Below are 72089 nucleotides of genomic sequence, written 5' to 3' on the forward strand. Positions count from 1 at the left end.
ACAAATATGTGAGCTTTTTAAACACTGTTTACTTCTTCGCAGGCTATGCTACTAAGACTTTACTTGATAGTGAACTAGTGTGAGATAGCACCACAGCGATGTGGTTAAAGAGCTCTACATTCTGATCAAAACATTTAGAAGTGTTGTCAGAACATAGAAGTATAGGGAGGTACGCTGTTTGCTATTTTCAGTAGCTCTTTGGAATTGCACTAAACACCAAATAACCCCAATGCAGTAATCACTATGTGAAGGTTTCCAGCATTAATGACACCCTGAGGAAAAGGATAAACAAGGAATGATTCAAACATAAATAAACCACAGTCACCCCAAATTCTTAACGTGAAAAGAAAATTGCATGATCATATGACAGAAAATTTGGAAGTTAGTTTTACAAATGTTTTTCTGAAAAGAAAAAAAAAGGTTTTTTTTTTATTTGTCTCATGAAGTCCTGGATCAGGGCTCCCTGCTTGTGATGTGAAAGTGCCCCTTTATGTGTTTGCACATTCCACCGGAGCAGAAAGAAGTGGGCTCCAGTGGGAAGCAGAAAAAGCAATGGATGACCTTGTCCTTCATTGCTGAGGGTCTGTGGGTTTGGGCCAGGGACAGGAACTCCCTGTACAGACACTGTGTCTGCCGGCATACAACTCACTCCACAGTGGAACACTTTGTTCACTGCCACCAAGGAAAACTTGCACAAAAATACAGCCTGTAGCAAGCTGAACCTTTAAGAGCTGCCCATTTTTTCCCTCTTTTAAATATGCTTTGAGAATATTTCAGGAATATGAAAATGATATAACTAGTTAGAGCTGCTGTATAACAGAATGACACTGAAACCCAAGCAGCAGAGAGACAAAGTTACAAAAAAAAATCGCACTTATTGTGTCAATGGCATAGAAAGTATTATTATTTGTGCTTGACCTTTTGTGACTCTGTATCTTTGAAGAAGAATTTGGCCCACCAAAAAACTTGGGATTTCTCTAAGTGCAGGTGACTCCATGAACTTTTACACTTTCATGATGAATATGAGTGTACTTTGGGGTAATTTTTAGTTTGAAAATGGGTGTTCCACAGCATTGTTTCATTCTGCCTATATGAGCTATAGTTTGGACTGAAAATTCCACAGGTATTATCTTATAATTGCCCTTCGTAAATCACTGAAAACCAAGTTAGATTTATAGACATACATCTGTCTGGAGGAATATTTAGTAAGCGCATTCAGAAAATGGATAATAAAGTTCAAAGAAGCAATTATGGAACTGCCTGAACTATCTGCTGGAGTTAATGTAATGTCTTGGAAGTTGAGAAATGTTTAAATGAATTTGTATTGGTGCCTTAGCAAAACCAAAGCAATCACTGTAGATTCAGCAGATCTGATGTGGCATGAAGAAGATGATGAGATCTTTGGTCCTACAGGCAGAACACTTGGAGAAAATCACAATTCATGTAGGTTTTCTCTTGCTTTGACCAAAGAGACACAGTGATGGATGTAGAAAGGGACATTTTGGTGGTTCTTCTAATGTTGCCGTCCAGTAGATGGTACAGTTTCTGACTTATTTTTGTTTGAAGCTGTTTTTTTTTCCTGCCCATTGTATCACACTTAGGACAGTAAAGTCAATGTCAAATTATCTGAGCTCCTAACAGAGCAGTGTTCAGCTGTCCCTGCGGATGTTGATCCAGACCACATCATGGAATGGGAGTTGCATGTGTATACCGCGCATACTTCACAGAGCAAGGCTTTGACGCAGTGACAACAGGGAGCTGCCTGAAGACCTAACTTGGCTGCATGGCATTTAATGCTTCTGCATTAGTGGGCACTCTTGTGTTGGCACGTAGCCAAGTGGTTAAGGTGTCGGTCTAGTGATCTGAAGGTCACTAGATCTAGCCTCAGCTGAGGCAACGTGTTGTGTCCTTGATCAAGGCACTTAACCACACATCGCTCTGCGACGACACCGGTGCCAAGCTGTATCGGCCCTAGTGCCCTTCCCTTGGACAACATCGGTGGTGTGGAGAGGGGAGACTTGCAGCATAGGCAACTTGCCGGTCTTCCATACAACCTTGCCCAGGCCTGTGCCCTGGAAACCTTCCAAGACACAAATCCATGGTCTCGTGAGATGAACGGATGCCTATTAGTGGGCACTCTTGACCTCTCTGCCACGAAGAGAAACCGGGAATGTTTAGATAGGATGACAATTACATTTATTAACTAATTAACCACAAAAAAGAAGGCTGCTGCAGGATTCTACACTGGAAACCCACCATTCCTTTTGTGCAAAGAAACAACTCCTCAGGCAGCTGAAGCTAGAGGTCCAGTAGGAAACCTATGATCTAAAGCATAGCACAGAACATGGGTGGAAAGAATGCAAGAATCACAGCAGCTCCCCATGCCGTGATATGAACATAGAACATAGAGCATAGACTTCTACAGCACATTCAGGCCCTTCGGCCCACAATGCTGTGCCAACCATGTAAACTACTCTAGAAACTGCCTAGAATTTTCCTACCGCATAGCCCTCTAGTCTTCTAAGCTCTACATATCTAAAAGTCTCTTAAGAGACCCTATTGTATCCGCCTCTACCACCATCACTGGCAGTGCATTCCACACACCCACCACCCTCTGTGTGAAAAACTTACATCTGATATCAGTACCTACTTCCAAGCACCTTAAAACTGTGCCCCCTCATGTTAGCCACTTCAGCCCTGGGAAAAAGCCTCTGGCTATCCGCATGATCAATGCCTCTCATCATCTTATACACCTCTATCAAGTCACCTCTCATCATCCGTCGTTCCAAGGAGAAAAGGCCAAGTTCACTCTACCTATTTTCATGGCATGCTCTCCAATCTCTGCAACTTCCGCAATCTCCTCTACATTCTCTCTATAACATCCTTCCTGTAGTGAGGTGACTAGAACTGAACACAGTACTTCAAGTGGGGTCTAACCAAGGTCTTATATAACTGTAACTGTATGAGCGGCTTCTTCTGTGCTAACTAGACCACCTACTGCCCAAACTTCCAATGCCTCATTCCACTGGCATGAGGTAAAACTATCAAGAACAGAGGAAATCAATCCCATCAATGCAAAGGGTTTGACTGGCTCCCTGTCCTTGATAAACACAAAGGCCTTTCACCCATGACTTTGACTTTCATGTGAATGCTCTTGAATCTATCCCCAGCTATCTACTCTGACTAACTCTTCTATCACTCCTCACTGACTAGGTCAAAACACCACATCCAACCAAAGTAATAAGGCCTTAGGAGTGGATGGTCGAAAACTGAGTCACAAATCTACAGTTGTCTCTGTAACCATAATTCTGATGCTCCAAAAAATAAGACAAATCTGGTCACAGTATTGAGAGAAGGGTTTCCCTGATGTCTGCTGCAGGGAATATTAATATCAGTCATCTCCTTCCAGTGGCCCAATCACAGTATAGATTCTGTCCATGTAGAGTCATCATGCACATTGTCTTCAGCATGTCGCATCACCAGGATTGCACAGTTCAAAAAACATTGTGATCTTTTTCAACTGAACTGAAATCTTGACTGCCTCAGCCAGGAGGCACTGTGGAGAACTTTTTTTCAAGTTTACCTGTCCACAGATATCCCTTTCCCTCTTGCCTTTACTTCATGATGACATATAAGCCATGATACCAACCAAAAGGTCAACAAGAGGATTCATTTCTGTGAGACTGATGTCAAACAAAGCTACAGATTTGTCCAAACTTTTTATCAAATGGACTTCATTTTTGTTCTAGTTGTGTTTTTTTTCTTGGAAAAAATGTGTAACCTTTATACATTTTTTTGTTTTTCTTGTGAATACTGCCTATATGATGCTATGTGCATGCAGCTGCACGTAAGTTTTTCATTGCTCCTGTGCACACATGTACTTGTGCTTATGACAATGAACTCGACTTTGACATTTACATGGAAAAATCTAACATGGTTAATTTTGCAGGGAAAGGCTGTCAGTATCTTTGATATTTCACCCAAAAGCAAACAGGACTAGGTTCATATCTTGCATATCAAAACATTGAAACATACAGTGAGATGCGTCATTTGTGTCAACAACCAACACAGTTGTTGTTAAGTAGATAAACGATCTGGTTAAAGCATTCATCAAAAAGAATCTTATAGCTGAAGTAATCAAGCAGGATATGCTGGGGAATTCAATGTTCATACCAAGGGGCTGGAGACATCCCAGACAGAATATGTGGTGTTGCTCCTCCAACCTGAGTTTAGCCTCATCATGGCAGCAGAGGAGGCCATGTATGGACATATCTGAATGGGAATGGGAAGCAGAGTTGAAGTGGGTGGCTACTGAGAGATCCTGTCTGTTGTGGCAGACGGAGCGGAGGTGCTCGACAAAGCGGTCCTCAATCTGCGTCAGGTTTCACCGATGTAGAGGAAGCCGCACCGGGAGCACTGGATGCAATAGATGACCCCAACAGACTCACAAGTGAAGTGTTGCCTCATCTGGAAGGACTGTTGGGGCCCTGAATGGTGGCAAGAGAGGAGGTGTAGGGACAGGTGTGGCACTTACACTTACAGGAATAAGTGCCGGGTGGGAGATCTGTGGGGAGGGACGTGTAGACCGGGGAGTCATGGAGGGTACGTCCCCTGCGGAAAGTGGAGAGGGGTGGAGAGGGAAAGATGTGCTTAGTGGGAAATGATCAGTCAACGTTTCGGGCTGGAACCCTTCATCAGGACTGGAGAGGGAGGGGGCAGAGGCCCTATAAAGAATGTGGGGGAGGGTGGGAAGGAGAAGACTGGTAGGTGTCAGGTGAAAACCAGTAAGGGGAAAGATAAAGGGGTGAGGGAGGGGAAGCAGGGAGGGGATAGGCAGGAAAGGTGAAGGAGGAATAGAGGAAAGCACAATGGGTAGTAGAAGGAGGCAGAACCATGCGGAAAGTGATAGGCAGCTGGGGGAGGGGGCAGAGTGAAACTGGGATGGGGGAAGGGAGGGGGAGGGGGCCTTCTCCTTCCCAGCCTCCCCCCCCCACCTCCTTTATAGGGCCTCTGCACCCCCCCCCTTCAGTCCTGATGAAGGGTTCCAGCCCGAAATATTGACTGATTGCTTCCACGGATGCTGCCCGACCTGCTGAGTTCCTCCAGCGTGTTGTGAGTGTTGCTTTGACCCCAGCATCTGCAGAGTATTTTGTGTTTAGGATATGCTGGGGGTAGCCTGCAAGTGTCGCCATACTTCCAGCCCCAACATAGCATGCTCACAACTTATTAACCCAAACCTGCATGGCTTTGGAACGTGGGAGGAAACCAGAGCACCTGGAGGAAACCCATGCGGTCACAGGGAGAACGTACAAACTCCTTATAGACAGCAGCTGGAGTTGAACCCCAAGCGTTCAGTCACTGGTGCTGTAAAACATTAGAATGCTCTGCCATAGACAATCTATTTAAACCATTCATCAAAAAATACTCCTAGCTGAAGTATTCTAGGAGACTCGAGTAATTGCATCGTGTAAATTAGGGTTCCACCTGCCTGTGATAAACACAGTTAACACACAGACAGGGCTAACAATATGATTTTTAGCTATTATGAATTTTTCCCATTGTGCTTCCTCTTCAGAGCTGGCTCATCTGATTCATATAATATGAAAGCTGGAGAGACGGTGTTTAATATTTGTGTTACTGTTTTGCTTTCTTGCACACTTCTGGCAGATTGACAATATAAAACAAAGAATCAATGTCATGCAATCTGATCTGTGTGGGTAATTCCTTTATTCATGGAGAAGGATTGCAGCTGTAGCTGTATCACCTTCATATGCTTAAGATGTACATGGATGATAAAATGTACAAGACAAAATATCAAGGATTAAATATGATAGAAAATCAAACTGACTACTTTTGAAGAGATTTTGAATCTATGGATGTAATGTTTTGCCATGTTATTCCACGTTACTTCATTTAAGAATTGTTTTAATTGATATAGAGTCCAATAGAGGAATTGAAAATTGGGAAAATAATGTTGAGCAGTAATGAATAGCAATTAAACAGTAAAAATACAATTCAGTATCAGCAATTCAACTGAACTGATATTAATTATTTGGACTTTCAAAAACAGAACCATAGAAACCATAGAACCATAGAAACTACAGCACAGAAACAGGCCCTTTGGCCCTTCTTGGCTGTGCCGAACCATTTTCTGCCTAGTCCCACTGACCTGCTCACGGACCATATCCCTCCATACACCTCCCATCCATGTATCTGTCCAATTTATTCTTAAATGTTAAAAAAGAACCCGCATTTAACCACCTCGTCTGGCAGCTCATTCCATACTCCCACCACTCTGTGTGAAGAAGCCCCCCCCTCTAATGTTCCCTTTAAACTTTGCCCCCCTCACCCTTAACCCATGTCCTCTGGTTTTTTTCTCCCCTTGCCTCAGTGGAAAAAGCCTGCTTGCATTCACTCTATCTATACCCATCATAATTTTATATATCTCTATCAAATCTCCCCTCATTCTTCTACGCTCCAGGGAATAAAGTCCTAACCTATTCAACCTTTCTCTGTAACTGAGTTTCTCAAGTCCCGGCAACATCCTTGTAAACCTTCTCTGCACTCTTTCAACCTTATTTATATCCTTCCTGTAATTTGGTGACCAAAACTGAACACAATACTCCAGATTCGGCCTCACCAATGCCTTATACAACCTCATAACATTCCAGCTCTTATACTCAATACTTCGATTAATAAAGGCCAATGTACCAAAAGCTCTCTTTACAACCCTATCTACCTGGGACGACACTTTCAGGGAATTTTGTATCTGTATTCCCAGATCCCTCTGTTCCACTGCACTCCTCAGTGCCTTACCATTAACCCTGTATGTTCTATGTTGGTTTGTTATTCCAACCTGCAATACCTCACACTTGTCAGTATTAAACCCCATCTGCCATTTTTCAGCCCATTTTTCCAGCTGGTCCAAGTCCCTCTGCAGGCTCTGAAAACCTTCCTCACTGTCTACTACACCTCCAATCTTTGTATCATCAGCAAACTTGCTGATCCAATTTACCACATTATCATCCAGATCATTGATATAGATGACAAATAACAATGGACCCAGCACTAATCCCTGTGGCACACCACTAGTCACAGGCCTCCACTCAGAGAAGCAATTCTCTACCACCACTCTCTGGCTTCTTCCATCGAGCCAATGTCTAATCCAATTTACCTCCTCTCCATGTATACCTAGCGACTGAATTTTCCTAACTAACCTCCCATGCGGGACCTTGTCAAAGGCCTTACTGAAGTCCATGTAGACAATATCCACTGCCTTCCCTTCATCCACTTTCCTGGTAACCTCCTCGAAAAGCTCCAACAGATTGGTCAAACATGACCTACCATGCACAAAGCCATGTTGACTCTCCCTAATAAGCCCCTGTCTATCCAAATGCTTGTAGATTCTGTCTCTTAGTACTCCCTCCAATAACTTACCTACTACTGACGTTAAACTCACCGGCCTTTAATTTCCCGGATTACTTTTCGATCCTTTTTTAAACAACGGAACAACATGAGCCACTCTCCAATCCTCCGGCACTTCACCCGTAGACAGCGACATTTTAAATATTTCTGCCAGGGCCCCCGCAATTTCAACACTAGTCTCCTTCAAGGTCGAAGGGAACACTGTCAGGTCCCGGGGATTTATCCACTTTAATTTTCCTCAAGACAGCAAGCATCTCCTCCTTTTCAATCTGTACAGTTTCCATGGTCTCACTACTTGATTCCTTCAATTCCATAGATTTCATGCCAGCTTCCTTAGTAAATACAGACGCAAAAAACCTATTTAAGATCTCCCCCATTTCCTTTGGTTCCGCACAAAGCCGACCACTGATCTTCAAGAGAACCAATTTTATCCCTTAAAATCCTTTTGCTCTTAATATACTTGTAAAAGCTCTTTGGATTATCCTTCACTTTGACTGTCAAGGCAACCTCATGTCTTCTTTTTGCCCTCCTGATTTCTTTCTTAAGTATGTTCTTGCACTTCTTATACTCCTCAAGCACCTGATTTACCCCCTGTTTCCTATACATTTCATACAACTCCCTCTTCTTCTTTATCAGAGTTGCAATATCCCTTGAGAACCAAGGTTCCTTATTCCTATTCAATTTGCCTTTAATCCTGACAGGAACATACAAACTCTGCGCTCTCAAAATTTCTCCTTTGAAGGCTTCCCACCTACCAATCACATCTTTGCCAGAGAACAACCTGTCCCAATCCACGCTTTTTAGATCCTTTCTCATTTCTTCAAATTTGGCCTTCTTCCAGTTCAGAACCTCAACCCTAGGACCAGATCTATCCTTGTCCATGATCAAATTGAAACTAATGGTGTTATGATCACTGGAACCAAAATGCTCCCCTACACAGACTTCTGTCACTTGCCCTAATTCGTTTCCTAACAGGAGATCCAATATTGCATCCCCTCTAGTTGGTCCCTCTATATACTGATTTAGAAAACTTTCCTGAACACATTTTACAAACTCTAAACCATCTAGACCCCTAACAGTATGGGAGTCCCAATCAATGTATGGAAAATTAAAATCCCCTACCACCACAACTTTTTGTTTCCTGCAGTTGCCTGCTATCTCTGCAGATTTGCTCTTCCAAGTCTCGTTGACTATTGGGTGGTCTGTAATACAATCCCACTAATGTGGCCATACCTTTCCTGTTTCTCAGCTCCACCCATAAGGACTCAGTAGACAAGCCCTCTAATCTGTCCTGCCTGAGCACTGCTGTAATATTTTCCCTAACAAGCAATACTACTCCCCCACCTTTCATTCCTCTGCCTCGATTACATCTGAAACATCAGAACCCTGGAATATTAAGCTGCCAGTACTGCCCCTCCTGTAGCCAAGTTTCACTAATTGCTACATCATAATTCCACGTGTCAATCCACGCCCTCAACTCATCCACCTTCCCCGCAATACTCCTAGCATTGAAATATATACACCTCAGATTTTTACCACCACTCACAACCTTTCTATCAGCGGATTTGCTTAAACTTTCAATATCATTTATTTTCACCCCAGCCACACTGTCAGCTCTGGCACTCTGGTTCCCATCCCCCTGCAAATCGAGTTTAAAGCCTCCCCAATAGCACTAACAAACCTCCCTGAAAGGATATTGGTCCCCCTGTGGTTCAAGTGTAACCCGTCTCTCTTGTACAGGTCCCACCTGCCCCAGAAGAGGTCCCAATGATCCTGAAATCTGAAACCCTGCCCCCTACACCAGTTCCTCAGCCACTTGTTCCTCCTCCAGAGCATCCTATTCCTGCCCTCACTGGCACCTAGCACAGGTAGCAGTCCTGAGATTACCACCCTTGAGGTCCTGCTTTTCAACTTCCTACCAAGCTCTCTATATTCACTGTCCAGGACCTCTTCACTCTTCCTTGCTATGTCACTTGTATTACAAAATTATTTTGTAAGTTTGTTAATATAACTTATAAATTGTCAGTCTTGCTGCAAAATTTCGATCTAGAAATCAGGAAGATGGCCAAGATCTGTCAAACCCTGCAAAGCAAAGGGTCAGCATCTTTGGAGGAACAAAGAAAATTAACAAGAATGGAAAGAATATATGACATTATATTATGATTCGTAGGCTAACATTTTGCCAACAAATTTATCATTTATAAATCACATTATAAAATGGAATGGAATTGTTTTGTAATCCAAACAAATCACCTTTTCCAAAGGCCAAGTAAAACTTATGTCAATTCATTATGATCTGGCTGATACTAAATCATGTTTTTAGAACTTTATTTTACTTAACCATCCTTTCATTACTAATCAACATTAATTTCTCAGTTTTGTTGCCATTGTAGCAATTAAAAAAACAGCTAAGAAAACACAGAAAAATGAGAATATATAGTTACAACTTGATTGGCAATCAAAACACTTTGAAAGCCAGTTATTGCAGCTTTGTGCAAAGCCATTCTGAATTAACCTGGCTCAAGCTACATTGTGGAGCAAGACTCCAATAATCTGGCACCTGGCACTTTGGTTGTGGCAGAAAGGAAGATTTTCTGGACTAATTAGATATTCCTCAAAATAATACACTCAGACACTTTAAATTTGCTCTTTGTTTTAGATATTACATGGTATGATGGTAAATTTGCCAGAGAAACTGTGACGTTTAAAGGAAGCAGATAGACTGGAGTGCTAGTCTCTTAAAGGGAATGTGAGAACCAGGGCTCCTCCATGTAGAAGGGAGAGCAGGATCAGTTTAAAAGGAGCACAGGAACCCCAGTGTTTTAAAAGAAGCACAAGAGTGGTGGCCCTGCTGAGTTGAGGAAGCTTTGGAGCAAGGGTCTTTACCACCTAGATGCTAAACGATCAGAATTTCCAAGCAATCAGATAATAAATCTTTGATCACCTCAACTAGGTAAATGCGAATAAAAAAATCAGATGAAGAAACCTGTTCTGTATGAACTGGAATTATCCACTTTCACATATTGTGGTATTGATTCATACTTGGATACCAGACAGAAGTATCCAGGAGTGATGGTGAAATACCAGCAGGGAACAGCCATACATTGACTTATACATTAGCACCATATCATAGCAGTCACAATCAAGTTATTAGCTTCAGTGGACCTTTTGTTAACGAGTCAGCATGTTAACTAACATTTCTATGTACAGATACAGAACATATATTTGGAACAGGGATGAGAAATGCTACAGAAATGTTATCCCATAAGTACAATAGCAGCCTTTCCATTTTTTAGATGTTCATCACCAATAAATTTAAAATAACTGCACCAAGGGCTGGTATTTTACTGCTGATGAGTGTGTGTGCAAAAAGATCCATAGCCGGACAGTGTTTGAGCTGGCGATCGCACACTGCAATCTCCAAATAATAGTTTAATATGGAGGTAAAAATTAGAAGAGGCAGATCTTTTCCACTTTCTGCCCAGTAATGTCTCCTAGGATCCACATTGTGATCTGTCAATTCAAAGTAGATAGTTAATAAACTTCTACTTTTGTGATTTGTATGACTATTTCTGGCGATAGAATTACTACCAGCAATAACTGATGCCTCCTGTTAGGCTTTTATTAGGTCCATACTGTTAAAGTATTTTATCTATAATTACTCTAAAACTTATACCTGGTATTAGATGAGGGTAATCTGAACATTTCATGTTCCAAATATGCAGACTCACCTGACTTCTCTTCCAGGAGAGCACAGACTGAAGTCACAGGCATGGATGCATTTTCATGCTTTTATTTTTGTAAACTGCTTTTGGCCATTTGTCAATGAAATTGGAAACCAAGTGATGCAGGACATTCAGAAATAACATTTGAAATTTTTGCAAATCTGAACATTTTAGGAGGTGCATGAAGATAGTCTCATAAAGGAAACTTCTGCTCCTGCTTGGAAATAGAAAATTAAACCGATTTTCCTCAGTGAGATGCGAGGGTTTCTTTTTATATGAGCCACGTTCTTTGAGGTTTTCCTCTGTTTGTCCTTAACGATTGTGTGCAACCCTTTCAATTTATTTCACTTTGTAGCACAATATAACTATTACACCATTTTGGTTGATATGCAGTTTAATCTGGACAAATGTGAAGTGTTAGAAGGTCAAATTAAAGGAGAAAGTATGTAATTAATGGTAGACCCTTGAACAGGGATCGCAGGGTCCAGGTCCATAGTTCTCTGAAAGTGTCTATGTAAGTGGATAAGGTGGTAAGGTGGTGTATGGCATTCATGCATATAAGAGTAGATAGATAGAAAGATAGCTACTTTTTTTAAATCCCAAAGAAAATTACAAGCATTAGAAGTGCACAGATATACAAAAATACAAATATCAGAAAAGATGTAAGAAAGAATAAAAAATAAGTTACCTCAAACAGTCTAACAGGAGAGGGCCAGTACTTCTTTAGCTATAGGTTAACTCATTATAGGTTAATTCACTATAGGTTAACTCACTCCTAATGGCCAAGGGTAAGAATTACCTCATGTAGCACTCTTTGGAGCTGCACAGTTGTACTTGCCTATTACTGAGTTCAGCCAAGACTCCTTTGTTCAGGCAAGGTGTCATGCAGAGGATGAGAAACGTTGTCCAGAATTGCCAGTAAGGAAGTCATCTGCATGTATAAAACTTTATTCAGAACACACTTGGAGTTTATGTGCTGTTCTGGTCATCCAATTATAGGAAGGATATGGAGAAGGTGCAGAAGAGGTTTATCGGGATGCTGTCTGGATTTACAGGTATGAGCTATAAGAAAATGTTGAACAGACTTGGGATTTTCTCCCTACATTGTCAGTGTAAGTGATAGTGTCGCTTAGAAACTCCGTAGCTGCAAGAGTGGCGAGTCTGCTTGAACACCCACCTGAACACACTAAATACCAATTGCTGAAAATTTGCCTTTTACAGACTTTTGGACTATGGGAATCTGATCGTGCCAAACAGTTGCTCTCCTTACCCAGCCTCAGCAATGCTAAGCCTTTTGAGCTATTGGACCACTTGCTGTCGCTCCTTGGAAATCACTATCCTTGTTTTATTTTTAAAGAACTCTTCATGCAGCAATTGCCTGATCAAGTTTGCATAGCCATTGCTAATGCACCCATGAAGGACTACAGGGAGCTTGCTAAAATGGCTGACAGTCTACACTCAGCTGGGCAGTGTTACACCATTCCTCCTTCTTTCTCTACCTCAATAAGCCTGGTCAGCAAGGCCCCCAACATAAGGATGCCCACGGCTGCAAAACAGATGACGCCGGGCCTGTGCTTTTATCACCCTCACTTTAGTATGAACACTAGGAAGTGCCAGCTGCCCTGCAGCTTTGACAATGCCAGCACATCGAGACATCAGAGGTCTGTGATCACCATGGATTCCAGCTGCCAGAATCATCATTACAGACACCCTTTCAGGTCGACTTTTCCTGTGTGACACGGGTGCTCAAGTGAGTGTGCAGCCAGCATTGCCTATTGATGAGAAGGAAAGAGCAACAAAACCTCGCTGGAGGCCGCCAATGACTGCATGATCCAGACTTGCAGGCTTCGACAGGTGACACTCTGCTTCAGTGGGCAACGTTACACATGGGACTTCATCCTGGCTAAAGTAGTTGGAGCTGTGCTCAGTGCAGATTTCCTGAGTGTCCAAGGACCATTGAGAACTGCTGGCTTGTGAAAGTCAAGCACTTTGGGTTGTTACCCTCCTCCCTCAGCAAGTTCCCCTCAATGACTGTCAAGTGCATACACCACCATTGAAACTCTCCATAGTCCTTCAGGGATGCTTTAGCAGGGGCTATGCAAACTTGATCAGGCACTTGCTGCATGAAGAGTTATTAAAAAATGAATTTACTTGACTGCTGGACAAATTCCCAGACCTCACCAAGCCCACTTTCTCCACTACAGTCACAAAACATGGGGTCAAGTCCCGCATTTCCACTACTGGCCCGCCAGTCTATGCTTGTGAGGAGACTCTGGATCCAGAAAAGCTGGCAACCATGAAGGCCAAGTGTGCTAACATGGAAAGACTCAGAACTATACGCCACTTGAATAGCCCCTGGGCACCTCTCCATATGGTCCCCAAGTCCGATGGTGGTTGCTACCCATGTGGTGATTAGATAGACCAGCAGCCCTGATCATTACCCAGTCCCACACATTCAAGACTTTTCTGCACAGTTAGCTGGGAAGTTAATTTTTTCTGAAGTCTATCTAGTTAGGGGCTACCATCAGGTGACTGTGTACTTGGAGGACATTCTCAAAACAGCTGTGTTAACCTGTTTGGCCTTTTTGAGATTCTGTGCATACAGTTTGGACTGAAAAATCCAGCACAGACTTTCCAATGGCTGATGGACTCTGTATTAAAAGATTTAGATTTTCTTTTTGTTTACCTGGGTGCTATACTTGTCACCAGTGCGTCCAAATCCGAACACATTTCTCATCTCTGAACCCTTTTCAAGCCCTTATGCCAATACAGGTTGATTATTAACCCTGCTAAATGCCAGCTTGGGTTATCAACCATGGGCCATTGCATCTCTGCAAAAGGTGTGAAACCCCTCCCATCAAAAGTAGCCACTATTATGGATTTTCCACTGCCGTGCACAATGAAAAAACTACAGGAGTTTTTAAGGTTTGGTAACTTTCTATTACCGCTTAATTCTGTGACCCACTAAACCTATGCTTCTCCTGTATAACATACTAAAAGGCAATATCCCTAATCGCGTGCTTAGCTGGTCGGACTTGTGAGGAGCGCCAGTGGGCAAAAATTAACCGTCATATTCAGCATTGGCAGCTTTTGAGGTTCCTGAGTGGTTTGACCATGTCAATGTGAACCTTGTTGGTCCTCTTCCTCCCCCCACAGTTTCACATACCTCCTTATCATAGTGGGCCATACCACCAGGTGGCCAGAGGTCATCCCTCAAGCATCAAAGGTGGCTGTAGATGTGGCTCGGGCATTCATCAGCACCTGGGTTCCTCTGTTTGGCACCCCATCTGATATTTCCTATGACCGTGGCCACCAATTCATATTAGACCTGCAATGGCCCACAACCTTAGCATTAGGTTACATCACACCATGGTGTATCACCTCAATACGAGGAAATCTGCAGATGCTGGAATTTCAAGTAACACACACAAAAAATGCTGGTGAATGCAGCAGGCCAGGCAACATCTTTAGGAAGAGGTACAGTCGACATTTCAGGCCGAGACCCTTTGTCAGGACTAACGAAGGGTCTGACGAAGGGTCTCATGCCGAAACATCAACTGTACCTCTTCCTATAGATGCTGCCTGGCCTGCTGCGTTCCCCAGCATTTTTTGATTGTGTATCCCCTGCAGTCCAATGGCCTATGTGAGTGGTTTCACTGCTCCTTAAAGGCTGCTCTGACAGGCGAGTGTTAGCATGATTGAACCGCAGGGTGCTGGGGCTCAGAACTGGTCCAAATGAGGACCTGAAGTCATCCATGTTGGAGTTTATGTATGGGCAGCCATTACAAGTGCTAGGTGATTTCATTCATGACAGGACTTCTGCCTGGACAGCATCTCAGTTTCTACTCTCATTAAATTCATTTCCTCTTCACCCATTTGTACCTCCCAACATCGCATGCAACGCTCTTGGTTCCTGCTGACTTACATACCGCCTCATTTATTTTCAGCCACCATGATGCTAACCAGCATCCCCTCAGGCCCCCTTACAATGGCCTGCTCTGTGTTTTGAAACAGGAAGACGACTTTTGTCATAGTTAAGAGGGGTAAACCTGAACATGTTTCAGTAGATTACCTTAAGCTGGCCCACCAAGATTTGGAGTATTCCACTGCCATGACCCTGGCATCAGGATGTGACCATGAGTGTGTAAACACATCTCTGGACAAGCCAAAGACACCTGCTGGTCCTCCACCCATGGAACACAGGACCTGAGACTGAGCTTCCGACAGGCTTACAATGCCAGTTTCAGTGAGTCCTGTGGGGGGGGGGGCACACTGTATAGGGCAACTTAACTGGGAGAAAAGTACTTCATTCACAAGCACTGACATTGAGTTGGGGTTTCACTTTAAGAGGCTGGTCTGACATGATGTTAGTATGTAAAGAGGTTTTAGCATGCTTGTGTGCAGGTTTTGGAGTTCAATAAAATGTGTTACGAGTTTCATTAAACATAAAATGTCTTACTTTAAATGTACCTTTGAAACCTTTTGATGTCAGAGAAACATATACAATATTCATCCCGAAATACTTTTTCTTCGCAAACAGAGGAGTGCCCCCAAAGAATGAATGAGTTAAATGTTAGAACCCCATAGCCCCTTCCCAGCTCCCCCATCCCATGTGTAAGCAACAGCAAGCAACAATCCTCCCTCCCCTCACTGGAAAAAAAAAGCATTGGCACCCACCACCAAGCACTCAAGCATGCAGCAAAGCATCAGCAAGGACACAAACTCGCAGTACTCCAAAGACTGCTCATTCACCTGGTATTCGATATAGCACAGGCACTCTCTCTCCCTCTCCCTAATAAGGGAGAAAGGGGTGTCTCCGTTTCACAGCAAGGGGGAGACATAACAAACAACTCACTGATTTACGATGTTAAAAGTCTGCTGCATCACTTTTTCTGAGCTCTATGCCCAAAGAACTCAGGTCTCTGGGCACACAGCCAGCTTGCTGCTTTCGATCTTCTGTCTCTCACGACACACCAATTCCCTGTAGAGACACCAACCACGAGTCCGCCCGTTTCCAGAGCCACGAGATCCCGGAACTCCAAAGGCAAACTAATCTCGTAGACTGCATCCTTGGCATATCAAATAACAGCCAGTCATGAGACCCTGAGAGTGGGTCCCATTCCCGAAGTCAGCGTATAACTCCAGGTCAGGGGCTTCAAAAGAACCCTGAAAGGGGGGGGGGAAAAAAAAAAAGAGAAATTAAAGATAGAAACAAACAAGAAAAATTCTGCAGGTGCTAGAAATCGAAGCAACACACAAAATACTGCAGGAACTCATCAGGCCAGGTAGCATCTATGGAAAAGAGTAAGCTGTCAATGTTTCAGGCTGAGACCCTTCATCAGGACATCTCACTTCATTTTATTTGCAAAAACCTACATTATCAATTTTTATGCAAGAATAATAATCCCAACTCCTATGCATGGAAGTAGGATATAGTGACAGGAATTTGTTGAATCTCTTTGGAATTCCATTTTTTTTAATGTTCCTGTGGTCCTTCAATCTGCCTATTTTTGTAAAAACTCTTCTTGCTCTTGTGAAGAATCCAAAATATCACAATGCTGTCAAAATCTCAAACCCTGATCCCATAACTGGTAAATTTCTTCTGCTAAAATCTCCATCTACAGTCCTCTGATGCAGCTTAATAGTACCCTTATTACTAAGCCATAGGCAGGATGAGAGTTTAACTTCAGCAGAGATTCTCTTAGTTATCCTTTGACATGGTTGGTGGTAGAATGCAGAAAAGTAGCACAGTTGGTCCCTGTGACATTTCTCTAGAGTTCCCATGACACCACTCTCAATGTTACAGTGGATGAGCAGAAGAACTTCCTCATAACTTCATCTACCATGGCATAGAATCTCAGTCTAACTAGTTCCATGTGTATTCACCAGGTCATGTCCACTAAACAGTTCCATGTGTTACATCTTGCATCCCTGCTTGTCACAATAGGGTGCTGGAAACAGACCCAAATGCAGGACACAGACACTGAAGTACAAGGACCAGGACTTGACTAGAGCAGGGACGTGACAGGATTCAGGCAAGGAGCTGGGACAAGAACGCAGACTTGGGCTAGAAAAACAGGACCAGGACTAGGAACCATGGCTTGGATTCTGAGCTTGAGACTGGACAAGGACCCAGAACCTGGGTCTTGCCTCAGGCTCAGACCCCGGAACCAGGCAAGGACATGATATGGCTTCAGGACAGGACATGGCTGGGGTCCAGAGGCCTGAACTGGGAAACAAGACAAGGCTCAGACTCCAAGCCTGAGACCGGACAAGGACCCAGAACTTGGGTCTTGCCTCAGACTCGGACCCTCGGGGTCTTGGAACTTGGCTGCGGGATCTTCATCTTGAAATGCAGAGGCTGATAACTCAGAGGCTGGAGCTGAGAGACAGACTAGGAACTGAACATCAACATAGAGCCAGGACTTATCCTTTGACAAGCCAGGACTCATCTTTAACACAACACTAACATGAGACAGAACAGAACATAGATATAGAGCTGTGACTTATCCTAAGGCAAGCCAGGACTCAACTTCTCCACACCAAGGTGGGACAGGTCCATCTGTTGGGTAACAGCAGGACAGCCTGACTTACCCCACAGAGGCAAGGACAAGAAGAAACAAACACCAAAGAACTACAGACAGTTCCATCTCTGCTCCAGGGTAGCTCCAAGTCTCAGTTCAGCCAGCAACCTCAGCTGGCTATGGAAACAGTCAGATCCCTACCTAGCTCGGAGCGGCTGGCAGCCACTCAGCTGGCACAGGAAACAGCCAAATCCATACCACAAAGACAGCTCCAACTACTGACAGCAAGGCTCCATGAGGGGATGGTTCCCCAACACAGCCTAAAGATGGCAATTGGCTGCTCTAGTCTTCTAGCAGCAGGTTACTCCAAGAAGGGACTGACAAAACAAACCAGCAACCCATACTCAATCCCAAGGCTACTTATATTGCAAGCCCAAAAATGGGAATCAGGTGCCTTTGATTTAGTCAAACAAGGGACAGCTGGAAGACCCGGAGTCCTGAGTCCATGGACCGGACCATGAACCGGAATGCAGACTTTACGGACTGGACCATGACACTGCTATCTTCAGTTTTACAACTGATAAGACTTATGTGCAAATAAATAAGTTTACAGGTATATTATATAAACAGTTTTTGCAACTGGAAATCTCTAAAGTCCTACTGTAAATGTCAGAATCCTGTGAATATAATATTCTTTAATTTATTGTGCTTTTATTATACAGTGATGCTCAAGTTCAAAGCAAATTTTATTACCAGAGTACATATATATCATCACATATAACCCTGACATTCATTTTCCTATGGGCATACTCAGCAAATCTATAGAAGAGTAAGTATAGCAGGATCAATGAAAGACCAAGTCAGGAGCACAAGACAATAAACTGTGTAAATGCAAATATAAATAAATCGCAATGAATAATGAGAACATAAAATTACAAGAAAAAGAGTCCTTAAACTGAGATCGTTGGTTGTGGGAACATCTCAAAGGATGGGCAAGTGAGTGTAGTTATCTCCCTCAAGAGCCTGATGTTTGAGGGGTAGTAACTATTCATGAACCTGGTGATGTGAGTCCTGAAGCTCTTGTACCTTCTACTTGATGGCAACAGTGAGAAAAAAGCATGGCCTGGGTGGTGAGGATCTCTGATGACGGATGCTGCTTTCCCACTACAGCATTTCACATAGATGTGCTCAATGGTTGGGAGGGCTTTACTCATGATGTACTGGGCCGAATCCACTACCTTTCGTAGGATTTTCCATTCAAAGACATTGGTGTTTCCATAGCTGGCTGTGACACAGCCAGTCAATACATCTATAGAAGTTTGTCAAAGTTTTTCATGTTATGCCAAATCTTCACAGACTCCTAAGGAAGTAGAGGCGCTATCGTGCTTTCTTCTCAATTGCATTTACACGCTGGGCCCAGGACAGGTCCTCCTAAATAGTAACAACCAGGAATTCAAAGTTGCTGACCCTCTCCTCCTCTGATGAGGACTGGCTCACGTTCCTCTGGTTTCCCTCTCCCAAAGTCAACAATCAGTTCCTTTGTCTTGCTGACATTGGGAGAGAGGTTTTAGTTAAGACACCACTCAGCCAAGTTTTCAGCCTCCCTCCTGTATGCTGTATGCCTGATGTTTGAGCTGTTTCAACTTTTTCAGCTGCTTTAAAACAGAATTTGTTCTGGCTCAACATCACTTCCTCTTATATTTTCCTGGCTCAAAAGTGTTAGATATCCACAAGCAACTAATGTACACTCAGTGGCTACTTTATTAGGTACACCTGCCAGTTAATGCAAGATCTAATCAGTCAATCATGCGGCAGCAACTCAATGCATCAAAACATGCAGACATGGTCAAGAGCACCAGTTATTGTTCAAACCAAATTTCAGAATGGGGGACAGTAATGTGACCTAGGTGATTTTGATCGTGGAATGATTGTTAGTGCCAGACAGAGTGGTTTGAGTACCTCAGAAACTGTTGATTTCTTGGGATTTTCATGCACACAGAGTTCACAGAGAAAAATGCAAAAAACAAAAAGAAAAATCCAGTGAGCAGCAGCTCTGTTTGCAAAAATGTTTTGTTAATTAGAGAGACCAGTGGAAAATTGCCAGACTGGCTCTACTGACAGGAATGCAACAGTAATTCATATAACTATATATTACCACTGTAGGCAGAAGAGAATTTCTGAATACATAACACTTCAAACCTTGAAATGGATGAGCTACGGCAGCAAAATAACTTTAACCGCTCACTTTGGCAGTCTCAGGTACACACCTGCTTCAAGCAGGCTTCAATTATACTGGTGCTGAAGAAGAACACGGTAACCTGCCTCAATGACTATCATCCAGTAACATTTATATCCACGGTGATTAAGTGTTTTGAGAGGTTGGTGATGAAACATAAAATACTAATCAACTAATTTTAAGTACTGCAGATTTTTAAAATGATTCTTCATGTCATTAGCTGTACATTCTGAGGAAGAACAAGGCTTTTAAAAGGAATTTACTGGTTAGAAGGAATGTGTTAGATGAGTAAACATTAATCACAAATACCACCCATTAGGCTCAAAGCAACACCATGGAGTTGTGTGAACTTGCCTTATTAGAGGTTTTCTGAAATGGTCAAACTATGAAATGGCATAAGGTTATGAGAAAATCCATGCAATTGGGAAAGTTTCCTGGAATATATCCCATTATAAAATACTGTTGGGAATTCTTCAGTGATTAGTTGGAAGTTAGTAAAATTTTTTCAATTGTTGTTGGAACCTAAATGAAATTTCATAAATTATGACAGTTTTGGCTTGATAAAGTGCCACAATGAAAGCCGTTGTTCATAAAGGTACAAGAGTTTTAAATTTATTTAAGAATTTCAAAATTCTCAGTTGCATGCAGCGAACAATTTCTTAAGGTCATGTGTAAAATGGTCCCCAATTACGCTTGCATCTGGAATGTGAAACGTGACAGAACTCTGCTACAAAAAACACAATTTAGACATGACATGGAGCTTTTTAAACTTCTAAGCCACCTTGGCAACGTTTGTTATGAAGGTCAATTTTATGCAGATTTCCATTAGAATGAATTAATATTATCAACAATTATGTTTTAATTAAAGTATTTTTATCCAAAGTTCTTTATTATTTCCACAATGTTTTCCTTCCCAAAGGTTACAATTGGATAAAAGGATGTTAGTGACCAATTTAATGCTTTCTGACATCACAGACAAACATTTACTGATTCCAATTTATGGGTCTCTAGAAAAGATACAAAAGACATCGCCATATAATAGTGGGGAAAATGAATACAGGGTACATGCATTCATTTTCTTTCATCTTTGGCACACTATCATGCATCAATGGTGATAGAAAATGCACCACCATATTCTACCAATTGTAAGAAATTAATCACCATCATTCTAGTGATAAAGAGCACATTATCATAAGTAGCTTGGCACACAGTGTTGTCTGTGTGTACATTCTGTGACCAAAACAACACCAATTTTAAGTAATTATCATCCTTGAATGCCACTTTACCTCAGTGAAAATTGGTTCCAATGATGATTAACCATAGTTATACTGATCAGATGTTGGACTTTATTCCTTTTGCACCATGATCTACAGCAATTATTCCCAAGGTGTCTACTCCTGTCCTGTATATTAGAAGCAGACAATCTTGCAGTGGAGCCAAATGACATAGAAATGATACAAATTGTGGTAGGTAGGTGATATTTTCTACCTAGTCTTAACTCTGGTGGAAATTTCAGTAATTACAAAAAAATCAAGTAACTAGTATTTGCGTCGTTCTGCTTTATTTACCTGGATAATATCATTAATTAATGGCAAAGGAATGAGGTAAATGTGGTCTTGCATCAAGCTTTGAAGTACTGGGACACTGTCATTTCACAAGAGACATGCTGACTGTAATGAAATGTCATGTCCTGAAGGAATCCCTCCTTTAATGATCAATGATGTTAGCCCATGTTGAATAAGCTATTGTGATTCATTAGTTCTAAATTTTGTATGCGTCAGTCAATTTACCACAAGGGCAAATAAAGATCAAGAAAAAATTGGTTGTTGGATGTATCTGCCTGTCAGATGACACATGAGGTTCACAGAGAGCCAGGACCAGGATTTTTCAAGGGGAGTTTCAAGGCTTATATGATTACAGTTTAGTTATATGGTTTTATATTCCTCCAGAAACACTTCTTTTACAATGACATTTCCAACAGTCTTATTTTCTTTTAGATCATTTCAATGTAGAGCCTTTGATAATTGCAGGAATGAAATAGCCCATATAACTCACTGTTTGCAATTTACTCCTTTCCTTTCTTTCTTGCTACCTTTGTCTTCTGAACCAGGAAAATACACATTTTAGCCACCTTTCTAATACTTTAGAGTGAGCTTAGATATTTTTCAATACTGACCTATTTTGTAAGTGATCAGGGCATGAGATGTTTAGAATATTGCCTAGTGCTTAATAGCTCATACAAAATCTGAGAGAATAAGAAAGGGATTGTGATTTAAACTAGGTATTGTGGGCTTTTCAAAAATTCTCGCTGTAACTCAAGAAGAGGTTTGACAGGCCCGAGAAAATAGCATAAATGACAATTCATGTTTTAGTATGGGCTTTCTGCCAATCTTCTATCAATTAAAGCAACCTCTTTGCACAAGCCATTTGCTTAGTTAATTGTACTTGATATGGTATTCCCTGCAGATAACCACACAACCCAATTTTTGGTTTTCCTTTCCAGTTGTTCAATATGTATTTCTCAAGCATGTTTCTTCTCTTTTCCACTGAATCCAGAGCCCACGAGGGAAAAGTGCAGAATTGTCAAAAGGGCTCTGACCGAAGCCAAGTCATGTCCTCATCAAGAATGTATTTTCTGCTTTCACTCCATACTTACAGGCCTATGAAAGGAGCTTTCCTCTTCTTCCTGACCCAGCTTGCAAAGAGAAAACTAATTCTCATTAAATTAAACTACGAACTGCATGGCTCAGATTTTATTACATGTTATCAATCGGAAAACTTAATGCCTGCTAATGTGTAGCACTACTTTACTTTCCACCAGGAGCCCATTTTATCAATGCCGTCAAGCTCGGAATCAGATTCCGGTTTAATATCACCAGCAAATGTCATGAAATTTTTTGTCTTTGCGGTAGCAGTATACGCAATACGTAATAATAGACGAAGTAAACTGAATTAAAATAAGTATGTATATAGCATATATATTAAACAGTTCAATGAAATAAGTAGTACAAAAATAAACATTTTTAAAAATAGTGAGGTAGTGTTCATGTGCTCAATGTCCATTCAGAAATCAGAAATCTTCACTGTGGAAGATACTCGCAGTATGGTGGAAGCTTCAGGTGTCAACTACCTTACATATCTTGCTCATGTACTCCCTCTCATCACCATTTGAAATCTGCCAACAATAGTTGTGTTTTCAGCAAAGTTATAGGTTGCGTTTGAACTGTGCCTAGCCACGTGGTCATGTGTGTAGAGAGAGTAGAGCAGTGGGCTAAGCACACAACCCTGAGGTGCACTGTTGTTAATTGTTAGTGAGGTGGAGATGTTATTTCCGATCTTCACAGATTTCCATCTTATGGTTAGGAAGTCAAGGATCCAGTTGCCGGGAGGTACAGTGTCCCAAGTTTTGGAGCTTTTCAATCAGAACTGTAGGAATGACTGTGTTAAACACTGAGCTGCAGTCAATAAACAGCATTCTGACATAGGTATTAGAATTGTCTATTTGACCCAAGACCACGTGAAAAGCCAATGAGATCACATCTGACGTAGACCTATTGTGGATGATAGCCATTAAAATCTAGAGCATTTGACCTCTACTGGTGTTCCCAACCGGGAATGATACACTAGACGTCACCCAACCTTTGCTGTTGTTGTACAAAGGCAATCCTCCACCAAAGTTTGGAATCCATCTCCCAGCAAACCACAGTTGTAATTTCTGCCTAGTCAATCATGGAAAGAAACAAAAGAAAGAAACCAGACAACAGCATGAACGCAAACATGAGGAAATCTGCAGATGCTGGAAATTCGAGCAACGCAAACAAAAAATGCTGGGGTTGATTCTAATCAACAGAACAACACCTCGCTCAGTAGGGGTAGTCATGGGCTGCAGGTGACACCAGACCATCATCCAGAGACTGTAAACAATAGGGAAAGGCTAAGGGTAGCAACATGGAACATCCACACACTTTACCAGAAAGGAAAGTTGGACAACACATTAAATGAAATGAAAAGGTTGGAAGTTGATATCTTAGGCCTGTCAGAAATTAGATGGACCGACAGTGGCAAATTCACTAAGAATTGTTCTCTGATAATGTAGTCTGGAGGTCAACGGCATATGCATGGAGTTGGAATTATTTTAAACAAACAAGTATCGAAATATCTTATGGGATATTGGGCAATATCCGACTGGCTGCTTTTAGTTAAATTAAGGGGTTAACCCTTTTAATATTAGCATAATCCAAGCCTATGCGCCAACAAATGATGCGGATGAAGAAGATATCAACAAGTTTTATGAAAATCTCCACAGTGCAATGTGAATCTCAGGATATAAAACTAGTCATGGGAGATTTTAGCTCCAAGGTTGGACAGGAAAGCATTCATAACATCATTGGACCTTTTCGATTAGGGGAGAAAAATGAAAATGGAGGAAGGTTTACTGATTGGTGTATCAGAAACAATCAAGTGATCACCAATACTTGGTATAAAAACCATCCACATAGATTGTGTACTTGGATTAGCCCTGGAGATAGAACAAGGAATCAAATAGATTTCATTACCATCAAGGAACACTTTAGAAATAATATCACAAACTCTAAAGCTACCCAGGAGCAGACTGTGGTTCAGATCACCATCCAGTAACAGCTACCATCCAAACAAAATTAAAGAAACTGCAACGTGGAAAAAAGAGAAAGAAGTATATGTTGGGAGAACTTAAAAAAGATAGCATACTTAAGCAACAATTCATAATAGCTGTAGAAGAACACCTCAATGAAAACAAAACAACACCTATTTGGGACAGATTTAAATATGCTATACGGCAATCAGCAGAGGAAATAATCCCAGTACAAGAAATTCAACATACCAACAAGGGGTTGATAACCCAAGAAATTCTGGATTTGATGGAACAAAGAAGGTTAGTGAAGAATAATGAAGTGCAATACAGAGAGCTAGACAGACAGACCAGACAGTTGTGCAATATTGCAAAGGAAGAATGGCTGAATCAAAAATGCAATGAAGTAGAAGGCTATATTAACAACAGCAAAGAAATGCACAAGAAAATTAAGGAAATTACTGGAATTAAGAAAACCTCCTCTACAGAATGCATAAGATCAGCAGACGGATCCATACCAACAGATCCAGATAAAGTATGTGAGAGGTGGTTTCAGTATATAGAGCAGCTTTCTGAAGATAATAGAGGGGAACCCCCAGATATTAAACACCCTAATTCTGGCCCATCTATTACCAAAGAAGAAATAACTAAAGGAATGAAAAGCATGAAACATGGTAAAGCCACTGGACCTGATGAAATTTCAGTGGAAATGATACAAGCCCTAGAAGATCTGGGCATAAATATTCTTTTTGAACTACTTAATGGCATATATGAGTCTGGTGTATTGCCTGATGACCTCTTGAAATCAGTATTCATAACTCTGCCAAAAATTCCTGGAACTATTGACTGTGAAAATTATAGAACAATCAGTCTTATGAGTCACATAATAAAGATTTTGTTGAGAATTGTTCTGAGTCGAATTAAAAATAAGCTAAGGCCAGAAACTTCTAAACTGCAATTTGGGATTATTGAGGATAGAGGAACTAGGAACACAATTTTCATACTATGAATGCTTTCAGAAAGGGCAATTGAATATCAAAATGATGTCTTTTTATGTTTTATTGATTTCACTAAAGCATTCGACAAAGTGCAACATGAAAAATTATTTCAAATTTTCGCTAAACTAAACATTGACGGAAGGGACCAATAACTGCTTCAAAATTTATATTGGAACCAAACGGCGGCGGTAAAAATTGATGATAATATAAGCAGTTGGACTAAAATTCAAAGAGGAGTTAGACAGGGATGCATTGCCTCACCGGAATTATATACTTTCTATAATGAAATGATTCTCAGAGAAATAGAAGGCCTAGATGGGATAAAAATTGGAGGTGTTAACATCAACAATATAAGATATGCTGACAATACCACCCTAATAGCAAGCGCTGCAGAAGACCTACAAATCCTCCTAGACAAAGTCGTATAAACAAGTGCAGATTTTGGTCTAATCATCATCTGTAAAAAAAACAAAACGTATGGTAATATCAAAACAGCAGGATACTCCCAACTGCCAATTGTACATCGGGAACCAAGAGATTGAACAAAAGACCAGCTTTAATTGCCTTGGTAGTTTTATATCACAAGATGCTAGAAGTAAAGTAGAAATAAAAAGAATTGCCATTGCCAAAACCAACTTCCAAAAAATGAAACCCATTTTTGCCAACAGACACGTTTCTATGACAACAAGGCTTAGGCTAATAAAATGTTACATCTGGTCAATCTTGCTGTATGCTTCTGAAACATGGACCAGAACTCCAAAGAAACTTAGAAGCAACAGAAATGTGGTTTTTTTAGAAGAATGCTGAAAATAGCATATAGAGATAAGGTAACTAATGAGACAGTACTCCAACGTGCCCATACAAAAAGATCTTTAATGAGAACATTAAATGAGAGGAAACTTAAATTCCTGGGCCATGTCATCAGAAAGGGAGAAATAGAATGCCTTACATTACAAGTCTGTATGCCTGGGAAACATGGTAGAGGAAGACAAAGAAGGAAATATATGGACACTGTGAAAGAACTAACAGATTTAAGTGTGCGAGATATCATTGACGCTGCGAGGGATTGTTCGATGTGGAGAGCCATGATCGTCCAAGCGTGTAACGTGCAAGGCACATGAAGAAGAAGAAGAAGAAGTCATTAAAATAGCTCACTCTGTCCTTCTTGGGCGCTGACATGAATGTTGCCCTATTGAAGCAGGTGGGAAATTCCAACTGCAGCAATGAGAGATTGAAAATGTCTTTCAGGGCCGGCTGGTGGCGCAATGACATCAGCGCCGGACTCGGGAACGGAGGTTCCTGGGTTCGAACCCAGTCGGGACCTCTCCTGAGGACGCTTTCCATCCGTGCCGGGTTGAGTGTTGAGATCGCAACTCGACCTCATAAAATAAAGGGAAAAATACTGCGAAATGTCTGTGTGAGGAGTGGCGTGCCACACAGTCTCTCTCTCTCTCTCTCTCTCTCTCTCTCTCGTTGCACGCCTTGTAAAGACATGAAAAAGACAACGTCCCGCCAACATCGTACACGCACGCAGACACATACGCACAGACGCACACACATGCATACGCAAAAACAAAAAAGAAAATGTCTTTCAACACCCCTGCCAGTTGGTTGACACAGGATTTCAGAGCCCTACCAAGTACTCCATCAGTGTCTGTCTCCTTGCGAGGGTTCACCCATGTGAAAGACAATCTGACGTTAGCCTCCATTACAGAGATCACAGGGTCACCTGGTGCTGCAGGGATCCGCACAGCTGTGGTTTTATCTCCCTTTCAAATCAAGCATAAAAGGTGTTGAGCTCATCTGGGAGTGAAACATCACTGCCATTCATGATGTTAGGTTTCGCTTTATATGAGGTAATGGCCTGTAAACCCTACCAGAGTTGATGTGCATCTGATTCCTCCTCCAACCTCATTTGATTTGTTCCTTTGCTCTTGAGATAGCCCTACGTAAGTCATACCTAGTTCTCTTGTGTAGTCCTGGGCTGCCAGACTTGAATGCAACAAATCTAGCCCTCAGCAGACTACGAACCTCCTGGTTCACCCATGGCTTTTGATTTGGGTATGTACAGTATGTTCTTGTAGGCACACACTCATCCACACAGGTTCTAATGAAGTCAGTGACAGCTGTGGCATACTCATTCAGACTCGAAGATGAATCCCTGAATACTGTCCAGTCCACCGATTCAAAGCAGTTCTTCAAGTGCTCCTGTGCCTTCCTTGTCCGTACCTTCTTGGTCCTCACTACTAGTGTCACAGTCTATACTCGGGGAGTAGAAGCACAGCCAGGAGGTCAGAATTTGCAAAGTGTGGGTGTGGGACAACATGGTAAGCACTCTTGATGGTGGTGTAATACTGGTCCAGTGTGTTCCTTCCTCTGGACCTGCAAGTGATTCGTTGGTAATAATTATCTGGAGACTTTTACAAGCTGGCTTGGCTACAGTCCCTTATATTGATAGGGGCGGAATCAAGATGCACAGTTTCATGCCTGTTCATTATGTCCCTTCAGTTTGTCTAGAGCCTGTTTGATGCTGGCCTGAGGCAGGATGTACACTGCTACCAAGATGATTGCTGAAATCTCGCACAGCAGTTAAAATGGCCAGCACTTGATCATGAGATGTTCCATGTTAGGTGAGCAGGACTGGGCCAGCACCACAACGATCATACACCACCAGGAGTTGATCATAAAGCATACTCTACCTCCTCTGCCTTTGAAAGACTCTTGGCAGTGAATTGTACCACTGCATCTGGAATGATGGGGGACATCCAAGTCTCTGTGAAACAAAAAACACAAAAGGTCCTAATGTCTGGTACAGCATTCTAGCTCTGAGATCTTCAGTTGTATTTACCCAAGACTACATTTGCCAGCAAGATGGTCAGTATTGGGAGTCAAAATCCATGCTTTCTTAGACGAACTTTAAGCCAGAGTGCATCCTCTCTTCCACTCTATTAATGGGGAACCACTCCAGCATCCAGAGTCTGTTTGAGTTTCATCAACTTTACTTTTTTAATTGCCTTAAAACAGGTACTACTGTACAGTCCATAGCTGTAGCTGTGGTTTTCAGCTGTTGCAGTCTAAAATGGGAGTATTTGGTGGTTTCCATAGGAGCTGCTCGCACGAGTCGCCTTCTTGATGTGACAGAAGCTAACAAGTGGCTGGCCGACCGAAGGAAATCGGTTCCCCCAGGTGCCTGATGAACGCTTGAACGGGCTGGGGACAAAGTTCTGGCAACAGTTTCATTAACTATTATGTTCAGCACTCTTACCAAAGAGTCTTTTAAAACTGGGAGCTTGTTAGATAAAATGAGACCAACTCAATATGGTAAACAGCCATGAACCTCAAAGAGCCCAACGATTTCCAGATACGTTGTGTTATGAGGGCTAATTTGTACTTTACTCTCATTCATCACTAGCACCATATCAGCCCCATTATTGGCTCTTATGGAGAGTTTGACACGCCTAACCTAACCCCTCCATTACTTCTCCAATGGATACTGATCTATAACCCTGATGGAATCTTCTATCTAGTCAGTTATATACATCTTCCTGCAGATTGCTAGTCACCTGGTTGACCAACCTTAGCCCCTCACCATTCACTACTTGTCCACCGCTCTGTCTTGCTCATTGCCAATCCTTGGTCTCTCCTGCTGAACCGACCTTCCAAATTAACGAGCCAGATCCATTGCCTGAAACTAAACCTGTCTACTGATCCCCAGTTCAAGTCCAAGTCTAGCAACACTGCTTCCGAGTCTGCAACTAGTCTCTAATCTCTCATATTCTTCCCTCCTTTATCAATTCTATTTACAACTGACCCAGCCACATACTCCAATCAGCTGCAACACGTATGCACGTATCAGTTGATGTAAGACTATTAAATGGTACTCTAGTACAATAAGATGGACTCTTGACCTCACAGTCTACCTTGTTAAGGTAGAAACCTTAACAGCTCCCTTGTCCATTCATTCCCCCCCCCCCCACCCCCCATCCACTGATCTCTCTCCTGGTACTTATCCTTGCAAGCAGAACAAGTGCCTCACCTGCCCTTATACCTCCTCCCTCACTACCACTTAGGGCTCCCAACAGTCCTTCCAGGTGAGGCGATACTTCACCTGTGAGTCTGTTGGGATCATCTACTGTAACCAGTGCTCCCAATGTGCCCTCCTCATAGTGGTGAGACCCGACACAGATTGGGAGACCACTGTGCAAAGCACCTATGCTCCATCCACCAGAAAAAGTGGGGTCTTTCTGTGACCACCTGTTTTAACTCTACTTCCCATTCCTATTACAGCATGTCACTCCATGGCCTCCTCTACTGTTGTACTGAGGCCACACTCAGGTTGGAGAGCCAAACCTTATATTCCATCTGTACAGCCTCCAACCTGATGGCAAAAACATCAATTTCTTAAACTTCCGGTAATTGCCCCCCATCCACTCTTTCAACATTCCCCATTGCCACTTCCCTCTCTCATCTAATCTCCTAACCTGCCCATCACCTTCCTCTAATGCTCCTCCCGCTTCACTTTCTTCCATGGTCTCCTATCAAATTACCCTTTCTGCAGCCCTTTATCTCCTTCACCAATCAACTTCCCAGCTCTTTCCTTCACCCCTCCCCTTCTCCCTGTTTCACCTATCACTTACTACCTTGTATTCCTTCCTCCCCTCCCCCATGTTCTTACTCTGACTTTTCATCTTTTTGTTCCAGTTCAGATGAAGTGTCTTGGCTCAAAACATCAACTGTTTACTTTTTTCCATAGATGCTGCCTGGCCTGCTGAGTTCCTGCAGCATTTTGTGTGTGTTGCTCGGATTTCCAGCATCTGCAGATTTCCTCTTGTTTTTTTTCATTATATTTTTAAAATTTATTTTTGCTCAGCATAACAACACTTTCAATTTCCAGATACACTTACATTTATATTTCTTCCCCTCACAGATATCAAGTATCAGAACACTTCCATCAAAATATAGACATCACCACAACATCCTATACAAAAGCCCTTATTAGTATAGCAGACAGGCTTACTTCTATATACTGCAGAAAAGGTTGCCATGTTTTATGAAAACTATTTGTTTTTGAGTGTACCATGCATGTCAAGAAGTCCAAAGGAATGTATTCCATGATTAATTTACGCCAACCAGAAAGTCCAGGGGCCTTACCGGATATCCAACAAAGTAAAATGTTCTTCCTCACACAAAAAGTCAGGATGTTAAAAAGATTTTTCTGATGTGCATTAATAATACGACTGCTGGGTAAGCCTAAGAGAAACGACACTCGGTCCAATTCAAGCTCCATCTTCAGAATCTTTTCCAATTCACCCAAAATTTCACTCCAGTATGCCTGAAGTTTGGGACAAGTCCAAAAACAGTGGGTGAAAGTTCCAGTATTTACTTTACGTTTAGAACATATTGGAGAAACCCCCGTCTTAAATTTCGAGAGATGATCTGGAGTCAGATGGGCTCTATGCAGAATTTTGAGTTGGAATGCTTTAGTTCTATTACAAACTAAAATCTTTTTTGCATTATCACAGATGTCTTCCCATGTTTCAGCTGTAATTTCTACTCCCAGCTCTTCCTCCCAGACCCTTCCCAGCTGCTCAGATTCTCCACAAGAACATTCCCTCAGGATGCTGTAAAAAGTACTAATAGAGACTTCACCTTTAGAACGAAACACCATCTTTTCTATGTCAGAACTATAGAAATCAATTAACGATGATTTTTTTTTCTGTATATAATATCTGAAAGAAACGAAAAAGATCTTTGTTAGGTATGTTAAATTTCTGTACTATTTGACTAAAATACATCATCGTTCCTTCATCAAATAAATCTCCAAGATGAAAAATACCCTTAGAAATCCAAAGTTTATATCCAGAATCCATTATGTCAGGCTGAAAATCTGGACTGCCATTGGAGTGGAGGGTGTTATTTTCGCTGTGTTGCCCTCAATTTGTCGCACTGCCCTCCAATCTCTGACTGTATTAATTGTTATTGGATTGCGACAATATTCCTTAACTAGTTTCATCTTATTAAGGAAAAGCAAATTAATAAGAGGGCATTTTGCTTGTGAAGCTTCAATGTCTAGCCAAATTGAGGAGGGGTCCCTGCAAACCCAGTCAACCACATAAGGTAAAAAGGAACTTAACTGATATTTTTTGATGTCTGGAAAATCCAGACCCCCTAGACTACTGGGAAGCTGTAACTTAGACATTTTAATACAATGTCTTTTTTTGTTCCTGATGAAAGAATGAAACTAGCCATTTATTTTTCTAAGTATTTGTTGGGTAAAAATGACTGGAATCATTCATATTGGGTAGAGCAGACGAGGAAGAATGTTCATCTTGAGCAAGGATATTCGGCCAAACCAAGAAATGGGAAGAGTGCTCCATCGCTCAAGATCCTGTTTGATTTTGTCAAATAACTGTGTAAAGTTAGCTTCGAACAATTGATCAAACGTAGATGTGATAAATATGCCTAAGTAAACAAAACCTGTCCGTGACCATTTAAAGGGGAAAACACCCTGAATGTCAGGTACCTGCTGCAGATTCCCCAGAGGCATCACCTCTGATTCAATAAAGTTGATTTTATAACCTGAAAAGGCGCTAAATGAATTGATGCATTGTATAAGGTGGTGCACTGATTTAGCAGGGTTTGATAAGAAAATTAGAACATCATCCACATACAATGTAATTTTATGTGACTTTAGTCCTATGTCTGGAGCAGATAATTTGGGGCCTCACCGAATAGCCTCTGCCAATGGCTCAATCACTGTGTGAAAAATAGTCGTGATAAAGGGCACCCCTGCCGGCTGCCCCTCAGAACACTAAAATTATCCAACCTAATACCATTAGTGAAAATTGCAGCCAAAGGGTCATTATAAAGAACCTTCACCCAATTAATAAAATTATTGCCCAAATCAAATTGTTCTAAAGTGAAATAAAGATACGGACATTTGACACGATCAAAGGCCTTTTCTGCATCTAAGGAAACCACCAAGTCATCCACTGCCTGTTGCTGACATGCCTGAATCACATTAAGTACTCTTCTGATATTGTTAGATGATCTACGGCCTTTTATAAAACCCATTTGATCCTCTTTTATGATAAAAGGTAACACAGTTTCTAATCGCAATGCTAAGGTTTTAGGTAAGATTTTAAAGTCAACATTTAACAATGAAATAGGCCTGTAGGAGGCACAGTCTTCAGGGCTCTTTCCTTTCTTAAGAATTAGGAAGATATTAGCTTCTCTCAATGATGGTGGGAGGAGACCACAATTAAATGCATGATTGAACATGTTTAGCATAAGCTCTGATAATAACTGTGAACTCTTTATAGAATTCACTAGTGAGTCCATCAGGACCAGGGGGGGCCTTCCCACTTTGGTTCCTCTATCTCATGTATAGACAGCGGAGAATTGAGGAGGGATCCTTGTTCAGAAGAAATGCCTAGGAGATCTAAATTCCTGAAAAAGGACTCCATCCTAGATTGTCCATCATTACATTGCTCAGATTGATACAGTTTAGAATAAAAATTCTTAAACACAAAATTAATCATTTTAGAATTACTAGTGAGGGCTCCTGTCCCATCACTAATTGAAGCAATAGTCTGAGAGGCAGTTTTCTTTCTAGCTAAATAAGCCAAATACCTACCTGGTTTCTCACCATGTTCAAACAATCACTGTTTAGCAAATGTCAATTTTCTTTTGGCTGCTTGTGTAAGTAAAGAGTTTAGTGTACAGCATAGGGCTGTGATATTCTGTAACTTGGCTGCAGAAGGCGTATTAATATAATCCTTTTCAGCTGCCGCAAGCTTCTACTAGGCGCTGCTGTTCTGCAGCTTGGCACTTCTTACTAGCAGAGTAGGAGATAATTAATCCCTTTGCATAGGCCTTAGCAGTTTCCCAGAGCATCGATGGACTACTGTCTGATTTGGAATTAATAGATAGGAAGGTTTTGAATTTGGAAGTAAAGTAGTCTATAAATTTATTATCTTTTAGAATAAAAGGATTCAGTCTCCAAAGTCTAGATCATGCTGAATTATCTTTGGGCTTAATATTTAAATATACTGCTGCATGGTCAGAAATAGCGATATTTCCAATTGTGCAGGATACAACTAAATCTAGGAGCGTTTTGGGGGTTAGAAAAAAGTCTATTCTGGTGTAACACTTGTGTGGATTAAAAAAAAATGTGAAGTCTTTGTCTGAGGGATGTAAAAACGTCCAGACATCCACAAGTCCTAGTCCTCCACTTAAGCCCATGATTTCTTTGGACTGTGAGGAGAGCAATGGGGGACCACTAGGCACTCAGTCCATCAATGGGTCCGTGAGACAATTAAAATCTCCACCTACAATAATGTTTTGTATTTAAAAGCTTGTAAGTTTGGAAAAAGCATCTGTTAGGAATTTGAGAGGATGAGCAGGAGGACAGTAAACATTGAGAATACTATGTTCCTCTCCATATATTGAAGTCTTAACAATCACAAATCTCCCATACTTATCCTTAATGCAGTCTCATAACTTAAAAGGTAAGTTCTTCCTAATTAAAATGGCCACCCCCCTACTCCTGGTATTAAAAGATGAAAAATAGCCTTGATCAAATCCACTCTGTTGCAGTTTTAACTGACGAAGGGTCTCAGCCCAAAACGTCAACTGTACCTCTTCCTAGAGATGCTGCCTGGCCTGCTGCGTTCACCAGCAACTTTGATGTGTGTTGTCTGTTGCAGTTTTAGATGTTCTTAATCATGTAAATGTGTCTCCTGCAATAAGGCTACATTCACCCTTTCCCTTTTCATGTTTAGTAGGATTTTCTTTCTCTTGATTGGTGAATGACTCCCCTTAATGTTCCAAGTGCACATTTTTAATATATTACTGGTCATAACCCTTTATAACAATCATGTGACTCTGAAGGAGAAGAAACCTGACTTAAGATCAGCTGAACAGCAATAAGTAAATTGTAAAAACCCACAAAAAAAAGCGCCAATAGTGCTGAACAAGAAGACTTATCCCACACTTAAAGGGGATATCTGAACCTTCTAGCACCTATTATTCTGCCCCACTGCCAATATGGCATTTAATATAGTCAAAAATGAAAATAGGGCGTAATTTATCAATCCACAGATTTGTTACCGTCATGTTTAAACTCCTTTAGTCTGGAGCAGCACTGCTAATTTAAACAAATAATGAAACTGTATTAACCAAAACAAACACGTTACCCATCCTATAAGATATCTTGCCGACGAGTGATGAAAAGGTAAAATAAAGCAACCATCGAGCATGTTATCGTCCATAACCAGGGCTACACAATATACTGTATATTGTACATTCTTTAGCCCAACATGTCCACAAAAGTTTTAGCTTTGCCAAGAGAATCAAATATCTTGGTGGTCCCGTTGTAGGTGATTTTCAGCGCCTCTGGGTACAGCATGAAGTGCTGGATTCCGGATTCTCTCAGCTGTTTCTTTACCTGGTTGAGTTCCTTGTGCTTCCGAATAACGGCTGCCGAAAAATCTTGAGAATACATAAGCCTGTATCCCTCATATATTAAAGGCTGGGCACCAGTCCCGTGGCCCCTCGAAGCCTCCATCACTCTTTGCTTATCACTGAAATTATGGAACCAGACGAGGACGGGTCGAGAGCGTTGGCCTGGGCCCGGTTTTGGCACCAGTGTACGGTGAGCTCTTTCCACTTTAATGCATCCATCCTTGGTTTCCAAATCAAGGAAATTAGGCAGCCAGCCCTCAAAAAACTTTGCCAGTTGGCTAACTTCTGTAACTTCAGGTAGACCGATGACTCGTATATTCTTTCTCCTACCTCTGTTCTCAAGATCATCAATATAGTCAGGCAGGCTTTGAACTTGCTTTTCTAGTGCCTGGATGCGGCTTTGGGCCTGATCAGTTATAGCTTCTACCACAGAGACTCGGCCCTCAGCTTCGATCGTTCTTGTATCAAGATTCTTAAGCTCCAATGTGTGGTTTTGGAGTGTTAGAGAGAGTGGAGCTAGCTTCTCATCCATTATTTTGGATATGTTCTCCATAACTTTCTGAATTACTTGACGAAAAGCAGGGTCCAACATGTTAGCATAGCTAGCAGTAGCTAGCTCCTCAGCCCCGGGCGAGTGCTCTGTGCAGCTCATCTTGGCCGCCTTTTTAGTACCTTTCGATGGCATGGTGTTGAAGCAGCTCAAAAAAAATACTCATCAATGTTCATGTCATTAAATCCGACACTTGAGCATTTAAAAAAAAAGTTGAAACAGAGAGGTTTATATGCGAAATTATGTTGCGGTGCTGAGCTCAGCAAAGCAGACTTTTCACTGTGCCGCCATCTTGAAACCCTCAGATTTTCTCCTGTTTAATGAAGAAACCTTGCTGTCTGTCTGCACTGCACTTCCTCGGTGACTGTGACCACTGAGATATGATGAATAACACACACAAATGGCTGGAGGAACTCAGCAGGTTGCACAGCATCTATGGAAATGAATAAGCAGTCAACATTTTGGGGTTTACAATGTGAAGTATGATCTGTATAAATGTGTGCAAAACAGTTTTTCACTGTACCTTGGTATATGTGACAATAATAAACCATGTTTAAAAATTTTTCTCAGGTAACGTAGAGTCACAATGAGATACAGCACAGAAACAGGTCCTTCAGTGTTCAAGTCCATGCCATCCATCAATCACTCATTTACATTAATAACATTTTTAATTCTCCCCATTTCTCAAAAGGATCATGAAGCAAGTCATAATATCTGATAGTTATCCTAAATATTTTCTCGCTAGTTCATGCCACAGAGGTCAAATACTGCAAAGGCATCACTTCCTATAAGGGTACCATTATGAAATGGTCTGGTAATCCACATTCTCTGAAGACAATTACAAATCCTTCAGATTACCACAATATCACAATTGTTTGTCCTCGTGAAGAATGTGACTCAAAAACACTTCTTGAAAATGTCCAGTATTTCTTTCAATTATATCAAGCCTGGTTTCAAGAAGCCAACTCAGTATTGCTTTCTCATGAAATGAGGAATGGCATTACCTATTTAACTTGCCAGTTAAACCTGCAACCAGAAAAACAAACTTGCATCAACTCCCAAAGTATTGATCAGTATTTGAATCTGGGATCTTCATTGCTTTATGGTTCTTTTCCACAGTGACTCAACTATCCAGAGGACCATAACTCAACCTATTTCAGAAGAAGACATTGCAGGAATCAGATAAGAACAGGTCAAGGACTGATGCTACAAGAATTTATAAAGGACTCTAAAAATTATTTAAGACTATATTGGTTTTAAAGTTAAATTATAAATCAATTAGAATGACATAATATATTTAATTCATTTGTAATGCATTCTTCTGGTTTTAGAATAGACAGTATGTTAGTCTTAATTAAAAGTTAATTCAATTTTCAGAATAAGGAAGTATTATTGCTATTGTATATGGCCATGGTGAGATCACTTCTAACCTACTGCACACAGTTTTGGAAACCTGAGAGAAAAAATGGATCAACCATGATGAAATGGTGGAGCAGATGCAATAAGCCTAATTCTGCTCCTATATCTCATGATCCTAAGATACCTAAAAAATGTAATTGGCACAGTGCAGTGAAGATTGAAATTAGATTAAAGTTAGCTTTATTTGTCAACTGTACATGACTGAACAATGCAACCAATGGCAATATCCTTCAGACAGTTCATGAAAATACTTGCATTATTTGTTTTTCTTTTATTATTTTTTCTTACTGAGCTGCGTGCAATTGGAACCTATGATTTACATGTTGATGGTGTGTTTTCAGGCCAATTGAGTGATCTGGCAGTTTGCTGGCTCCAAGGGGGTTCAATGAGGTTTGGAGTGGAGTGAATGGCCCAGAGGCCAAGAAATCTGGAGATGGGGTGTGAGCCCATGATCAACTCCATTTCTCACCCATCTTGCCAATCAAAACATCGAGCAAGATCAAAATTAACAAGGACAAGAATGGAAGGCGAGTGGGTGTTCAGCACTGTCTGCCTATGTTTAACCAGTTTCTCTCTCTTCCTCTCCCTTGCTGCTACCAAAGGAAGGTGCCTGCGTTTCTGCGTTTGACTGGTCTCTCTCTCTCTCTCTCTCTCTCTCTCTCTCTCTCTCTCTCTCTCTCTCTCTCTCTCTCTCTCTCTCACTCCCTCCCACTCACTTGCAGCTGCCAAAGGATGGTGCCAGAGACTTGGGTTTTGGGCAAGGCGTGGTCAGCACAGTTTGTGGATTGAACTCTGCAGTTCATGTTATATGTGCTTCTGGTTTCTGGTTACTCCTTTTCTTATTGCTATTTTATGCAATTTTGATCAGGATGGAGTGGCTCTGCTACAACACAGTGCTAACTTGAACTGAACTGGACATTCCTCATCCTGTTTCAAGGACTCTGTGGTTTGATATCTTATGTTCTGTGTGTTTTTCACTCGTTTTTTGCCGTTTGTGCAATTTGGTTTATTTTGCGCATTGGGTGTTTATTTTCTTTGAATGGGTTCCATGATGTTTCTTTGTTTCATGGCTGTTTATGGAAAGAAGAATCTCAGGGTTGTAAACTGCATACATATGTTGAAAACAAATGTTCCTTGAATCCAAATCATACTGTGAAGTATATTGTTTGTGTTAAATCAAATCAGTGAGATTGTGCTGGGCATGCGTCCAGCACTAACACAGCATGCCCACAACTCCCTAAACCTGACCGCTCATCTTTGGCATGTTGCGGGGAACTACAGCACCCAGTGGAAACCCACGTAGTCACTGGGAAAACATACAACCTCCTTACAGAGAGTGGCAGAAATTAAACCCCCATCAGAGATCGCTGGCACTGTCAAGCAATGCATTAACCACCATGGTACGATGCCACCACATCACTAGACTGATTCGAGTTCAAAAATTCACTAGTCTAGCACTGGGGAGAGTGGGTTTGCCACATGAAGTGAGTTATTCTGGGACCGTTTCCTCTAGAGTTTGCAATATTAAGAAGAAACACTGAAACTTTGTTGAAAGATACTGACTGGATTCTCAGGGCAAGTTCAGGTAAAATGTTTACTCTGACCAATATGCCTTAGGTGTGATGGCACAGTTTGAGAAAAAAATACAGTCGTTCATTTTAGAATGTGAAGAATGGAAATTTCATCGCTCAGTATGAAACATTTCTCAGAATGAACTTCTCATCCCCTTTCATCCTCAGAATCTCAATTATTATATTTATTCAAAACAGAGACTGATAGATTTCTGAGCATTAGAAGAAACAAGGAATATAGTGACAGAACTGGAAAATGGTGATATCAGCTTTGATTTCAATGTATGGTAGAGCAGGCTGCAAGGTCAGGTGGCCGATACCCACTCCTGTATCTTAGTTTCTAATATCAGGAAAGGAATACACTAAGATATATTTTACTATAATGTTTTTCTTATTTAACTCACTGCAGTGTTCTTAAGGAATTTTTAGTTTAATACTTTATCCATTAAATGTTTCATTGTTTGCTATTTTTCCCACAACTACATACTTTAAATTGTTGGTCAGTGAAAACTGCAGCTTACTGAGTTCCCATAATCTACAGACTTGATTCTGATTATCAAAGTTATGCAAAAATGGTTTTCAGGATACAAGTTATTGCAAACCACAGAGCAAAAGAATGCATCTGATGTAAACAGACAAAATGCACTCATTGAAAAAAGCATCTTTAAAAGTCACCAAGTGAATTGGCCATAAAGATCCTTCAAGTCCATTAAAATTAAGCACATAATGAACAAGAGAAGCCTTCTATAACAATATGATGTCCCTAAATATAAAGCCAAACTATGAATATTGATTCAATGTGTACAACCGAAGCCATTTCAGTCTAGGGTGGAGATTGCACCTTGAAAAAGATAAGTACTGAATTATATGTCATGTTGAATGTTGTATATCTTCATCAGCAAAAAGAAAGGTCACCAAAGAGCTGGGCTTCTCTTGGGAGGTGGTCCTTCCTAATTTTAACAGAGTACTACTGAGCTTAGTTTTATCCAGTGATACAAAAAGCAAATTAGAATAATCAAATCATTTAAAACTCTCTATGACTTCTTTCCATTGAACAAAATTAAAAATAAAATTTAATGCGGTACAAAATAGGCTGCTGATTCATCATTAAACACAAGAGATTCTGCAGATGCTGGAAATCTAGAGGAACACACAGAAAATGATGGAGGAACTCAGCAGGTCAGTCAGCATCTCTGGAAGTGAATAAGCAGTCAAATTTTGGGCCTGAAACCCTTCATTAGAACCGGAAAGGAAGGGGGAAGAAGCCAGAATAAGAAGGTGAGGGAAGGAGAAGGGGCACAAGCCAGGGACTGATAGATGAAATCAGGTGGCTGGTGGAGGGGATTGAAGTAAGAAGCTGGGAGATGATAGGAGGGAAAGGTAAAGGGCTGGAGAAGAAATAATCAGATATGAGAGGAGAGTAGAGCATGGGAGAAAGGGAAGGAGGAGGGGGAGGTGGTAGGCAGGTGAGGAGAAAAGAAGAGATCAGAGGGAGGCCAGAGAGCAGAATTGAAAAAAGAGGGAATGGAGAAGAGAAAAATGACTAGAGGTGGGGAAGTTATATTCGTGCCATCAGGTTGGAGGCTACCCAAGTGGACTACAATGGTGTTGCACCTCCAACCTAAGAGTGGCTTTATTGTGGAAGTAGAGGAGGCCATGGACCAACATGTCAGAATGGGAATAGGGATTGAAATAAAAATGTTTGGCTACCGGAAAAACTTGCTTTTTGTGGAAGGAGCAGAAGTGCTCGACAGCATACCTTCAGGTAATATGGCAGTGCATTCAGATGCAGTGGCCTCTCGGGGGCTGACCAGAGGTATTTTTGTATTCCTTAAACTTTTTTTTTACAATAGCAGGACAATGCTGGACACTAAGAGCTTCAGGTACTGCAGGTCTACCCTATCAACAAGCTGCTCATCGGCAGAGGAGCTGGACTTGGTGTAGACTGTGTTACTGCCTGATAAAGGAAGACATCGGAGTCAGTGTGTGTGTGTGTTGTGCAGTCTAACTGCGAGTGACTGTCTTCAATCACTCTTGTGATCACAAGACTCTGTTGGAGACTGATCATGTAAAACTCTGTCATTCTGTTTCCCTTGTTTATTGGAAAGACAGACAGCGGAGGAGCTGCATGGCCGCGATAATATGGACTTGGCCTGCAGCCCTGGGCTTCTCTGTTGCAGCATTCAGGAGGGTCAGATGGACAAGGGAATTATGGATGGAGTGATCCCTGTGGAGAGTGGAGCATGAGGTGGGGGGAGAGGGACAATATGTTTGATGGTATGGTCCCGTTGAAGATGTTGGAGGTTGCAGAGACTGATGTGCTGGATACGGAGCATCTCTGAGTGGCAAATGAGATCGAGAGGAACTCTATCCCTGTTACGACAACAGGAAGATGGAGTGAGGGCAGATGTTCGGGAACTGGAAGAGATGCAGGTGAGGGCTGTGTCAAAGTTGGAGAAAAACAACCACATTCTTTGAAGGAAGAGGACATCTCTGATATCCTGTAAAGCAAAACCTTAACCTGTGAACGGATGCGGCAAAGATGAAAGAACTGAGAAAAGGAACGACATTTTTACAAGAGACAGGGTGGGAAAAGGTATAGTTAAGATAGCTGTGGGAGTCAGTAGGTTTACAAAAGATATAGGTAGACAGTTTATCTCCAGAGATGGAGGCAGAGAGATCAACAACAGAGTGAGAAGTGTCAGAAATGGACCGTGAATTTAAGGGCAAGATGGAAGCTGGAATCAACACTGGCCCCTCTGGACCTCCTCTGACCTCTTTTCTTCTCCTCACCTGTCTATCGCCTCCCCCGGTGCCCCTCCTCCTTCCCTTTCTCCTATGGTCCACCTTCCTCTCCTATCAAATTTCTTCTTCTCCAGCCTTCTACTTTTTCCACCTACGACCTCCCTGCTTCTTATTTCACCTCCCCCTTCCCCACCCACCTGGCTTCACCTATCCCCCTCTAGCTTGTACTCCTTCCCCTGCCCAAACTTTCAAATTTGATGAAGTTGTTCTGAGTTTAACTGATCTCTTGAAATAATCCAGTGCAATTAACTTTACTTAACTTTGTGTCAGTTTTAGCCTCTGTTAAGAGACCTTTTGAAAATAACTCTTACAGATAAGTTAAGTGTAACGATGGAAATCATCAGCTCATTCTTGGAATTCATTCAACTTAATGCAAAGCTGAAAATAAAATTTTCATGATTTATTTCATTGAATGTCTCAGACTATTTCTCTCAGTCCTTAATAAGAGGACTTGCTGGGGGTGTCATTGCTGTATAGGCCTCATTTTGTCCCAACAGCAGCACTCTCCCGTAGGCTGATGTTTTCCTAGACCATTTGGCCTGATTGTAAATTATGTCATAACTTAAAGGAAGTATAATGGGAAGAAGATATCTGAGATCTCAATGAAAATTAAGGCCAGTACTGTTTGTTCTAAACCAATGAGCTTTATGGATAGAGAAAGAAATAAAAGAATGAACGAGATGAGAATAACTTTGATACGTATCAGTATATAAAATTAAATAAGTGGAAGGGAAAAAGATTAAAGTGAAATAAAAAGGAAAGGAAAAGAAATGTTTTCCCTATAAATCTATTTTTTAATCTCAGGCAACTATTAACTATATGCCGAAATTAAACTCAGTGTTCCCTTTCTGATCTATGAAGATTGGGCATCTGTAACAATTATTGCTAATAAGCACATTATTGCTAATATATTTTATTATGCCTTTAATTACATGCACAGAAATATTAAAGTTTAACAACTTAAAGCTAGTAGGAAGATTATCAACATAATGCTCATTATATAACAGAATACGTAGAACTTCACAGCACAGGTCTTTCAGCCCCAATTTTGTGGTGATCCTTTAACCTATTCTGAGATCAATCTAATCCTTCCCTCCTACATGACCCTCCATTATTCAATCATCCATGTGCCTGTCTAAGAGTTTCTTAATTGTCCCTAATGTATCTGTCTCTATAACCACACCTGGCAAGACATTCTATGCACCCACCACTTTCTATGTAATAATACTACCCCTAACACCACTCTTTTAACCTTAAAATTATGTTCCTTTGTGTTTTCCCACCATGAGAAAAAAGTCTCTGGTATCCACTTGATCGAAGCCTCTTATCATCTTACACACCTCTATCAAGTCATCTCTCTTTAATGCCTGAACTAGATTGGACTGGTGCTAATCCATTAGCCAGCTCTGGAGATTACAGCACTTCTTGTATTCCCCCAAATCTGCTGATCTAATTTGTGCATCAATAATGACATGCTCTGTTATTTGTTGAGAATCATTTGGTTGATAGTGTTCGAGCAGAGCAAATTTTATTGACAAAGTTTCGTGGTTCTTCGTGCAACGAAAGGGTCACTCCAAAAGCCCTGTAAACATTGGAAGTGTTATTTGAGGAAATAATGCTGAGGCAGTTATTTAGAATCAATCAAAACCATATGCTGTCTTCCTGGAATTCACAAATTCTTGTCAAAAATTTACCATTGCCAGCCACCAGCCCTAAGCAAGTTCTTTGATTATCTTCATCTGTTCTTTCAGTTGAAAGAATTTACTCTGAAACTGAATTATGAGCAGGACTTTGAATCTGCATTTTGGGAGGAATTGCACATCCATCTTTAAATTTATGGGATAGCCGTGTTATGTATGCTCATGACCTCATATTTTACATTGTTCTTTGGCACCTCTCTCCAGCTTCTCCACTCCCTTCAAACCGTCCTTTACACTAGATGTGCCTTTGCATTGAAAAATATCCTGTGATATATCTTTAAGGACAAAATGTTTGGCCTCTGGACTGGATTTTATATTACATTGAGGAAGTTCAATAAACCATTGATTAGATTGCATTAGAAGCAGCTCCAATTGATTGAAAGAGCACTTCAGAAATCAGCAGCAATTCAAACAAAAAGGTCTGATCAGCCTATGTTATCAATTCTCATTGAATTAAGATAGAAATTTACATTCTCAAACACGAGGAAATCTGTAGATAGTCATAGTCATAGTCATAGTTGTACTTTATTGATCCCGGGGGAAATTGGATGCTGGAATTTCAAGCAACACACAAAAAAGTTGCTGGTGAATGCAGCAGGCCAGGCAGCATCTCTAGGAAGAGGTACAGTCCACATTTTGAGCCGAGACCCTTCGTCAGGACTAACTGAAAGAAGAGCTAGTAAGAGATTTGAAAGTGGGAGGGGGAGGGGTAGACCCAAAATGACAAGAGAAGACAGGAGGGGGAGGGATAGAGCCAAGAGCTGGAAAGTTGATTGGCAAAAGAGATATGAGAGGATCATGGGACGGAAGGCCTAGGGAGAAAGAAAGGGGGAGGGGGGAAGACCAGAGGATGGGCAATAATGGATGGGGGGGATGGGGTACGAGGGGGAGGTGGGGCATTAACAGAAGTTAGAGAAGTCGATGTTTATGCCATCAGGTTGAAGGCTACCCAGACGAAATATGTGTTGTTCCTCCAATCTGAGTGTGGCTTCATTTTTACAGTCGAGGAGGCCGTGGATAGACATATCAGAATGGGAATGGGACGTGGAATTAAAATGTGTGGCCACTGGGAGATCCTGCTTTCTCTGGTGGACAGAGCATAAGTGTTCAGCGAAACAATCTCCCAGCCTGCATCGGATCTCGCCAATATATAGAAGGCCACATCGTGAGCACCGGACGCAGTATATCACTCCAGCCAACTCATAGGTCCCATTCCCATTCTGATATGTCTATCCACGGCCTCCTCTACTGTCAAGATGAAGCCACACTCAGGTTGGAGAAACAGCACCTTATATTCCGTCTGGGTAGCCTCCAACCTGATGGCATGAACATTGACTTCTCTAACTTCTGTTAATGCCCCACCTCCCCCTTTTACCCCATCCTTTATTGCCCATCCTCTGGGCTTCTTCCCTCCCCCTTTCTTTCTCCCTAGGCCTCCCGTCCCATGATCCTCTCATATCCCTTTTGCCAATCACCTGTCCAGCTCTTGGCTCCATCCCTCCCCCTCCTGTCTTCTCCTATCATTTTGGATCTCCCCCTCCCCCTCCAACTTTCAAACCCCTTACTCACTCTTCTTTCAGTTAGTCCTGACGAAGGGCCTCGGCCTGAAATGTCAACTGTACCTCTTCCTATTGATGCTGCCTGGCCTGCTGTATTTACCAGCAACTTTTATGTGTGTTGCTAGAAATTTACGTTGCTGCTTTAAAATAAAATGCAATTCATATGAAATAAATTTTGGTGCACTTGCAACATTGCCTCAATATCTCTCCTTCTCAAACAATCTGACTTAAATGCCTGCCAGATATATTGTGCATGCATTCTAGTTTGGCAGCTGTGGACTTGAGCAATCAAAGAAAATGTTTCCAAATACTTTTTCAGAATCAGAATCTGGTTTATTTTTACTGACATATGTCATGAAATTTGCTGTTCTGCAACAGCATTACAGTGCAAAACATAAAATTACTATACATGACAAAAATAATGAATCATGGAAAAGATGTCTAAAGTTATTTTGCCTCTGATTTTTTTTGTCTCTCTCATGGAGGGAGCTCATCCCTTAGAGAATTTTGACATGAGACACAATACACCACAACAGAACACGATAGGGGAGTCAGATGGTCTTATCCCATCTACTTTTTCCCATTATTGAAGGATGACCTGGTGAGATGCTGCTGTGCTGTTAACGGGATTAAAAACAGCATCATGTGGGATCTGAAAATAGAGAATATGTTGTTTTTTATTCAGTGGTTGATTTCAGCTACATTGAGCAGCACAATACCTTTCCCCCCGACAACAGCAAGCATGCAGTACTTTAATATTTCATTTGATACAGATTCAAAAGTCTGTTTCAGCCAAATGTTGCTTGTGTCACTATTTTCATGTATCTGTGAAAAAAGTAGCCCATTATGTAATCTATCAAAAGAAAAATGAAAATTGCATTTTACTACTCACCTTCCTCAAGCTCAAGAAGAATTTCAGGGTATTTGACAGTTTACATAAATTCCTTCCAAAGATGATTGTAAGGATTACTATCTTAACCACTGAGCATTCATCCAATATGATTAAGATCAGATACATTTCCGCAGCATTTAAATGGTAGCTCAACACTTTACTTGGGGACACAAGCAACTGCAGATGATGGAATCTGGAACATTAGACAATCTGCTGGAGGAATTCAGTTGGCCAAGCAACATCTGTGGTGGTAGAGGATACGGTGGGGAGGAATTGTAGAAATTTTGGGTTGAAATTCCACATCAGACTGAGAGTGGAGAGGGAGAATATATAATGAGAAAGGGAAAACCAGTATAATGAGGAGCGGGGATTGATAAGATAAGAGCCCGAGGTGACTGGTGGACTGAGGAGGGATGAAGGATGCCAAGCAGGTTGAACCATATAGAGAAGAGTGGAATTAAGAGACAGAGATAAGTAGATGATGGATGAAGGGTTTGACTGTAGTTTGCCTTATTTTCTTGAATGGCTGTATGATTGTAAACAGGAAACCCAAGTGTATGAACCAGACTGAAAAGAAACTGTAAATTATGTCAAAGACTTAGCATAGTTCAATGTATTTCAACACATTACAACCCCATCTGGATCATAAAGCCTTGCAACCATACTTCTCGGACTTCCTGATTATGAGTACTTTCTAAGCAATTCTCCATCCAAAGTGTCTGGGAGCTGAGAAATTAATAAATTATTACAACAGTGTTACTTTCTTAACACAAGTATCTACTAGAAAGGCACCATGGTTGAAAGAGGGAAAAGTTTACTTGTAAAATGCAGGTCCTTTATTCTACTTCCACAACACTACCAAATTTCAGAACATCAACAGTCATTGATACTCTTTTGTTGAAATGCTTCTTTTAATGTGGACAAATGTAGAGTTGAATCTTTTATAATATAAATACTCATTACATTAGCTTTTGATGCATTTTTAAAAATGGCTTACTTCAGCACTTTGCTTCTTTTGAAAACAGTAGAGATATGAATGTTTGTACAAATGAATGTTTATCAAGGAAAGTACATCCCCTACTCTTCGTTTTTCCATAACTAATTAATAATAATACATGAAATCTCATCTCAATGACTCAATCAAGCTTTGTTTATTAATAATAGAGACACATGAGTTTGTAGATCAGAGGAACTCAATGGGTCATGCAGCATCTGTGGAGGAAAATGAGCAATCGATGTTTCGTAGAGTCATGGGGCTACATAGAACTACAGCACAGAAACAGCCTTTGCTGTTTCAGTCCATGCTGAACTATTATTCTGTCTAGTCCCATCAACCTGCACCTGGTTCATAGCTCTCCATCCCCAGCCCATCTATGTACTTATCCAAACATCTCTTAACTTCTCAGGTCAAGGTCCTTCATCTGGATTAAAAGTTAGAGGTATTATATGTTACTTAATGCTCAGTATCACAGAGTTGTGTCTGTTCAGATGTCTATGCACAAAATTCTGGAGGACGCTCTGTTGCAATGCAGAACAACGGGAGGAAATATTGTTCAAACTAGATGTTGAAACTGAGGTTCTATTTGCATTTGGGTAGACTTGAAAGACATAATGTTACTGTTGTAAAGAAGTGCAAAGAACTACCCTCAACTGCATCTCTTCCACTTCACGCATGTCTGCCCTCACCCCGTCCTCCCAGCACCCCACCAGGGTTCCTCTTGTCCTCACTTACCACCCCACCAGCCTCCAGGACCAGCACATAATTCTCTATAACTTCCACCATCTCCAGTGGGATCCCACCACCAAGCACATCCTTCCCTTCTCCACACTTTCAGCTTTCCGCAGCGATCACTCCTTACGCGACTCCCTTGTCAAGTCATCCCTCCTCACTGACCCCCCTCCTGGCACTTATCCTTGAAAATGGGACAAGTGATACACCTGACCCTACAACTTCTCCCTCACCACCATTCAGAGCCCCAAACGGTCCTTCCAGGTGAAGCGACACTTCACCAGGTGGAGCCATCTATTGTATCCAGCGGTCCCAGTGTGGCCTCTTGTATATCGGTGAGACCTGACACAGACCGAGAGACCACTTCGCCGAGCACCTACGTTTCATTCGGCAGAACAAGCGGGATCTTCCAGTGGTCACCCATTTTAATTCACTTCCCGTCCAAAATCCAACATGTCCATCCATGGCCTCCTCTACTGTCATCATGAGGCCACACTCAGGTTGGAGGAGCAACATCTTATATTCCATCTGCTATCCTCCAACCTGATGGCATAAACATCGATTTCTTGAACTCCTGTAGTCCCCCCCTCACCCCACCTTAGCTATTCCCCATCCTTTTCCCCCTTTCACCTTACCTCCTTGCCTTCACAACACCTCCCTCTGATGCTTTTCCCCTTTGTCTTTCCTCCATGGCCTTCTGTCCTCTCCTATTAGATTCCCCCTTCTCCAGCCCTGTATCTCTTTCACCAATCAACTCCCCAGCTCTTTACTTCACCCCTCACCTCTCCCAGTTTCACTAATCACCTTGTGATTTATTTCTCCCCTCCCTTCTAATTCTGACTTCTTCTCCAGGCCTGCTGAACGGTCTTTGCCTGAAACTTCAACTGTACTCTTTTCCATAGATGCTGTCTGGCCTGCTGAGTTCCTCCAACATTTTGTGTGTGTTGCAAAGGAACTTGTTGTATCTCAATTGTTATCTGATTATTACCAGCTCATTGTTTGTTGGATTTCACTTTGCGCTTTTGCAAGTTCTGATGTCATGAAAGGCATTATATAAAAAGTCTAGTTTTTTTTTCTAAAGATGCCCACAGAATAAGAAACAAACAGATCTTCTTTAAAATGTTGAAATAGAGGAATATATAATGTTTTATATACACAGTGTTAAGTTAGATTATTAAATGAATGCTAAAGTGTCTTGATCTGCTCTGGGGGACTAATTACATATTAGAGAGCATTTTGTTTTCCATGTGTCTGTCATGTAACCACATTTGATCTATTTGAGAGGGGATATAGTTTAGAACGGTACATAAGCCAAGGATTTACTGCATCAATCTTTTCTTGAATTGCTTCTTTGAGACTTGTTGTGAAGTCCATTTGCTGTTCCAGGCATTATCATGGTTGAAGTTTCGTTATTGAAGCTTAACCACATTCAATGCTGAGAAATGGTCTTTACACCCAAGTAGATGGAGAAACATTCAACTTCTTGGGGGATGATGGCACTGCTGCAAATGGATGGGTGTCATCAGTGTGCAACAATATGGGTAATGAGCATTGACTTATGAGTTCTGCCATGCAACATGCTGTATTGTTCATTTGGACACTGCACTATTTCTGCAGTATAGACACAGTTCAATGTGGTATTATAGCAACTCATGCATCCAACGGTTGAATATGATATTGGCTTTTAAAGTTAGTTAGAGCAATAATACCAAAAAAAATTCTTAAAAGACTATATTAATGTTATTTTTGAAACTTGTCTGATAGGAGCTTTCTGCTGAGAATGAACGGTACATTTACTGAAGTTGCATACTTGGTGCATGTCCCTGTTAGCATCTTGTAGCTGTTTAGCCTTCCAAAAGTCTGTCACACCCTACCCAATTAAATAAGCACAATATTCATAACCCACATCATGAAGGTCCTGGCATCAAGTAAGCCTTTACATACAGTTTTATGGGTTGCTCTCAACACCTTTTTGAAATTGGCCTGTCCTGTGTCGAAACTACTTTTATTGTTTTTGCTGTGACTAACCCAGAAAGATTATATTCTTGCTGAATATTTTTTGTGTCAATTCTCCATGTATTTTTATACTTTATGTGTGAACTTGTAACACGTACAAGATGCAATTAACTGTACTATTCATTGTCATTGACATATCATGCGATGGAACTCTTTAGCTGCTTCATTCTTGGTTCTCAACCTTAGTAAGGAGATCATGAAGGCATGCCGTTTAGACACCAAATGCACTTCATAGTCTGTGCATTTTTCAACAGTGACAAAGCAAGAAAATTAACTGATGGAGGAAAGAGGGCATAAGATTTCTGGATCACTGGCCTCTCTTCGAGGGAAGGTGGGACCTGCACAGAAGGAACAGTTTGCACCTGAACTGGAGGGGGTCAAATATCCTAGCGGGAAGACTTATTAATGCTGCATGGTCGGGTTTAAACTAGAGTTACAAGGGGATGGGAACCAGAGTGCCAGAACAGTTAGTGGAGAGGTTGTGAAGGCAGATATTGGTAAGATGTCAGACAAAGTTAGGAATCAAAAGGTTGAACATGGTCCAAATAGTGTCCTGAGCTGTGTAGATTTCAAAGCTGAAGATGAGTTAACTGGTTTACAAACAGGAAATGTGTAGTGAGGAGAGGCTGTTGCCAGGGCAAAATTCCAGTCAACAGGATGAGTTGCAACATAAAAGATTGATAAAAATTGAAAAGGGTGAATACAGGACTGAAGGTGTTATGTCTGAGTGCACACAGTATATGGAAAAAGGTAGATAAACTTTCAGCACAGTTTCAAATTGGCAGGTATGATGTTGTAGACATTACTAAATCATGGCTGAAAGAAGATTACAGCTGGGAGCTTTATGTCCATGAATACAGATTGTATCGAAAGAACAGTCAAGAAGGCAGAGGGGGTGGAATTGCTCTGTTGGTAAAAAATGAAATCAAATCATTAGAAAGAAATGACATGGGGTCAGTAGGTGTTGAATCTTTGTGGATAGAGCTAAGGAACTGCAAGGGTAAAAAGACCCTAATGGGTCTTTTTTATACAGACCCCCAAATAGTAGTAAGGATGTAATCTACAAATTACAACAGGAAATAGAAAATGCATGCCAAAAGGACAACAGTCATGGGAGGATTTGAATAGGCAGGTAGATTTAGGAAATCAGGTTGGATTACAGGAAAGGGAATTACTTAAGTGCCTATGAGATGGCTTTTCAAGCAGCTCGTGGTTGAGCCTACTATGGGATCAATTATTCTGGACTGGGTGTTGTGCAATGAACCAGAATTGATTAGAGACCTTAAGGTAAAAGAACCCTAAGGGGAAAGTAATCATGATATGATTGAATTCACACTGAAATTTGAGAAGCAGAAGCTAAATTTAGATGTAAGTGTATTTCAGTGGAGTAAAGGGAATTACAAAGGCATGAGAGAGGAGAGGAGTTTTCCAGAGTTGATTGGAAAAGAACACTGGCAGGGATGACGGCAGAGCAACAAAGGCTAGAATTTCTGGAAGCTATTCGGAAGGCACAGAATATATACAACTCAAAGAGGAAGAAGTATTCTAAAGGAATGATGACACATCCTTGGTTAACAAGAGAAGTTAAAGCCAACATAAAAGACAAAGAGAGGGCATATAGTAGAGCAAAAAATCACGTTAAATTAGAGGATTGGCAATCTTTGAAAAAACAAGAGGATACCAAAGTCTCTACAGATACATAAACAGTAAAAGAGAGGCGAGGGTGGATATTAGACTGTTGGAAAACTTTTCCAGAGAGGTAGTAATGGGGTACAAGGAAATGGTGGACAAACTGAATAAATATGTTGCAACAGTCTTCACTGTGGAAGACATCAGCACTATGGTGGGAGTTCCATTTGTCAGAGGTTGTGAATTGTGTGAGGTTACCATTACTAGAGAGAAGGTTCTCAGGAAAGTGAAAGCTCTGAAGGTACAAAGTAGATAAGTCACTTGAGCCAGATGGTGTACACCCCAGCATTCTAAAACAGGTAGCTAAAGAGTTTGTGGAAGCATTAGTGATGATCTTTCAAGAATCACTAGATTCTGGAATGGTTCCCAAAGACTGGAAAATTGAAAATGTCATTCCACTCTTCAAGAATGGAGAGGGGCAAAAGGAAGGAAACTATAGACCAGTTAACCTGACCTCAGTGGTTGGGAAGATGTTGGAGGTCGATTATCAAGGATGGAGGAACATAATAAAAGAGTCAGCATGGTTTCTTCAAGGGAAAATCTTACCTGACAAATCTGTTGGAGTTCTTTGAAGAAATAACAAGCAGGACAGACAAGGAAGATTCAGTTGATGTTGCGTGCTTGGATTTTCAGAAGGCCTTTGACAAAATGCCACAGATGAGGCTGCTTAACAAGCTATGAGCCCATGGTATTACAGAAAATATTCTAGCATGGATAAAGCAGTGGCTGATTGGCAGGAGGCAAAAAGTAGGAATACAGGGAGCCTTTTCTAGTTGGCTGCTAGTAACTAATGGTGTTCCACAGCGTTCTGTGTCGAAACCAATTCTTTTTATGTTATATGTCAATGATTTGGATGATGGAATTGATAGCTTTGTTGCAACGTTGGCAGACAATATGAAGATAGCTGGAGGTACAAGTAGATTTGAGGATGTAGAGAGGCTACAGAAGGACTTAGATGGATTAGGATAACAGGCAAAGAAATGGCAAATGGAATACAGTGTTGGGAAATGTATGATCATGTACTTTAGTAGAAAAAATGAAAAGGTTGAGTATTTTTTGAATGGAGAGAAATTACAAAAAACTGAGGCACAAGAGATTGTAGGAATCTTTGTGCAGGATTCCCTAAAAGATAATTTGCAGGTTGGAACTATGGTGAGGAAATAAATGTGATGTTAGCATTCATTTCAAGTGGATTAATATATAAAAGCAAGGATGTAATATGGTGACTTAATCAAGAACTGGTGAGGTTGCACTTAAAATATTGTGAGCAGTTTCAAGACCCTTATCCTAGAAAGGATGTGCTGGAACTGGAGAGGGTTCAAAGAAGGTCCAAGGGGACATTGCTTTGTGGTGGGATCCAAGTGGACATTGTTTTGTGGATTCAGAACTAGCTTGCCCACAGAAGGCAAAGAGTGGTTGTAGATGGGTCATATTCTGCATGGAGGCCGGTGACCAGGGATGACCTACTCTTTGTGATTTTTATAAATGACCTTGATGAGGAAGTGGAGCGATGGGTTAGTATTTGCTGATGACACAAAGGTTGGGGGTGTTGTGGATAGTGTGGAGGGCTGTCAGAGGTTACAACAGGACATTGATAGGATGCAAAACTGGGCTAAGAAGTGGCAGATAGGGTTCAATCTAGATAAGTGTGAGATGGTTCATTTTGGTAGGTCAAATATGATGGCAGAATATAGTATTAATGGTAAGACTCTTGGCAGTGTGGAGGATCAGAGGGATCTTGGGATCCGAGTCCATAGGACGCTCAAAGCTACTACGCAGGTTGACTCTGTGGTTAAGAAGGCATACGGTGCTTTGGCCTTTATCAACTGTGGGATTGAGTTTAAGAGCCGAGAGGTAATGTTGCAGCTATATAGGACCCTGGTCAGACTCCACTTGGAGTACTGTGCTCAGTTCTGGTTGCCTCACTACAGGAAGGACGTGGAAACCATAGAAAGGGTGCAGAGGAGATTTACAAGGATGTTTCCTGGATTGGGGAGCATGCCTTATGAGAATAGGTTGAGTGAACTCGGCCTTTCCTCCTTAGAGCAACGGAGGATGAAGCGTGGTTTATACTTCTGCGTCAACGCGTCGCCGTGAGGTCTGCGTCGCCGCAAACCCTATGCAAAGTCGACGCGGAACCCTACATGAGAGCCTGCGTTGCTGCGACGTGCACCTCTCCCAAAATGTAACCGCCTGTCGCGGCAACGCAGAAAACAACAGCTGTGATAGCTTGGTAGCATCGCATTTCCTCCTACGCTGCAATAGTTTCCCATTGGGTGACTGAAGGGCAGGGAAGGAACTCTGGCTGCAATGCTTTCCAGAAAGCTTTTCAGACCTCCAAAATTATGGAGGACACATTTCGCTTTTACGAAAAAAGACGCTGGCTTTAATCTTGTTTACCCCAAAAAAGACTACCATGACCATGAAGCCTTGCGTGGGCAGGTGAGTGCACATGCGTGATGCGCGCGAATTGCAGAGCGCTGCAGACACACCAACGCACAAGTATAAATGTCACAACGCGCATAGGCCACTTGCATAGCTTACGGCGTCGAGTTAAGGCAGAAGTATAAATCAAGCTTGAGAGGTGAACTGATAGAGGTGTACAAGATAATGAGAGGCATTGATCGTGTGGATAGTCAGAGGCTTTTCCCCAGGGCTGAAATGGCTAGCAGGGGAGGGCATAGTTTTAAGGTGTTTGGAAGTAGGTACAGAGGAGATGACAGGGGTAAGTTTTTTACGAGGAGAATGGTGAGTGTGTGGAATGGGCTGCCAGCGGTGGTGGTGGAGGTGGAAACGATAGGGTCTTTTCAGAGACTCTTGGATGGTTACATGGAGCTTAGAAAAATAGAAGGCTATGGGTAAAGCCGAGATAGTTCTAAGGTAGGGACATGTTCGGCACAGATCTGTGGGCTGAAGGGCCTGTATTGTGCTGTAGGTTTTCTGTTTTCTATGTTTTTTCTAAGGTTCCCTAAAAATTATTCCAGGGTTGAATGGCTTGCCATATGAAGAGCATTTCCTGGCTCTGGGCCTGTATTCACTAGAATTCAGAAGAATGAGGGCTGACCTCATTGAAACCTATTGAATGGTGAAAGGCCTTGATAGAATGGACGTGGAGAGGATGTTTCCTGTGGTGGGAGAGTCTAAGACCAGAGGACGCAGTGCCAGAATAGAAGGTGTTATTTATTCAGACAGAGAGTGGTGAATCTGTGGAATTCTTTACCACAAGCAGCTGTGGAGGCCAAGTCTTTCTGTATTCTTAAGGCAGAGGTTGATAGATTCTTGATTGGTCAGGGCATGGAGCGATACAGAAAGAAAGCAGGAGATTGGAGCTGAGAGGAAAATTGGATCAGCCATGATGAAATGGCAGAGCAGACTCGATGGGCCAAATAGCCTAATTCTGCTTCTATATCTCATGGTTATGTGGTCTTATGAGTACTGAATTATGCTTGTAGATAAACAGTCAATGTTTCAGGTTAAGAACGTTCATCAGGACTTGACCCAAAATGTCGACTGGTTATTCCTTTCCATAGATGCTGCCTCACTTGCTGAGATCCCTCAGCATTTCGTGTGGGTTGCTCAAGATCCACAGCATCTGCAGATTCTCTTGTGTTTGTGCCTGGAGATGCACAGGGAAACACATTCAGTGGTTGTGCTTCAACAGGGAAACAGAGATGACCCACAGCAGGCTGAACTTCACATCACCTCTGAGAAAGCTGCAGCACTTCCTGCAGCTGCTAAGGTTTGTCTCGTAGCATCCTTCCAGGTCAATGCAGATAACATCAGCTACTCAGTTGTACTCATGTGAAGGAAGCAAGGGAGTCATGGCATTTTGCCAGGGATTGAACACCATTACTTTCAAAGTGAAAAGAACCCAGGAGCTAAAATCTGTGGGATATCTACAATCATAAGAGTTCAATTACATATCTCCACATAAAATCTTGAAGGAAAAGCAATTCTAGTAATATCCTTCACGTCAATCAAACCTCTAACCATTATGAGGATTATGTGCAGGGTTAATGAGATAAATGGCCTAAGGGCCTTTGATCCTACTTGGATGATCACGGATGTTCAGCAGGCAATGTCCATTAGTAGGACCAAAGCCATATGATCAATCAACAATTATTAGTTCAGGCCTATATTCATCCTTTGTCTGGAGAAAGAATTCTTGGTTCAGATGAGACTACCCAAAGGGATCACCTGTAATAATATTCTGAGAAGAAAATGCTACATAAGAACATTCAGAGGTGTGTTTTCAGAGTCAGCAAATTCTATATTCTTTCCAAGCTTTATCAGTCATGGCTCTTTGTAACATGAAATCCAACCCCACAATGATAGAGCTTGAATGAATCCTGTACTTTCTTTTCTTCACCTTTGTTTGAGAAGTATGAAGATATCACTTATTTCATTGTCCCCTGCTTTTCAGTGAGACCCACTGGTACATACGAGTGTTATGTCCAAAAAAAAATGGCTGGAGTTGCTTAACGTTTTAGTGCAAGGTGTTTATGTGGTGTGTCAAAAATTAGCGAAAATAGCGAAAAGAAAACTACCAATATTTACAAAAAGATATCTACCAGAAAACAGAATACTAGCTCCATACTTACTGAATTCTAGTCCAGTGTAACCTCCTGGAAGCCCCTGTCACTCTCCCTTACTGAGGGTGACGAGTTCCTTCTTTTAGGCACAAGGACATCCCATCTATAACTACCTACAAAGTTAAATTAATACTACACATGAATTGGAATATGATGGAAACATCTACAGTAAATACACTATACAAACAGCAAATACAGATTTATATATCCCCATTACTAAAGAAATGGAATATTCCAGCATACTTGATGGGAAAGGCACCATAAAGTCAACCTGAGCACATCAGCTCAGTTCAGGATCCTTTCTGAGAATACACAAATATTTGTGAGAAGACACTAAAGTGTACACACACAGCGCATTGATAGCAGAGTGACAAGGCAAAGATTGTGTGTGTGTGTGTGTGTGTGTGTGTGTGTGTGTGTGTGTGTGTGTGTGTGTGTTTGTGTGCGTGTTCGTGTGTGTGTGTTTTTGTTTGTTTGTGTGTGTGTGTGCATGTTTGTGTGTGTGTGTGTTTGTGTTTGTGTGTGTGTGTGTGTTTGTGTGTGTGTGTGTGTGTGTGTGTGTGTGTGTGTGTGTGTGTGTGTGTGTGTGTTTGTGCGTGTGTGTGTGTGCGTGCGTGTGCATGTGTGTGTAAGGAGTGCAGTTACCGAGGGCTCTCTACATCCTCCAGCAAAGTTACTGGATGTCGACCTGTCAAATCCTACCATTTTGGTAAGCAATCCTGCTGCACCCCTAAAGCACAGATGCCATTTTATATTTCTCTTATTGTCCTGGTCTGTGATCCAGAATGATAGTCTCATTAAGGTGTGCGAACTGGAACAATGATTATTGCCAGCACTGAAAAGTTACAGCTACATAATGGCAAAACCCTGCTCACTCTTTCTCCCTGTCATAAAGTGGTCATCCCAGCCTTTGTTTTATGTCTCTTTCCTTCTCTCCTTCACTCTGTTCTTTATGTTCTCCGCATTTATTTTAACGTCTCTGTGCCGTCCGTTCCTGGATTTTGCTGCTTCTGGATGTACATAACTCAACTACCCACCAATTGCAGATGAGATTCATCTTTCTGAACTCTAAAGATTAAGAAAGGAGATTTTACACCTACAAGTAACAAAAATAAAATGGTCACAAAACAAATCAATTAATTCAGAAAAGGTTTCTTTCCTTCCCAGTAGACCTCAATTCCAACATGCTGGGCACTGGGAAGAACCATCTACCAATATGGTTACCGACAGAACCCACTCTATGACGTAAACCATAGTATCTGTCATGCACTTGGCCCTGACACACCTAGAATACAAGGGCACTTATAGTAGAATGCTGTTTCTGGATTCCGGTTCAGCATTCAACACTATTGTTTCACAGACTTTGGTGATCTAACTCCTACTCCTTGGTCTAAATACACCACCGTGCAACGGGGTGTTGGACTTCCTAACCAGCAGACCTCAGAGAGTCAGGATGCACACCTGCTCCTCCCTCCCCAGCATCCCCAACAGGCCTGTGTACTGAGCCCTCTGTACACTCTGTTCAGACATATCTGCACGGCCAAAGACCAAATTAATCACATTGGCAGGTTAGACAATGACACAGCAGTGGTGGGTCTCATCACCGACTATATGAGATGGCCTACAGAGAGGAGGTGGAAGAATTCAAGGCCTGGTGCCAGGCAAATAAACTTTTCCTGAATTCATGAGAACTTGCACCACCCACACTCCTCTTTACATCAGCGGCACAGCGGTGGAAACTTTGAGCGGTTTCAAACTTCTTGCATAACCTCTCATGGTCCCGGAACGCACCCTACAAAACCAAGAAAGCTCACCGATGCCTTTACTTTCTGAGGAGGCTGAAGAGATTTGGACTATGCACATCTGTACTCGTGTCATTTTACAGATGCGCAGCAGAAAACTTCCTAACAAGCTGCATCACAGAATGGTATGGAAACTACACTGTGGTGGACAGGAAGGCTGTCTTCAAAACTGCCTAATGCATCACCAGCACCAGCCTACCCACTATCATAGACGTATATACAGAAAGGTGCCAGAAAAGGGCAGTAACATCATGAAGGATCCCATCCACCCTGCTCAGGGACTTTGTCCATTCCTATCATAGCATCCTGTCAGAACCACCAGACTCAAAAGTTGTTAGTTTCCACAAGCTGTAAGGCTGAACAACACTCCCACCCACTAATCCTCCCTTCCCCACCCACAACCACCACCACTTTATTATTTCCTGTCACAGTTACCTTACGTATGGACACTCTTATGCCTAGAATCACGTAATGGACATATAGTCAATCTATGTATATAAGCTATCTCATGTATTTATATCTATTGTGTTTTTAAATTATTATTATGTCCTTTATCTTCCTGAGTTTTTTGTTGTGTCCTCAGGTCCAGGCTGACATCTATTTTGTTCTCCTTTACACTTGTGTGAGACAATAGTGTTGAATGCCAAAATGAAATCCAAAAACAGCATTCTGATATAAGTGTCCTTGTTTTATAGATGTGTCAGGGCCAGGCGCGAGACAGGTGCTTTGGCACTTGGCGTAGATCTGTCATAGAGGGAGAACCACAGGTACTACATCAGCCTCATCAGCCACCTCAAAGCAAGAGTCAAAGCAAGTAACCCTCAAGCCACAGGGACTGTCTAAAATGAAGGATGAAAGAGGGTCAGCATTTATGAACAATGAACGACGAAGGGTTCCGGCCCGAAACGTCGACTGATCTTTTCCACGGACGCTGCCCGACCTGCTGAGTTCCTCCAGCATGTTGTGAGTGTTGAACGGATATCTAGTACTTCAAATACTGTTAATGCATTCTCTGGAACTGGCTCTCACTGAAGCTGTTGGTACACTGGATTGGCTGTCTTTTGATATATGAATATTCATCTGAGATTTTAAAAAGTTTGCTTAGATGGTAAATATTAAAAACGGATAGTTGATGGTGTGATTACCTCCTTAAGGAGATTACAGATTTTCCAACTAAAATATTCTCCTTACAGTTTCTCCCACTAAAACACATTGGAAGTATTTCTAAGAGTTTTATGATTGAGACAATAAAGCAAAGGGAAATTTGTCGCATTGGTAAGTAATGTCTTAAACCAACTTAAAGCACTTCTGCATAACATTGAATTGATGTTCAATTTTCCTTTGAATTGATGCACATAGGAAAATTGAGCAACCAGTTTGCAAACTCAAGAAATTCCTCTGAATTAGAATAATTGAGTCAGCTAGTTAAAATCATAAATGACGTAAAGAAATGCTGAGGGAAATTTTATTCCCATAGCTGGAGCTAAAGGAACTATCAGCTCCAGGAGTAATCAAAAGGAATGGAGCAGTGGTTGAACTTGGAATGAGTCCAGCCAACAGCCAACACAGACCGTTGAAATGGAAGTTTTTCATCTTTCCTGTGGTTCTGTTCACCTCAATGGTAATAAGTGAAAATAAGGCAAATTACAGGAAATATTTGAAACCCAAAGCAAAACAAATAAAGCTGAAAATTCACAATAGCTGCATCAATTACTGCAAAGAGAACAACCAATAGTTTTGGACTGGGTTCTTCCACAGGACTGAGAAATGAACGGGCAGGTGATTAACATCAGAAAAATGGGACAAAATTGAGAAACACTGTTGGGAAATTTAATTGATCATCAGCCAGGAAAAGGAAAGCAGAAATGATTGCTGTGTACATACATCTACTGATGCTTCTGGACACATCTTCAGTGATATTCCTGGAATCATCGGGTGTTTCAGGTCTTTCAACATCATACAACCTCCTCCAGGTGACCCAGCCGGGGCTGATCAGACTCCAGCTTGTGTCCAGATGGCTAGCTACTTATGACTCCATGGCTCCCCTCTTTTGAGCCACAGCCACCTTGAAGCCCTCTCTGCCGCATCGGTGGTACTGCGGATGGCTTTCCTCTTCCTCTCTCCCTCGATGCCCAAAATGCTGAATGCTCTAACTAAAGAACGGGCTATGAATCCCCTACAACCAACCTCCACTGGGAGACACCTCGCTCTCCATCCAGCCTGCTGACAGTTGCTGACCAGTCCTGCGTACTTGGAGAGCTTCCTTTCAAAGGCCTCCTCCAAGCTATCTTCCCATGGGACTGTCAGCTCCAGCAGCACCACTTGCTTAGTAGACTCAGACACTAGGACAATGTCTGGTCGCAGGGTGGTGGCTACGATATGGTTGGGGAACTTCAGCTGCCCTTCGAGGTCCACCAACAGCTGCCATTCCCTTACAGAGGTCAGAATGCCTGCAGATGTTCTTTTGGCAGGTATTGGCTGCTCCCCAGCTCTGACAAAGGCAATGAAACCAAGGAAGACAAACAGGTTGTCTGAGTAGTTAACAAAGAAATTCCTGAGGAAAAGTGAGTGTATGAGTGAGTGACAAAGACAGAAATCTGCGAAGGCTGTGTATCAAGTTCAAAGTTCAAAGTAAATTTATTATCAAAATATATTTATGTTACCACATACTACCTTAAGATTCATTATCTTGCAGGATTCTGCAGGGAAAAAACAGAATAGAATTTTATGAAAATATACATAGACAGACTAAGAGTGAAAAAAAACAATGTGCAAAAGAAGTCAAACTGCAATTAAAAATAACACTGCAAGCATGAGAACATGAGTTGTAAAGAAAGTGAGCCTGTAAGTTGTAGGATCAGTTATGAGTAGTGGCGAATGAAGTTATCCACAGTGGTTCACAAGCCTGATGGTTGGAGGCAATAACTGTTCCTGAACTTGGTGGTGTTGCATCACCTAGATGGACTGTTTTGGCCCTGAATGGAGGTGAGGGAGTCGGTGAAGGGGCAGGTGTAGCACTTTGGCCATTTGCAGGGTTAAGTGCCGGGAGGGAGATAGTGGTGAGGGATGAACTGACCAGGCAATCACTGCGGAAAGTGGAGAAAGAGGAAGAGGTGAAGATATGTTTGGTGGTGGGATCCTTTTGGAGATGGTGAAGTTACAGATGCAGATGCTCATGGTGAATCTATGCAAACTTCTAAGAAACTAGAGGCACTGTTGTGCCTTCTTTGTGATAACACTCATGCTGATTCTTGGACAGATCCTCTGTTAGGGGAGAACAACATATCAAGTTTGAAATTAATGTAAAAAAATGTTGATAAAGTACTTGGATACACTTGCTTCAGTTGTCAGCACTGAATCCCATCACTACTCTGGTGTGGGATCCTTGTTTATTGTGGAGCTGGCAAATACAAATTGGACTAACAATAGAATGGAGATGATTTTCTATTGTCGTATGCTCAAAGTTGGATAGAATTTATCAGACCTGCATGAGGTGGCCAGAAAGGCAAATACTTCCACAGCATTTAAGAAGTTTCTAGATGAGCATTTAAATCACCAAGGCTTAGAAATTGTTGACTACGTGCTGGAAAATGGGAATAGTATGGATGGCTATTTGATACTCAACATGGACATGAAGAGTTCAAAGGCCTGATTCTGTGGACTATATAAATCTATGAGCTCCTTCCTGGTCTGTAGGTCTTTTCAAAGTAGGCCAATTAAAAACTGAAGGACTACATTTTAACAAAAAGTTACTGAACTTGGGGGTCTAAGTAACAGTTCACCTGTTGATCTTAGTGTATCGATGTGTTTCCAGACATCCTCAAAAAATAGGTCCTCTTTCCCCTACAGACATGTTGACACATCTTCTGTGGTTAAATGTGAGTTTATATTTAAGAGTAAAAAAGAGGTGAGAGTAGATATCAGACTGCTGGAAAGTGACACTGGAGAGGTAGTAATGGGGGATCAGTTAGCCTGCCTTTAGTTGCTGAGAAGTTGTTAAAGTCCATTACTAAGGAGGAGGTTTGGGGGTATTTGGAGGCACATGATAAAGTAGGCTAAAGTCAGCATGGCTTCCTTAAGTGGAAGTCTTACCTGCCAAATCTGTTGGAATTCTTTGAGGAAATAACAGTTAGGATAAACAAAGAAGAGTCATCAGATGTTGTGTACTTGGATTTTTAGAAGGTCTTTGACAAGGTGCCACACACGAGACTGCTAAACAAGATAAGAGCCCTTGGTATTACAGAGAAGGTATTAGCACACATAGAAGATTGGCTAACTGGCAGGAGGCAAAGAGTGGAAAGGGGGCCTTATCTGGTTGGCTGCCAGTGACTAGCAGTGTTCTGCAGCGGTCAGTATTGCCACCACTTCTTTTCATGTTGTTTGTCAATGATTTGGATGACAGGCTTGATTACTTTGTGGCCAAGTTTGCAGATGATATGGAGATAAGTGGAGGAGCAGGTGATGTTGAGGAAGCAGAGAGACTGCAGAAGGACTTAGACAGATTGGGAGAACGAGTAAATAAGTGGTAGGTGGAATATAGTGTAGGGATGTGTATAATCATGCACTTTGGTAGAAGGAGTAAAGGTGTAGACTATTTTCTAAACAGGGAGACAATTCAAAAATCAGAGGTGCAAAGGGTCTTGAGAGTCTTGTGCAAGATACCTTAAAGGTTAACTTCGAGTTTGAATCAGTAATAATGAAGGCAAATGCAATGCTAGCGTTCATTTCGAGAGGACAAGAATATAAGAGCAAGGATGTGATGCTGAGGCATTATAAGGCATTGGTCAGATCACACTTTGTGTATTGTGAGCAGTTCTGGGTGACTTATCTAAAAAAGGATGTGCTGGCATTGGAGAGGGTCCAGAGGAGGTTCACAAGAATGATTCCAGGAATGAAAGGGTTAACATAGGAGAAGCATTAAATGGCTCTGCGCTTGTATTTGCTGGAGTTTAGAAGAATGAGGGGGGATCTTATTGAAACCTATCAAATATTAAAAAGCCTAGAAAGAATGGGTGTGGGGAGGCTGTTTCCAATTGTGGCAAGGCAAGAACCAAAGGGCACAGTATGAGAATAGAAGGATGTATCTTTAGATCAGAGATGAGGAAGAATTTATTTAGCCAAAAGGTTGTGAATCTGTGGAATTCATTGCTATGGATGGCTGTGGAGGCCAAGTCATTAAGTATATTTAAAACAGATGCTGCTAGGTTCTTGATTAGTCTGGGTGTTAAAAGTTACAGGAGAAGGTGGGAGAGCGGGGTTGAGAGGGATAATAAATCAGCCATGATGGAATGACAGAGCAGACTCAGTGGTCTGAATGGCCTACTTCTGCTTTTATGTCTTATGGTCTTCTGGGCATTCCTACTGGTTCCCCACCACTCTTCCCTCATTTTATTCCGTGCTTCCCTTTCCTCTCCTATCAAATTCCATCATCCTCAGTGCATTTTCACTGACGCCTATCACTTCTCATATCATTCCTACTCTCCCCCACCCCTCTCACCTTGATCCACTTTTCACCTGCCAGCTCTTGCTCCATCCTTTCCCTCCACCATTATTACTGACAATCTCCCTGCTCTCTTTCAGTGTAGAGGAAGGGTTTCAACACAAAATGTTATATGTCCATTGCCTCTACAAATGCTTCCTGACCTGTTGAGTTTCTCCAGGATTTGTGTGATTTTCTTGAAAAAGTATAGCGTAGTGTTTTTACTTCTTTAAGTTTCCCTTCAATACTACAATTTACTTTCTCTCTTAACAATGTTGACATTTTGATTGTTGGGCTCTATTAAATGTTACAATATCAATAATATCTACTTTGTTTGCTTCCTTCAGCCCTCTGCTCTTTAACAGGCTCCCTTATAAATTTTCTAAAGAAGAGAACAGCTTGGTGTATTAACCTGTCTATTACCTCCACAGGGGCAGATTGAGTTACCATAGGTGCTTATAGCTTTTACAATCTTGATCATATTTGAACAAAGTTATGGGCTGGCAAAAATGTACTGAGAAAATAGGGGTACCGGCTGCTAAGAACATGAAAAACATTTATGTGCTGTTAATGTGACTGACACTCATCGAGTCAGAGTCATTGAGTCATAGAAAAGTACAGCACAGAAATACGACCTTCATCCCATCTTGTCTGTGCCGAACCATTTAAAGTGACTACTCCCACCAACCCACTCCGGGACCATAGCCCTCCATACCCCTTCCATTCATGTACCTATCCAAACTTCTCTAAAAGGTTGAAATCGAGCTCACATGCACCACTTGCACTAGCAGCTCATTCCATACTCTCACGACCCTCTGAGTGAAGAAGTTTCCACTCATGTTACCCCTTAAACTTTTCACCTTTCACTTTAACTCCAATTGTAGTCCCACCCAAGCGATGGAAAAAGCCTGATTACATTTACCCTGTCTACCCTTCATAATTTTCTATACCTCTATCAAATCTCCTTTCAATCTTCTACATACCAAGGAATAAATTTTTTGTCATTTCATTTTCCCAGTCAATGATTCACATATGTCATTGTAACATTGAGTGCATCTTTCACCTAAATTTCTTTCAGGCTTCTTTTAGTAAATGTCTATCGTTAATCTCTCCAGTAGATTTCTCCTAACCACAATAGCTGGAAGGCAATTTAGTTGTCCCTGTCGCTGAAAAATTTTCACAAGGGAACTTGATGAAGTTGCTGATTCCTAATGACGTTGCTGGCTACAGTTCAATACCATAACAGGTTCTTCAGTGCTTCTCCCCATTTTCTGTATGACATGCTGGAAACCTTCCAGTTTTACCAAGGTTGGCTGTACTCAGAAAATCTGCTCACTTGCACCTGCTACGCAACAACTTCCAAAAGCATTCCTTGATTTCAAATTAATTAGGAATGATTTTAAAAAGGGAGAGGCTCCACCATGAGCTTGTAAATTGAAGCATTTTGTGGAGATTCTGGAGTGTTCTGCACCATTGAACCAACTAGAATGGAGGCACCTTTTTAACAATGCCTGAGTTCCATAGTGGTTAGTATAATGCTTACAGTGTCAGCTGTAAGATTGGGGTTCAATTCCCACTCTATCTGTACAGAGCTTGTAGGTTCTCCCTGTAACCATGTGGGTTTCCTCTGGGTTTCTCCCACTTTCCAAAGATGTATGAGTTAGGGTTAGTAAGTTCTGGTCATGCTAATTTGGCAGCAGAAGCATGGAGACACTTATGGTCTGTCCACAGAACATCTCAAACTAGGTTGGTCATTGATACAAATAATGGATTTCACTGGATGTTTTGATGTTTCAATGTACACATTGCAAATAAAGTTAATCTAAATATCCATCTTCTTCTCACAGGGTCCTGTGGGGAAATTAAAATTAGTTTGTGCTGTTTTATGGCACAAACCATGACATTTATAGAGTTGGCCCCATTGACACAACTCTGTCTATGCTACTAAATCTCTCCTATTGCAAAGTGTAAGCCTGGCTTTTAACTCAGCGTACATTGTGCCACTGCAACCAAAGAATTATTAAAAAGGCGTCCATCCGGGGACCAGCAGGATATCATCGCTTTTAACACTAGCATGAGATTCTCCTTAGCTTGATGAAACAACACAACATGTGGTCAAATCCAGAGCTCACAGATAAATTTGCTGGAAATTTTCTCGAGAATTTCTAGGAATACTACAACACCACTAACACATCGCCCACTTTACTGAAAAGCTTAATGCCTAAGGACATTGCAGATTTGTGGAAATTGTAGATTCCGCATTCATATGAAAGTGATACAAGTGATGATGAACTGGCTGGAGATGTTTCAGCATGCGGTCCTACTCTGTAAAGCAATCAGTAGGACCTGATGCCAAAGATGGATCAGGTCATGTACTGGGGCCACAATTTCCTCAGTTCAGGGTCAAGAGTCAGCAAAACATTCTCAGTTCTGGGCCATCACTTCCTGGTTCTCATAGAAGATTGTTCTTTTTGACTGAGGAAGAGACACACATGGTTGTTATAGGAGGTACTAGCCAACAAATTACGAAATAGATTTTGAAGTATAAGAAGATTTTTATGTAGTTTAAGCTATTTGCTCCCTTCAGAAATTGATTTGTCTTTTGCAAATTACCAATATTACTTGTCCACTTCTCTGTCTATCTTGTGTGCAACTAATTTGTTGGTGTTCCATACCTCTGCTGTCACCTCTCCTCCCCTTCTAACAAAACAGAGAATTCATTTGGATTGTGTGTATCTGTATACTGCTGGGAGACTGTATCATCAATCGCCAGACATTGTTGCCCAGGGTCTTGGGCTATATATAGGTTTATTTTTTTGAGTGAATATGCTTCTTTGCTCGCTGTTTTGAATTATGTTACTTGTTATTTTTGTATGTTTGCTTGCTATTTTGAACGTTTTGCACTTTGGCTTCAGCTGTATCTATGTATGGTTTGAATGATAATTAAACTTGATTTGACTTGATTTTGACCATTCACACCACCGCATATTATCCTCCAGCATCTCCTGGTTTCAGCTGACCCTGACTGGGGGGTTAAGCAGTACTACACCTTGCCCAATGGTGACCAGCAGGCTAGCGGCGGGACGGATTGCCTTATACCTCCTATGGCAGAGACGTATCTCCACCCTACCACCCAGGTGCCACCTTTTCACCCCTCCTTTTTCAACTTCCTCCCAGTCCCCTATTAACCACTTACATCCCATCCTCCATCTAGTTCAATCTACCTATTACCCCCTTATTCTACATATCGCCTGACTCACCACCTGCTCTCACCTCTTTATACTAGCTGTACACTCTCAGTCTGAAACAGCAGTGATCTCTCTGCCTCAAACATGTTTCAGACTGTTACACTTGTACCCGAGCTTCATCTGGGTCTTTCTGTTCAAACAAAAGTAACATTTAATGAGTATACCTTTCCAGACAAGTTAAAATGTGTAGGTTAGCCTCATGGGAGCAGGATGAATTTCCAAGAGTGTTTTAGTGATCTACTCTATGCCACATTGTTTTAAAAGGAATTGATGTCAAGGATCGAATACTTTACTCTCTCCACTTTGGATGTCTGCACTAATTTATGTTCTATGTGTCAGACTTGTTTTGAACAATATTGTAGATTTGATGCTATTACTCCCATAAAGATTATGCCGTGTGACAAATTATTCTCTGTTATGTTTGTAGAAAGTTAACTCCCTCATTACTTAAGTGTATCACAGTCTGAGGATTCTGCAACGGACTTCACTGGTTAAAAACCTACTTTGCACACATAAATTTCAATCTGTTTAATAGGATAACATTTATGGAATGTTTGCCTATATTGCAGTAATAGAAAATCAGATATGGAATAGAAGGGTAGTGTAAGGGGGAGATCAGAATGCAAAATGAACAATCTTTTGTCTTCTGTCCCTCTCCTCCAGTAGTGGTACAAAAATATAATTAGGCATCAATGAAAATCTACAAGAAAACTCATCTTGCATATTCAAGAGTCCACAATGTAACATTGAAATGCCAAATAAATTGTCCATTGATAGAAATGAATTAATGACAGAAAAAAAATTGAAAGAAACAGGAGCCTCCATATTCAGATCCAGCTGATGTAAATTGTCTCCAGAATGGGACCTCATACACACTATTTCAGTTTCATTGTGGTATCTACTGTAAATATTCATCTTTTATGCCCTTCTTTATCTCATACATAAAGAAAGGTTAACTGTTGCAGTATTCTTCCAAAGCTCAGCAAATGGCAGGTCTTAATATTGTCCTACGACCCCTGCTATATTTATTAATGAGGCTGCCATCTAAATAAAGGAAAGAATCTTAATTGCTTGATCAAATGGGCCCAATTAAGGTAGCAATATTGGGGAATGCAGTAGGCATTAGTTACTAAGCCATTGTAGAGCTGCATTCACACATTTGCCTCTGTTGAGTGAGTTAAATGACTCCCCTTAGGCTTCCTATATAGAAAAAATATTAAAACAGTTAATATAATGCCTGATCTTCCTGTTGACATTTAAAAACAGATCAATATATATCAATACGTTGATTGAATTCTGGCACATATGCAAATACACAAATCAGAGACTTTTTATGAACTTATACAGAAATAGGCTTGGTAGAGGTGTGTGTGCTTGTCTGTTAAGCACACATTTTGGAAAGTGAACTGAGGAAAAGAACTTGCAAGCAACTAATGGCTTGAATAGATGTTTCAACTTTTATGTTCGAAAATCTCAGTTTAATAGTGAAGTCTATTAATTGGTCTTTTATTGAAAGAAAGAAGGGTCTGCTCCAATGTGGTAATGATGTGACGGGAAGAACTAAAAGTGGCAATATACCCCGATGAATGAATATTTGTTCAAATGTTACCAAGCGACTAAACTTTAATTGCCATTTGTTGCATTTGAGCCACCTTAACATTGCCTATAGCTGTACTTCTGAATGTTTATAAAGCCTTCTCCTGCAGTTCAAGTGAGCCAGTGTAAGATTACAACTATCAACACGTACTATGCAATAAACACTAATAAAAGGAAGTTCTGGAAGAAGATGAAAAAAAGGCAGCTATGACTGAACATGCCTCTGGCAATAACCAGTAAAGTTATCATTCATCTTCACAAAATGTGCCACGTGCCTTGTACACCTGACTGTCTATCTGCAGCTGGCTGAACAAAGCTGGACGAGCTCAGGCAGAGACTAAGGCACATACACTTGTTCTATTGCCGCAGGTGTACGCTATAAGCTTCATGTTTTGTCAGATGCTGGGTGGAGGCTCCTGAGAGCTGCATTTTTTTGCCACATTACCTATGCTGCAGGCCCGTTGTTTTAAACAACATACTTTCATCAAGCAAAATTGGGGAACGATTGCAAACTGGTCCATAAAGTAGGTTAATTTTTATCCCCTCATGTTCTCGATAATGGACATTAGCATTGCCCTGTTTTAAACCATCTGCCATGATTGCTGATCTGCAGAAAGGACAGATGATATAATCACCTGGGTAAAGCTGCTGCAGGTCAGGGCCTGCAATAGCATTAAGTTATTTTTCTCAATGACGGAGGCACTTGCCTGTGGCAGGTGCAGGAGAAGGTAGGGCAATGAATTTTCTTAAAAGCTGCCTACTTGCAGGAGTTGTTGAGACAAGTTTTAAGTCTGGGAAGCTGTTTGTTTTCCAGTCTATCTTTAGAAGAAGCTCAATGCCTATCTAGCATTTTTCTGTCTAAAATGATAAAATAATTTTTGTGAAACCTCTTCTAGAAGTACAACAGCTTACAAAAATAAGACATTCCCTTCACATTTCTCATGATATGTAATCTAAATCAAAGTGTTTTTCCCAGCAAAATAAATGAATTAAAATCTTCTCCATATGAACCCTGGTTAATAAACCTACAAAATAAAAGTTAACAAGAAATCAAAAGTTATAGAATAAATGATATATCAATTCCAAATCATTGCTGGTTAAGGTCTAAATCTGCTTTGAAAGCTTATTGCTGAACACCGAACACTCACGGGGTACTGTAAATGGAGGTCTTTACAATATGCCCCAGTATCTATGTAAACAAGCAAGTCAGTTCGTGTCAGAATTGCTGAGCATTAACTCTAATCAAAAAAGAATGGTTCATTGTGAACAAGTTGCACAGGTACTTAAAACAATGAAATAAAATTTCAAATTTAATGAATTCTGTTCTTAAATCCCAGTACTTTTCGCACACATTTTAACCAGAAAATGTCTGTGTTCATTATTTATTGAAAAATTAATATACCAAATGTACTAATGTAGCCTATATATGAGAAGCTATTTGAAAGTGAAGAGCAGTATTTACAGTTTCCGGCTGGTTGGGAGATGAGAGGAGTCACTTGTTTCTGCTGTTGAATTATTTTCTACTGCAAACGTCAGCCTGTTCATTTTAATCACGTCCTTCCTGGATAGTATCAAGAGGCAGAGGCAGCTAACACATGTGGCTGTATTTTTAATGTACTGGAGACATTTTAAAATAGTAGCCACTCTTCATTGATTCCTGTTTAAGTTTTGTTCTATTAGAGCTGCTGCCTCACAGCACCAAGAGCTTGGGCGTGACTTTGACTTTGCCTGAGTCTCTATAGAGCTTGTATGTACTACCTCAGAGTCTCCACCAGCTTCCTTTCACATTCCAAGGACACGCACATTGGTAATTTAACTGGCCACTGTAGATATTTCTATTGTGTAGGTGAGTAGTAAAATAGGTGAGGAGCTGATGGAAATCTGGGGAATAGATGCAAGATAGTTGGCTTGGTGTCATTGTGCTGAAGGACCTGTTCCATGTCAAATCACTCTATGACTCTGAATATATGAATAGGAATCTAATGAAGTCACAAGCCTTAAATTGCTATTTCCTGCAAACTGAAAGGAGAGGAGTTTTTCTCTAGGCTCTACAGGAAGGCATTAGGTGTCCCCTTCTGGCAGCCCAGTCCTCTCAGCTGGGGATCCTTTCCTGCTGCATATCATGCGTGCCAGTGTCAGTCCCCTAGGGTATCAAGGGTGACATTATTTTAATGGATGGGTGGCCCTAACCCTTCAACTTGCCAAGTATTTTGGTAAGGGAGTTGGAAAACAACATGTCTGTTGGACAGGTCTCCCTGCTTACATAACTGGATGGTGGAACAGTTTAAATCTTCCTTTGCCCACTTCCAATCCATAATTAATACTGAGCTCACGTGTTTTTAATCCTTAAGAAACTGATGTAGCAGGCTCCGTGATGGAACAGTACCAAGGGAAGAGACCACAAACTGCTAGTAAGAGGTTAAAAGCTTTAATTTTTCTTCAGTCATTTCTACTAAACCTGTATTCTTCTTCATATCCAAAAGAATTTGTTGGTTGGTTGTGTAGCTAGCTATTAATATATAGCATATTTAGCGGTACCTATTGGGGATAAATTTCAAGGTAACATCTAAAATCAAAATGAATTAGATGTTTCTAAAAAATTTTTCATCAATTACAATTCATATAAAGAGATTCCTCCAATATCTAGCTTCACTACCTAAATAATAATTTTAATGTCAGCATCTGCACATGAGCCCCTGGAAATAATTGTTATTGATAGTTTTACAAACCTCCATCAAATTTCCCATGGTCTTTTGAACACAGCTAACAAATTCAGTGATTTTTCTGGTTATGTTCGCAGAGAGGTCACAGTCATAAGAAGAAGCTGCTCATTAGTGCAGCAATGACAAAAGTAAGTTTTGTTTCTGAAAAGTCCTAGAGAAGTTACCATTGCAAAATGTAATGGTGACCAGTCTCAATGGAAAGAATAGCAAAAACATGTTTAATATGCATCAGAGCTGCAGAAATCCACATTCAATATCACAAGGCTCTAGGATATCAGATTGGGTACTTCCGGAGTGGAAAGAAGATTGAAGGAGACTTGATCAAGTGACCATCGTATCTCCTTAGCAGAGGTATCCTTCACCTAAGGGCTTAGGTTTAGGTTAAGGAGTAAAAGAGTTGAGGGGATTTGATTTTTTTTTTCCACTTTGACCATGGTTGAAATTTGGGCCACGATGCATGGTGGAATGTTAGAGAGAATGATCCTCTGTTTAGAAGTAACTAGATAGGCACTTGAATCACCACAGCTTGGAAAGCACAAGCCAAGTGCAGGAAAATGGAAATGGCATTGAAAGGTACCTGTTGACAAACATGGACATGGTGGGGTTGCTTTCATGATGTATAACTCTATAACTAAGAGGAGAATAATTGGGATTCACAATATTGCTTCTCTTGAAGTTGGCATGGACCCCATGGACCTACTGATCTCATTTTCTGGTGTAATAGTTATAAGATTGTCATGGTGAGGATAATCATGCTTAGGCCATTTTTTCTTCTACTGATCATGACCTTCTTCTGACGCCATTACTGAATCCTTCAATCAATACTTCCTTAGTGTTTCTTTTCAGTTCCTTGTCTCCACCCCTTCCTTAGCCTGTTGTCCCAGTTTCTATCCTTAAACTTCTACAAGCAACAATAATCATTCTCCCACCCCCGCTGACCTGGACCATTCTCAAGGTTCTAATTAGTAACAGGCTCCAACTGACTCTCCCAATCTTTTAAGCTGGACTATGTTTTCTCATTTTGATTTCTGATAGTTTTGATTCTGTTAAGTTACTTATTAGGTTTGCTTTGCCATTAGATCAGATTTTCTATAATTTTCTTGTCAACCTGCTTTCTATCCCTTCATCCATTTTGCTCCTCTTAATGTAAACTCTGTTAAGAACCCCACACATTAAATCTCCTTTGCCTGGTGTTTGTTGAGACATTAAAGTCTTCCAATCCACTTGACATTGCCTGACTGTATTTAAAACAAGTGCATATGCAGTTTCCTCCTTCTGACTTAAAGCTGTTTAATTCAAATTATTGTGCTGAAGGCAACATTGAATTATCCGAAGTACCCAGCCTGGTATACATTTCGGGTTTCCATTACCTTTACCCTGAGGACATGTGCCCATATCACCTTCTCTGAGACAAGTTCGTGTCATTCATATTTTCTAGCATCTGTACAGACTCACAGCAAGATTAATTTAGATGTCAGTATGTGAAATCCTGTAACAACCTGCATCAAGCTTATACCCACAGGGAAGTAAATAAAAGTGAAGTTGCAGTTACATTTTTTTCAACATTAATTTGAGTTACTATTTTGCACAGAATCATCATAAAAGTGACAAATGGATTATTTTTGCATCTTATTAATTTGGGTCCAGTGTAATAGTGGCGTAGATAAACTGACAAAATATGCACCATTGTAATACCTCATTAATTTATTAGAATGTTACAGCAGTGCAAAAGAAAGG

This window comes from Mobula birostris, chromosome 1 (genome assembly GCF_030028105.1).
Source record: "Mobula birostris isolate sMobBir1 chromosome 1, sMobBir1.hap1, whole genome shotgun sequence".
NCBI lineage: Eukaryota > Metazoa > Chordata > Chondrichthyes > Myliobatiformes > Myliobatidae > Mobula > Mobula birostris.